Genomic DNA, 72,089 nt, shown 5'->3' with positions numbered 1-72,089 from the left:
ATTATTGGTCCATAAACAAACAATAGAAAGTACTTTTTTTAATATAGACACCATTGAGAAAGTACTATATTGCTCCCTAAAATTATCGAAGTGTTAAATTAGTAGTATATATAAGACTAAAATTTTAAAACTCTTCAAAATTAAAGAATGAAAATATGCTAGTATGGGTATAGAGAGAGGCTTAAAAATAGTTGATATGCTGCAGAAAAAGGTTATTAGTATTTTTTATATAACATTAAAAGGTGAGAACATTTATCGGGTTGGATGACTTCTGGTAGACTTTCTTCCCCTATATGTATGGAAAGAACAAAGACATTTTATCTGAGTCATAGCCACAAGATATCCTTTTTCGTCTGTCATCGTCAATTTCTTTCACCTGATCATCAATTTAGGAAGAATAAAAAGACATTCAAGAAGAAGTTTGTTGAGACTGATCCCCCTCCTCCACGTTTGTCTAGTCTTGACATTTGGAATAGGGTTACACACTTACCAGTTTGAACTGAATTACAAGAACAACAAAATATTCTTGATTATGGTATTAAGCATAATTGGAAGAAACAAAGTATATTTTGGAGGTTGCCATATTGGAAAACTCAACTTTTACGTCACAATATTGATGTTATGAACATAAAGAGAAATGTGTTCATGAATGTGCTTGACACTGTGATGGATATCAAAGGAAAAACTAAGGAGACAAACAAGGCTCGATTGGATCTAGCACAAATATGCAATCGAAAAAAACTAGAGTTGAAAGACATTGGTGGTGACAAACTTATCAAATCAAAAGCAGCATATACATTTACGAAATCCCAAAGAGTCTTTATTTGTAAATGGGTTAAAGAACTAAAGTTTCAAGATGGATATGCTTCCAATTTGGGTAAATGTGTTAACCTTAATCAAGGCAAGTTACATGGCATGGAAAGTCATGATTGTCGTGCGTTCATGCAACGTTTGCTTCCAATTGCATTTGATGCATTACCAAAATCAATTTGGAAAGTTCTTATTGAACTTAGTCTTTTCTTTAGAGAATTAAGTTCGACAACACTAAATGTTGAACATCTAAGAGTTATGGAAGAAAATATTCCGTTGTTATTGTGTAAATGGGAACAAATATTTCCACCAAGCTTCTTTGATTCCATGGAACATCTTCTAATTCATCTACCTTACGAGGCAAAAGTTGGTGGTCCAGTCCAATATCTTTGGATGTATCCATTTGAGAGGTATAATATTACTAATCACTATTATAACATTTGTTGTTTATTTATTTAATATTTTAAATTAAGTACATCCATATTGTTTTTTAGGTTCTTACTCTCCCTAAAAAAAAGTAAAAAATAAAGTGAGGGTGGAAGGCTTTATTTCTGAAACTTACTTGGTGGAGGAAACATCTACATTTGCCTCATTTTATTATCTTGATCGTGTTGAAACAATAAGGACTAGGATCCCTCGTAATCTTGAAGTAGGTGAGGGTTCTTCACGTGCTCATCATATTTCAATTTTCAACTATCCAGGAAGAGAAATTGGAAAATGCATGACATATTATCTTAATCAAAGAGACTTTGAAGCTGTCCAATTGTATGTTCTTCAAAACTGTGATGTGGTTCAACCATACTTTGAGTAAGACAATGTTCACTCATTTGAAAAGAAAATTAATTATGTTGCATGAGGTTTGAATAATCAATTTCTTTGTTGCAGTATTTATGTTGAATATTTAAGGGAGATTAGTTCTACTACTTCAGAAGCTCAAATTGGCCAATACATTTCATCCTATTTTGCTACATGGTTCAAACAATATGTAGGTTTTTAATTTGTCTTTTATACAAATTTTACTTTTAGATAGACATTGTGCAATTTATAACCTTTTGTTTAGGTTCTAAATCCAAAAAATAATATTGAAGATCCATTATTGGTTAACTTAGCATGGGGTCCTAAGAGAAAAGTTCAGTTATGGCCTATCTATGTTGTCAATGGATACAAATTTCACACTGTTCTTTGGATTGAAGACATGAATTCCACTAACTATGGTGTTTATGTACGAGGAACCAATGGTCAATCAGAGTCATATTTTTATGGAATATTGTCTAATATTATTCAATTGGAGTATACTGGATTTTCAATAATGAATGTAGTTCTCTTCCAGTGTGAATGGTTTGATAATACTCCTAATATAGGAACCAAAGTAGATAAGAACTATGAGATCATTCAAGTAAAAGAATCACAAAGATATAATAAAGCATGAGCCGTTCATATTTGCATAACAGGAAAATCAAGTTTATTACACCAAATATCCAGAGGGACACCAAGGTTGGTTGGGAGTAATTAAAACAAAAAGCTCGTATTAGAATCATTGATAACACAGTAAGTGAGGTTGAGCATGACACTCCATACCAAGATGATGACCTTCTACAACTTTAAGTAGTGCTACCTATTGATCCAGAATTCATTCATGATTTTCTTGTTGATGTTGATAGGGGGGGGGGGGGGGAGGGGAGGGAGAAGAAGTAGATCTACAATTACTGAATGAAACAAACATAGATGAGCAATACGAGGAGGAATACATTTCAAGTGAGGATAACATTGAGAGTGATTTCAGTGACACAGATACCTCTTCAGTAATTCATGCTTTAAAACTGATTGTATACCTTGTCCAAATTATGTATAACATTAATTTTATTGTGGTTTCCCATAATTGTAGTGAATAACAGGGAAGATAACATACATATTTGGTTGTAGAGAACACAATCAGGTTTGAATCTTTTGATCATGATTACTTTATTTGTTTATTCAAAATTGATTGATCCACTTTGATTATTGTATTAATTACATCTTATATATGTAATATTTTTTACTTGCAGATGACACCAAGGGGTAGAGGTGGTGGTTGTAGACCACCTAATCGTGGTGGTCGAGGTGTTCGTGTTGATGATATATCTTTACCCAACACCAACATTCGCCCTTTGTTTGTTCTTCCAACAACTATGGAGTCTACACATCCTATCTATGAAGGACCCCCACTTCCTACACTTCACGAACAAGATATTGAACATCATGTAGGAGAATAAAATCCTACTTCCTTTTCTACAGAGTCAACCTTCACCGATACAAGACTCTCTTACACCTGACAATGAGTCTGGCAATGTAGTTGATCAAAAACCCTAGCTTCATGCAGAAAGAGGAGAGTAAGTATATTTTAATTTAATTGTAATTCATTAATATGTTTTGATTTTCATATATCATTTTGACAATGTGTTTTGAACATATATTTTCACCAGCAAATGGACCTTCCAATGTAATCTCACGAATCATCAAACAAAAATATGATGAACCCAGTCCCACTTGGAAGAAGGTTCTTCTTGAGCTCAGAGATAAATGGTTTGGAGAGTTTAAGGTAATTTGAGTTATGATTACATTTAAAATGTTATTCTATTTTTCTACAATGTTTGTTTTCTAATTTATTTTTCATGCAGAAAGAGTGTAGGTGGGATCTTGAACAAGAACAACTCATTAGATCCATTTTTGATACAAAAGCCTCTCGTATCTTTAAAAATGCTATGAGTAAAGTTAGGCATGGTCAAGATAAGGGGACCTGGATTCCACAACTTGTTCGAGTAACCTTGGACCAGCATTGGAGTTCTACAGAATTCCAAAACAAGAGTGTTATTGTCAAGGCGAATCGGGATGTTGAGAAGGGAGCCTCAGCCTACTGTGGTGGTTCCATATCTACTGCGGCTCACTTTGAGAAAATGGTAATATTATTATATTTTTTTTCTCTTTCTATATTTTATTTAAATACAATCTATTATATATTTTTATTAAATTTATGTAGATTAAGGAGCTTGAACGACAACCAACTGCTTGGGAGGTTGTAGAGAGAACGAAGAAATTGAAGATTGGACAATGGGTCAATGACAAGACTTGTGACCTTGCAATATGTTTAAAATTTAAGTTATAATTTAATTATTTTCTATATGTTTTTTTCGCAATAATCAATTTGATTTCATTTTCAGGAGAAATATAAGAAACGCCGAGAAGAAGCTCAACAACAGCAAATGCTTGAAAGTGAATCTTCGCAAAAATCTTATGTTGCCTCTATTGATGACAATGAAATATACATTGATGTTGTTAGAGGTTATTGGGTTTAGGGTTTAAGAAAGGGAATGTCTATGATCTTGGTGTATTGAGCAAAAGGTTTAATAGTTCAACAAGTGCTCAATCGACTACAAGCCAAGCTCTAGTAGTCCATCAAATAGTGAGATTATTCAAAAGTTAAATGATGAACTTATGACAAAACATGTCAAGGAGCGGACTCTTAAAGAAAAGATGAAGCTATTGATGAAAACTAATGAAGAGCAAAGTGAACGCATGCGCAAACAAGATGAGCTGATGTGCAAACAAAATGAGCACACGCAACTCATCATACAACACATTCAAATGAATAATCCCATATCAGTTCTTCAAATCCTACTACCAGTGGACATCATAAAGGAGACAACATTAGAGATGATAGTTCAAAAGAAGATTAGTCGGATGTTGAATTATATAATATATTTGACTATTTTAACTAATTTTTAATACTTTTTGTTGTGTAATACGATTTACTTTTAATTTGAGTACAACTCCTTCTTAAACCATGTATTTGAAGTTCATTCGTATTTAGCGTGATTGAATTTTGAGTATCTATAAGCAGGTTTGAATTTTTTTATAAAATGGTTAAAATACCATTTCAAATAGGTATGAACAATACATATAAAAATAGCCACCGAAACCGATTTGGTGGCTATATCTACAAAATTGTTTTTATGCGACCAAAATAGAATCGGTCACTGTAATTAAGAAAAATATTTAGCCACCGAAATCAAATCAGTCGCTAAAGGGGTCTCCATTTAGTCACCGAATTAGCCACCAATTTTTTTTAATTAATTATTTTAATTCATTAGCGATCGAAAATGGTGGTCGTTATCACCTCTATTTCAGCCACCGATTTATTAACCACTTTTTTTTATAAAAGTTTGATCGTTAATTTGGTTTCTAATTTTTGTGAACAAAATTTTCTGCGACCGATTTAGTCATCGAAATTTCGGTTGCTAATTTGGTTTATGAACTTTGGTGACCAAATATTCTGCGACCGATTTCGCCATAGAAATATCAGTTGCAAATTAGCGACCACTTTATAATTCGTTTGTTAAAGGCTTTGCGACTAGGATTTTCGCTTCCATATTTATTTGGTGAGTGTTTCGATCACAAATACGTTTACCGACCAATTATAGTACTTTTAGCGACCAAATTTGGTTGTTGCTAAAAGTGATTTTTTTTTTTTAGTGTATTTATTTAATTTTTTTTTTTTTTTTTTTTACTTTAGAGCAGTTTTTAAGAGTTGACACTCTTCCTATAATGTATTGGTTCGGTATTGAGGAAGTAGGGGAAAACTTTGTGGTGACAAGAGGAGATAGTAAGAAGAAAAGAAAACTGCAACCAAGCGAAATTGCAATGTTGCTAATATAAGAAGTATCGTGAGAAAGTGATAATCAATTGTTTTCATTTTATTATTATCATTATTATAATAATTAATAATTAAAATATAATATTAAAAATAATAAAAATATTATCTTACGTTTTTATTTATTTTTAACGAAATCATTTTTTTCATTAATTCTCTTTTTTTCCTTTATTTCATTAGTCTCTGTGGCAAGGGAAATATAATAAAATTGTTTAATTATTAATTAATTAATGTGTTAGTTGAGGTTTTAAGTTGTGAGAAATGGGACATTAAAGAATGCAACATGGCTTTTCAAGTGTTTCTTTTCTTACATGACTTGGAAACAGCACACTGAAGAACGTTCGATCTCTTTGGGGTCGCTTCAAGCTTGGTGTATGTTCTCTTCTACAAAATATACATTATTTCTGCTACTTTCTTTGTTCGGTGTTATCTTCTTGACGAAAACCATAGATTCTCTTTCACTACCTTGATGGAAGAGAAAGTGTAAAGACACCCATCATTTTTTCCTCTCCATCGAAGCTATTATTCTTTGCCTTTCACTTTTCCATTATTCTTTTTATGATATAATAGTCTAATTTTGAAATTATATAGCTAATTAAATTAAAATATTTATCATGGAAGATGATAACCTTCGTACATAGTTAATTTGTAATTAAGTAATAATAATATACAAATCTAAGTTAAAAAAATCAATACATTTTTGTTCTTATTAAGATTGGTTGTGAATAATCTCTGAGGTGGACTGAGAAGACTTCAAGCAAGCTGAGCTCTGAAGAATGGTTACCAAATCAGTCCACTTTTAAAGATTTTTCGGGAGACTTGTGTATTACTCGACTATGTAATATTTGCATATACACTATCTACCTTCAAGATATTTACATAATACATGTGCAATTCGAGTACTCGGATATCTATAACAAACTTGGTTGTAACAAATCAAATAGGAAACACTTAATAACCAATTCATCTCAATTACTTATGTCTATTTTAACCTAGGCTTAATATCCTATAAATATAGACTTGGTCTGAGAGGAAGAACCCATTTAATTCTTTCATTCTCTACTCATACTAATACTTTTAAAGCTTATCTAACTCTTATTAACTTGAACATCAAAGAATCTTTTACAAGTGAATCTCCACTCATTATTTCTCAATAACTCGGTAACCATTCTTTAGATAATCAAGTTCGACTTTCTTGGAGTCTTCTTAGTATACCTTAGACAATTCACATCAAGTATTTGATAAGAACATGAAATAAATTGATAGTCTTTATATTAATAAAATCAGACACTAAAATAGTTAAAAACCAAAATAAATAATTTTTTAATTAGTAACTAAGCCTTAAGAGTAATTTAAATGTTAACATATTAACCATTTTAATATATATATATATATATATATATATATATAAAAGTAATTGATTACATAAAAACCAACTCAATTCAGTGTAGAGAGTAACTGACCAATTATAAAAATATCAACTCAACATATGATTATTTAAAAATTAACTTAGTGATAAATTATGTAAAAAATAATTAAATGACTGATTCGATAGAAATTGTTTCCATAATTATGTAGTTACTAAATTAGGGAATCATATTTAGGGACTAAAAGCCTTTTCCACTAAATGAGTCTATAAGGAATATCTAATATATGTAATCATCCTTGATTTCGTTATCCATCACTTAATTTTTAGATTTAAAATTAATAAATACAATATAAAACAATTGATATACAAAAGGCACAAAATTCTCATCTTTAGTTTAATAATCTTTCAAACATGGTTATATCTTCTTTATAAAATTTTGTTAATGGGAGAAATTAATTGTTATATAAACTATGTGTCTAAAACTTGATAAGCACTTTATATACTTATACTATAAGAAAATTATTAAATAAAAACTAATTTTAGATCAAAATAATTAGTTATTATTTAACTAAATCAGAAACTATTTTATAAGTTAAAAAAATTATTGGTATCTAAAGTAGTTTCTATTATTAATAAAAATTTATAAAATAGTTTTTAAATTGGTATTTAATCCTTAGCTACCAAAGTTTTAACTACTCACTACTTTAAATTCTAAATTAATCTCTATTAGTCTTTTAGAGATTAATTTAAAATCTAAAATATTAGTAGCTAAAACCTAAGTAGTTAATTTAGATACCATTTTATAATTTTTTATTAATAATAGAAACCACTTTAGATATGAATATTTTTTTAGTCTTTAAATTAGATACTAATTTAGTCAATATAGTGATTAATTATTTTCTGTCTCTAAATTTGGTTGTTATTTAATGATTTGTTGTAGTGTTATATTTAGAAATTTTTTTTATTATAATACTCGTACTTGAAACTTTATTTTAATCAAATTTGATGTTAATTCAACTATTAATTAGGAGTAGGTTTAATATTTTGTCTACTTGAACATATTACAATAAATGTTATTTCTTTTTGAAGAAAAGGGGAAAGAATTTAAGAAATAAGTAGAAAAACATTTGAAAGATGAAATCAATCTCATTCTGAAAGCAAATTTTAAGTTTAAAAGTTAAACTTAGCATTCTTGATTGAGAATTTTGAAGTTGGGCTTGGGAATTATGAGGTTAAGCAGTGAATTTTTTTAGACTCGGCGTAAAAGGTCTTATGTGCCCTTAATGAGTTATTTTAAAAGTTATTTGGAGACTCATTAAAACTGGTTTGTTCATTGGAGGTTATACAACAGAAGGCTTCCCTTGTGCTTCCATGACTCCTCGTATAGTTTCTTTATTTTTGTATAATTTTTTTGTTACTTTTTCATCCATGAGTAGCTAAACCCCTTTTTATCCATGAAAGCTAAATCATTCTCCAAAACATTATATTCATAAGGGTTTTGAAAAACACTCTGCCATTGCAATTTTGATCACAACAACAAGGTTTTTATTAGCAAATTCATGAAATATCAAGATCACTACAAAGCCACGAGTTCGACTTAAAACCTTACTATTTATTTCATAAAAGGACATGACATATAAATAAGTTAATCCATCGATATTTTAAAGCAAAGGTTAAAAAAATGACCATACTAAAATACATATATATATATATATATATATATATGCAAATAAATGGTAGAAATCCAAGAAGAAAGAAAAAAATAACAAGAAAAAATCCAGAAATACTAAAAACAAACAACCAATTAGGAAAAGCACACATGTTCTTTATGAAAAATCAACAAAGGAAGAAAAATTACTTGGAGAGTCCTGGTGGCTTGATTTATGAGAATAGTTGTAGAAGGTTGATTTAAGGGATTGATTTATGAGAATATTTGTAGAACGTCGTTTAACCAACCTTGCCTTAAAAAAAAAACAAAACTCATTGTCAAGTTAGAGAAAATCACCTTAATGCTTTGTATGGATTAGAGAGTGGATTTGAGATGATTTAAAGGGAAAATGTGAAGAAAATGAGGTTGTTTGGGTTAAGGTAAATAGAGTAGAAAGTGTAGGGAAAGTTTTGTAGGAACTATTTGAAGGGAATAGCTGCAAAAACTGCTGAACTGATTCATTCATTTTGATTTACTTCAATAATATATATAATAAAATTACAATTACTGGAAGCTATAAAATAGGAATACTAACAGCCTTGTAAGCTGACCATTAATGCAATAATAACGGTAAAATAGTTTAATTGTAATAAAATTAGAATTAATAATAATAAAATCTGAATTAATAACCAACATCCTCCTTTAATTCTGATTTGGAAAACCTTCATGCCCAATAAATCTCTTAACTTGATGAAAGCATCGATCTTCAATGGCTTAGTGAAAATATATGCAATCTGATCTTCTGATCTGCAGTATTCCAATTTGATCATGTTCTTCCCAACTTGGTCTCGCAGGAAGTGATATCAAATATCAATGTGTTTACTTCTTTGATGAAAAACCGGATTCTTTGCTAGATTAATTGCATAGACATTGTCAACATAAATCTTAATTGGAAACAGTCTTTGACGACCACAAGCAAACAGTCTTTCTGATCATAAAACAATTACCATTAGTGCTTCTCCTCTCGTTTGGATCTCCACCCCAATCACTGTCTAAGTATCTGGCGATCTCAATTTTCTTAGATAAAGAGTAAAATAGACCAAAATCAATTGCTTTGTGTCCTTTTGGAAGATCAGTGAGCTACCATGTATTGTTTTTCTCAATCGCCATAAATTCTTCATTCAAGCCTCTTGCCATTTGGGATGTTGAATGGCATCTACAAGTCTCACAGGTTTTGATTCTGCAAGAAAAGCAAAGTGAACCAAATCTCCATTGTCATCAACTTCATCATCAAGATTTACTTCGCAATCTTGAAGGTGTATAGGTTGTCGCTGCTGCCTTCTTGGTCACTCCATCATAGTTGCAATAAGAGCTGCAACTTCAGGTTGAATTACAGCTTCAGGTTGATTTGTAAGTGCTTCAAGAGTGATTCCATCTTCCATATCATCATTCAAAATGTAAATATATCGTTTTTCGAATCCATTTCAGTTGCTGCATTCCATTTCCATTCCTCATCTTCGGCAAATGTAACATCACGACTAACAATCACCTTCTTTGTCATTGGATTGTACAGTTTGTATCCCCCATGCTTATATCCAATGAAAATGGTCTTCTCTTCCTTATCATCCAACTTCGATCTTGTTGCCTTGGGGACATGAGCATAAGTAATTGACCCAAATACCTTCAAGTGTTGCACATTGGGTTTGAATCTGCTCCATGCCTCAATCGAAGTTGTGTTAGGAACACTCGGAGTGGGTAATATGTTTATCAAATATACCGCACATGTTACGGCCTCAGCCCAAAAATAATTTGGCATACCTTTTTCTTTAAGCATTCTCCTTGTCATGTCCATGATTGTTCTATTCTTTCTCTCATCAACTCCGTTGTGTTGAGGTGTGTAGGGACAAGTTATGTTATGCTGCAACCCAAGTTCTCCACAGTGCCTCTTTAACTCATTAGACTTGTACTCACCCCCTCCATCACAACGCACCATCTTAATTAGTCTGCCACTCTGTCTTTCAACAAATGCTTTAAATATTTTAAAGCAGTGGAATACCTCATCCTTGCTTTTCAATAGATAAATCCAGGTTTTCCTTGAAAAATCATCAATAAAGGTTAAAAAATACTTATTACCTCCAATTGATGATATGTTCATCGGGCCACAAACATCTGTATGAACAAGCTCCAAAGGAAATTTCACACGCCAAGGCTCCTTAACAAATGATATCCTGTGATTCTTTCCAAAAATGCAAGCCTCACATAATTGGTCACGGTGATGAATATGGGATAAACCATTCACTAAATTTTGTTTGGAGAGATTTTCCAAACTCTGAAAATTTAAGTGCCCAAAGTGTAAATGCCAACCACGATTCATTATTCACTATTGCATTCAAGCATTTGAAATCATCCATATGAATATCTACTGGAAACATGCGGTTTTTTGATAAAAAGGTTTTAAGAATCAAATTACCTTTTTTTATCAAAAATTGAGAATTTATTTTAACTATGTGCATCACGTAACCCTTTTCAGTTAGTTGTCTAATACTCAATAGATTAATTTTCATATCAAGTACATAGAAAACATCATAGATGTACCTGTGATCACCATTCTTCAATGTGATAAGAATTCGCCCTTTTCCAGTCACCGGAACAAACCTGCCATCACCGAATTTCACTTTTGTGCGAAATGAGTCATCCAAATCTGCAAACAGCTCCTTCTGACCACACATATGATTCATGCAGCCTGTATCCAAATACCAAGTCTGATTGTTTGGAGTTTCATTTGATGTGGCTACCATCAGTACTGCATGATCCTCTTCATCTTGTTCGTGATTACTATCTTCTTGAGCACAATTGGCAGCATGATTATCACCTTTTGATCTGCACTCATTTGCATAATGGTCGCGTTTATGGCAGTTATAACACTCAACATTTGATTTATTATAAATGCCTCATTGTCCTCCGTGACCATGTTCTCCGCGCCAAGAGTTATTTGAACTTGGATTGTGATTGGAACCAGTGGTATTTTGCTCAGGGCCTCCATGATTATGGCCACCACGACCTTTGCAGGAATAACTACCACCACGTCCCCGTCCTTTGCCTCGTGAACTACTGTAACATCCCTAATTTTTACACATATATAATAAAATAAAAGTAAAACAAACACTATCTACTTAACATATGAATATATATATAACTATCTCATAATTGTATCTAAAAAAAATATTCCTCTTCATAGGGATTTTAATATATACATCAAAAGTTTTAAAAACAAACAGAGCATTCAAATTAAAATTATCACATCCTCTAGTTGCTCACTTAGGAGCTCTATTATCTGCAATCTCATCTGCTCCCGTGTACAAAACAATCATCACAGATAAAGAAACAAACACAAACAAATAACAGGGTAAGCTAGCTATAACAAAATTTTCTATATAATTTAAATTTCAAATTGATACACAAAATTCATAAATTCTCATACAATTTCTCAAACATTTCACATAACCATCAAGTGTCTATCACGTTCATCATCCACATTACTCTTGTCAGATTTCTACTGACTCACATACTCAGCCACTTGACTCTACTTTCGGAAGACTCGTGTATTGAAATTAGCATCCAGAGACATGCACCTGTCATATTATTGCTGTAAAACCCACACAACCATGCGCATAATTATCTCAATATCTCATCATCTTCATATGATAGGGTAAATCCATTTGATATGCTCTGATCAGTTCTTTCAAACCTCAGGCTCAGCCAAATGGACCTCCTTCGACTCTCACCAACTGAATAACTTCATCTATGTGATTCCATTATATCAGTAGAGTCAGGATCGTCTCATTCACTGGACACTCACAAATCAATACACCCTAATAATAATCTCAACACGGTATTTCCTTTCCTGAAAATACTATGTCTTGATCACACTTTAACCTCATTACATACATCATTTAACATATTAAAGCATCATTCAACCATTCCATCAGATCATATTTTAAACTTTCAAAACAATCTAGATATGTATCACAATTCACTTAAACACATAACTAAGTTCCAAATATATGCTCTTTAAATCAATCATCATCTAAAATCAAACAATCACTTCCCATCAAACTTTTCATTTAAGTAATTCCACAAAATATTCAAAAATAGTTCAACTCATTTATATTATCATTCAAACACTTTCAATTCTCAATCACAAACACTTTCAACAACTTATTCACCTTAAAATCAATATAAAATATTCAGAATTAACCATTTCAATCAATATATTACCTTACTCTTCAAAAGAGACAATCCTGCAAGCAGAAATTTGATCTTCTAACCTAGGGTTCTATGAAAAAAATAAAACTAGCTTCCCTTACATGGACTTTAGCATATGTTCACTAAGAGCTCCAACCCACCAAAACCTTAAGGATAACCCAACCTGCACCACAAAGTCCTGATCACAAATCTAACTATATCACTATGACCTTGATCTAATAGAGACTAATTCTGAAGATAAAAATCTCAGATGCAAACTTAACTAAAAGACAACCCTAACCAAATCAAAACTAACCCAAAGGAAAATGAGCCAAGAATGAACTTACTCTATCTAAGATTTTGATCAGGAAGTCTTGTATATCTCGCTGCCAGGAGTCTAATGGTAGACTCCGATCGTCAAACAGATGAGCGAGGAGGTCAGAATCTTAAAGAAAAAGGAGAGGAAAGGAAAAGGAAAATTCTAGAGAGATTGTGGTTCTTTTAAAATGAAACCTGAATAACTAATTTTCTATTTATATAGCTTTTTCACTTTAATAATAAAATAATATTCAGGTGTCATTTTAATTGTATCATTTCTACTCTAAGGCTATTTTTCTCGATCCTTACAACTACCGTGTTTATGATAGGAGCTACCAATTGAGGCTTGTGCTTGTAAAGCCTATTCAATTGGTTTTCCAATCTTATTATCATTCATCCGCTACTCATATGCTCGTAGGGAACCAGACAATAACCTTACTGTCATTGTTGAAATGTCATTGGCCTCTTCAATTGCGGCAACAACATGTTCAAATCTGGGAGTTAAAGATCTCAAAATCTTCTCCACCTTTGTCTGCTCCGAATGTGTTTCACCATTGGTCTTCATCTGATTTGTCAAGGCAAGAAATTTATTTATATAAACATCAATAGTCTCTATGGTTTCCATCTGCAACAGTTCATATTGGCATCTTAGGGTTTGAAGACACACCCTCTTGATCTTGTCATCACCTTTATAATTGGTTGAAAATGTTGGGTTTAATAGTGCCAAAGTTCAAGAGGGGGGTGAATTGACCTTTTAAAACTTTCTCGCAGAAACAGTGTTTAACACAGTTTACAGAAAATAAATCGGTTTATGTGAAAATGAACAGATTTATTTCAGCACTGTTTTTGTTGGAAAAGCGTTTATACAGCAAGGTTAATCACAAGATTATGCAGATAGATTTTCCAGATGCACACACACTGATATTAGAACGAAAACCAGTGAACCACAAAACAACAAACTCAGTTTCAAGCAAGTGATTAAGGTTCAAATGATAGCATGCCAATTAATTGAGCAACCTTTACAATCAACCTGTTCCAGTGGATTTTAACAAACTATGAGTGTTCTTCTTGATAGAAATTAAGAACAATGAATCACAGAACAACAAGCTTCAATTTTAAGCAATTGTTTAAGGTTCAATTAATAGCTTTGACAATTTCTTTAGCAACCTATCACAGTCAATATGTTCCAGTAGCTTTTAACAAATTTTATATGTTCTTATCAGAATCAAACAACTTTTTCAGAAATTAAGAACAGTATGAACTAAGCCCAGAAAGAACAGATTTATTATTGATTGAACAAATTTATTTCTTTGTTGTTTTAACAATTATGCAGAAACTTAATTGCGGAGATTGAGAGAGAATGAACACAGGGCAGTTATACTGGTTCACTCAACTGAGCTACATCCAGTCTTCACCTAAAACCAAGGTGAAATTCACTAAATCACAGTACAAACAAACACAATTCCCACTGTTCTTGAAACCCACAAGAACTTAGGTACTCTTGCTGAAAAAACCTATTTCAGCCCACACACACTCTTCAAGAAAACCTATCAAGAAGAGTGTTCAACCAAACTATTACAAGAAATGAGAAGTGAAACGACTACACTTGATTGAGGATACAAAGATCTGCCTTAAACCAGTAGGCAAGATTGCTAGAACAGTAGCAGCACCTCACACCAAGCTTTTGAAATCAAACCAAGAACAAGCACTTTGTGATTTTCGAAATCTTTGAAGAACAAATGCTAATCCTTTGTAAACTCTTAATTCTCTGCTGTCAAAACTTGTTTTTGCAAATGTATGAACGATCTTTAAACTCATAAACAAGTTTTCATTTTATAGAAAACCAACTTATAACAGAATTTTGAAAAATAGTTAAAGCTGTTATAAAATGAACAGATTGAAAATAAAATGAACAGACTTATTTTCAAAAAGCAGTTAGAGAATCTATTAAGTGAGGAGACTTAGTCAACCATTCTGGTGCAGAGATAAAACTGAAAATCGTTTAAGCTTGACATGGCACCAGAGACAAAAAGAATCTATTCATTTACAGATGAACAGATTTATTTTTCAAAACGAAAACAGAGAAAGTTTAACTATATAAAACTCAGTCGTTTTGAAAGGTAGAAGACTTAGTCAAAATACATGATGCACAAAATCTAATTTTCACAAGACTTAGCCAAGGCATCAGTTTAAAAATGAATATGTTTATTTGGAAAAGACAAGATTTATTTTTATGCAGTAAACGTGTTTTTTGTAAAACATGTGAAAAACAGTTTAAGAAAACTTATGCTTGTTCTTATCACATGGCCAGTGGTTATGAGGTGAGTTACTCAGCAAAAAGCCCACTCTTAGACAACCTCTAAGCACTACCTAAGACACACTTAAAGCAAAGCAAAATACATATGAAATGTACATAGAAGTCTTCATCAAACACAATCTTGAAGGGGCAGCAACCATCTTCAACAGAAAAAATGATCCAAGCCTCACTTGCAGTTGTTGCTCCTTCTATTTGCTCAAATGTCTCGTCATTCATCCCTTGATGGATGAGATAAACAGCCTTCTTGTTCTTCTTCTTTTGGTCACGATGCACTACTCGTTGCGCCTCAGTTGCATTATAAGCTAATGCAGACACTCCACTCTCAACGACATCCTATAACTCATGATAATCAAACAAAACTCCCATTTGAACACACCACCGATTGTAATTTTTTCCATCAAGGATAGGGACTGATAATTGGGTAGAGTTCATGATACCAGACTGGCTCTTGATACCAGTTATTACGTTATTAAGTTTGTGAATGATGTGATGGGTGCGATTGAAATTATATTTTTTTATTTGATAAAAATGTAAGTTTATAAATTTTCCCTTATATTTAAAAAATGTTTAAAAAAATAATTTGATTGATTTATTTGTAAATTATAATTATTTTTAATTAAAATATTATTTTTTAGTGATTGAAATATTATTTTTGGTAAAGTATTAGAGCTAACTTTGAAAAAAAAAACACAAAATGATGTAAAATTTGCTAAAAAAACTTAAGTATTTATAATTATAAATATTTGATAAAAAACAATTTATATTAAATAACATTATTATTTTTATCTTTATTTTTTTATAATTAATATAATTATTATATAAATTTATTTTTTTATTATTAAAAATATATTTATTATTATTATTATTTATAATTTATTACACATATAATATGATTGACTATGTTATTTTTTAATAATTAATTTTTTTTATAATTTTGATTATATTTTTTTATATTTGGATTGTAATTATATTTTAAATAAAAATGAAAAATAATTTGAGTTTAAAAAGATTAATAAAGTAAATTATGATTAGTTAATTATATATATATATATATATATAATTTTCTTTGGAAATCTTTTCTAAAAGGAGAAGATAGTTGTAAATGAATAACAATTTTTTTTTATACTTTATTGTCGTGTTTTGTTTGTGCACAATGAAAATTTTTATTTTTTAACAAACACGCCATTAGAGTTTCACCTTCCTCACCACAAACACCTTCCTTTGTCTCCAGCTGTGACTGATTTAACCTCACACCCAATTCCAACTCACACTCGTTTCCAACTGTTACATAATAACGTTTGTCAATAGTTCATCGATTCAAGCTAGAGTGGAGAGTACGAGATACTTACAAGGTAGGATGTAAGAATGCGCATGGGGAGAAGAACGTATAGGCAGAAGAACAAACATTAGGGATTGTGTACATATGAAAAAGAACATAAACTATTTGTTTCGTTTTTTTCCTCTTTGGCACAATTAACTATGTTGGTTTTATTAACTTTACCTACCTATTTCATAGCATTTTTTTTCAAAAAAACATCACATTAAATAAGATAGTGTATGCGAAGTTGACATAAATATGCACTTCAACATTGTGTAGGCCAAAATGACATTAGTACAAATAAAATATAATTTGATTACGTCGGCTAAGCTCACACCCAATTACACGACATTTAATTTAATTATTAAATTTTTAAAAATTTGTACCCTATGCTGAATGCTTATTTTTTATTTTAATAAATGCATAACTTAAGTCCCTTATGGGGACACACTACCTTATCATTATTTTTATTTTTTTTTAAGATTTAGCGTGGATTTAATGCTTATTGGCTCATACTATAATTAAGATTTATTTTATTATCTCAATTGTGTAGGGTTTGGGAACGCTAATAACATCACTTACTTCACTGTCACTTTTATTGTGGAAGGTTGGAATTGGACTTTCAGTTGGAGAAGGGATTTGTTTAAATTGGAAACGTATGTGGCAGAATATTTTATTGTTTGTATATCATAGTCATCCTTACATTCAGATAAGAAATATAAATGGTTATGGAGAGATCCCCCATCTTATAGCTTCTCAGTAAAATTTTCATATACAAAGTTAGCTAATCATGATGCAGGGGTATATCTAAATCATTTTCTGTGATGTGGAGCTTAAAGGTTACTCTCTCAACACAGTTCTTTGTTTGAAGGGTTTTTTCAAATAAGATAGCAACCAAACAAAATCTGTTCAAAATGGGAGTTATCTTGAGGGACACACTATGCGTCCTATGTGGGAGGGAGGAGGAGACAACTTCACACAATATTATTACGTGTACTGTGTCAAATGCAGTTTGGAACTTGTGGTTGGCATTGTATTAGTTCAGGGAACCACAATGACCTGATTAGTCATTTTGAACAGTTCTTTTGTTCCTATTTCAATAATGAGGGTAATAGTTTATGGAAAAGTCTTTGGGTCTCGGTGATGTGGAGGATTTAGAAGCATAGAAATAGGTCTATTTTTAATTAAGCAAAGGTTGATGCTGAGGAAATCCTTTCCATGGCTCAACACTACAAGAAAAACTACATTTAGCTACAAAGGAAAGTGACGGCCCACTTGTGGACACTAAATAGTGTTAGCTTAACCTTCACAATTAAAGAAAATAGAATAAAGTGTAGTAAAACGTGGTTATACTCAGGCAAACTTAAAAATAAAAAATAAAAAAAAAATAATAATAAAATTGAAGGTTTGGCTAACGCTATGCCTACTTAAATTTGAAGGCTTAACCCACACTATCTCTACACTATCTCTATTTTAAATTTTTGAAGGTTTAGCCCCGCTATAATTTTAAATTTAAATTTAAATAAACAATTTGTGAAAATCAAAATACCCAACTACGGTTTCATTTTTGGGGGCTTAAACTCATTCAAAAGCTTAAGCATTTGAGCAACTTAGTAGTGGAGCTGAGCAACTTAGTAGTGGAGCAGAGCAACTTAGTAGTGGAGCATTTGAGCATTTGGAACGTGATTGAGCAGTGGAGCATTTGGAACGTGATTGAGCAGTGGAGCATTTGAGCATTTGGAACGTGATTGAACGTGACCGTGAACGAGCAGTGGATCGTGAGCATTTGAGCGAGAGCGAGAGCGATTGTGCGACGGAGCGATTGAGCGACGGAGCGAGCGAGAGCGATTGAGCGATTGTACTCACAGTGATTTTCCCTTCTCCTTTCTTAATCTTTCGCAGTAACCCTAACTTCTCGATTTCAGATTGTGTTTGCTGATAATATCCGATGATTGTTGCTAGAAGTCTGGGGGCAACGCTTGTGATACCTGACATCAGAGGAAACCAACCTGGTGATAGAAGGTTAGTGCTGAATTTTATTCTGTGTTTGATGTTGCATCCTGTGTTTGAAGTTGAATAAGATTAGGCTAGGTTTCACAAATGTCCACAGCTTCCAACCCATATCCACTTGCTTCTCATTCTCATAACCCTGCTCTCCACTGTATCCTTCACCAAACCCACTTCCAACACCAGACTCAACATAGAAATCATCTTCATGGTCACTTTCCTCGGTCACTTCCAAAAAATAAAAGAACCTTGGCTTCTCCAAAAGCGTATTCTTCATGATGGAAAATAAAATAGAAGAAAGAGTAGAAAAAAAAAGGAACAAAAAGTACAACTGCATTGTTCTGTAGTTTTCATTTTGTGAGCCTTTTATCTGCTCTTTAGTGCTCAAGAACCTAAGGTATTTTGTAATAGTGACAAAACTAGAGTTTTCTTTTTCAAATTTCTAATAGCATCTAACTTGTTGTTTTGTGTATTTTTTACCATTAATTTAGAAGTTATTGTTATTAATATTGTTATTAATTTCAAAGTTATTGTTATTAACTTGTTGATTACAATACAAACATCAATGGTTTACTAACTAAGCTATAGTGCAGAAGCAGTGTTAGCAAAAAAACCAGTATGTCCACTTCAATAATGGTTATCCTTGATGAATTGGGAAAGCTCTGTTTGAACTTTGAAACAAATATTGTGTATATACCTACTAATATGCCTTCTGAAGTTCTATTATGCACCCTAAGACAGGTATTAGGAGATTTGTTATGTCTAATATTTGCTTAGTTTTTCATTTCCATGTTGTTTTTTCAAGGTGACAAAACCTGTTGGAGTAGTGGAAGCTTATTTAAAATCAAAGACCGAGCAAAGCATAAAGAATGTCAACAAGTCAGAAATAGAATTATGCAAGGATAAAAACAAAATTGAGGTAAGCCAATCTATTTCTTTTGACAACGAATAGTATATATATTTGTTTTTTCTTTTAAATTTTCTATAGGAAGAGTACTAGATAAGACATGACAGTATGAGGTTATGTTGGGACAAGTCTGGTTATATTGTTGATTTTGTTGTTATTGCTAATCTGTGGTTAGTATTTAACTGCTTGGAAGAAGTTTTTCTTTGATAATTTATATTTGTTTATGCTGTGAACTATATTTACAGGACATCCGTGGAAATGATGTGAGTCTGAATGATTTCACTGGGAAGGTTATACTGATTGTGAATGTTGTCTCACAATGGTAACATACTGTGTGTGTTCAGAAAGCTTAGGACTTGTGATGTTACCTCCATTGCATATATGCCACATCTTTAGGACTTCCAACATAAACTTTTTGCTTAATCATCATTCAAATTAACAAAGTGAAATGAATTTTCCAACAACTCCCAGTCTTTGCTCACTTTCCTTTCAATAAGAAAAGTTTGGTGTGCAGAAAGCTTCCTTGTCAAAGTTAAGTTTATTTAAATAAAATAGTTCATTCATATCTTCCAACTTCTTCTATTTAAGTATGTGATCACAGACTCAATCTTTAGTTCTTGACTTGAAGTCAAGGACAGAATCCACACAAAAAGAAAGTTCAAAAACAAAAAGCACTTTATTTTATTTATTCTTATTCTAAAAAGTAACAAACGTATTAAGAAATGTCTAGAAAAATACTAGTTACAGAATATTTAATATATTTTCTCATGATCATAAGCGCATTCAATATATTTTAATAAATATTTTAATTATTTGAAGGTTATTTGTTAATGAATATTTTAAACACATTACTAAATAAGAAATATTTAATATATTAAATACTTTTAATTGTTTTAATAATTTGTGTTAAACGTTATTTTATGTTTTCATTAAAATAAATATATTTTTATTTTTGTTTCTTCATAATGCCCAAGACAATTGTTTATGCAAAATGAATTTTATATATATTGTTTATGCTTACAGGTTAGCTCGTGACTCTCTTAAACACATAAAGACTTCAACTCCTTCAAAAATCACTTATAAGATTCCTCCAGTGGTAAGCTCTTCAGGTCAATTTTGTAGTTTTTCTGCTGAGATAAGTATTTAGGTTTTATATATCTTGTAGTTTTTCTGTTGAGATAAGTATTTAGGTTTTTTTGTTGACAAATCTTGTGGCTTCACAAGACCGTCCAATTAAACAAAAAAAATTGGTTTACAACCAATTTATTACCAATATTTTGAGTTGAAAATCACTTTACAAGTCAAAACTGATTTCACACCATTGTGATATGGTATGATAGTTTTGTTTGATAATTCTTATATATCACTACTCATAGAGCGGTGTTATATTGTCTAATAATTTCATCACTACTATATACATATATTCTATGCAGAAAAATGGATCGAAGATGGATGTATGAACGACTTGATCCTTCAAGGAGACTTAGCAAACAATTCATTACTGGAGTAAGTGAGTTTGTTTCGAAGGCAATGGATCAAACTTTTTATACTATAGAAGGAGGGATAAGGTGTCCTTGCATAAAGTGTGTCTGTGAGAAAATTCTTCCACCATCACATGTGAGGGCTCATTTGCTACGATATGGTTTTAAACCTAACTACACAGTTTGGGTTCAACATGGAGAAGAGATGTCAAGTGAGGACAATGTTGGTTATGCATCCAGTAGCCATGGAAGAACGAAACCAGTTGATAACATTGGTTTAATGATTAATATGGTGTATGATGCATACATGCAAGAAGCAGACATAACAAATCATTATGATCACATGGACAACGACGATGAATATGTAGTAGAGTCACCTAATGCAGAAGCCCAAAGGTTTTATGATATGTTAGCAGCTGCAAATGAACCCATTTATGATGGTGCTACCGAGGCAAAATGATCAGTAGCCATCAGACTACTAGCAGCTAGAACGAATTGGCATACACCTGAAAAATGTTTAGACCATTTCATAAAATTGTTAGTTGATGTAGCTCCTAAAGATAATTGCATACCAAAGAACTACTACGAAGCTAAAAAAATTGTGTCAAGTCTTGGATTGAAAGCCCAAAAACTTGATTGTTGTGAAGCTGGATGCATGTTATATTACAAGGATGACAACCATTTAACTGAATGTAAATTTTGTCATCTTCCTCGGTATTTTCCTCCTAAAGGTGACAAGGGAAGATACAAACAAATTCCAAAGAAGAGAATGTTTTATTTGCCAATCATCCCAAGATTACAAAGACTGTATGCATCAGTAGAATCTGCTAAGCAAATGAGATGGCATTTTGAAAACAAAAGAGAAGATGGCATACTGCGACATCCATGTGATGGGGAAGCTTGGAAGCACTTTGATAAGATATATCCAAATGTTGTTGTTGACCCACGACATGTGAGACTTGGTTTATGTTCTGATGGGTTCACTCCTTATGTCCAAGCTTCAACATCCCCATATTCTTGTTGGCCTGTATTTCTTACTCCTTATAATTTGCCCCCTGAAGTGTGTATGACCAAACCATATATGTTTCTAACTTGTCTCATACCTGGCCCAAGTAACTCAACTAAGAAAATAGATGTCTACTTGCAACCTCTTATTGATGATCTTAACCAATTGTGGAATGAAGGTGTAATGACATATGACATCTCTACAAGAGAAAACTTTGTCATGCGAGCTTGCTTGATGTGGACAATCAATGATTTTTCAGCTTATGGCATGTTGTCAGGATGGGGGACTAAAGGGAAATTAGCATGTCCTCATTGTATGGAGGACACGAAAGCTTTTACATTACCACATGGTGGTAAAAGTAGTTGGTTTGACTGTCATCGTCGATTCTTGCCTACTGATCATCCATTTAGGAGAAGCAAAAGGAGATTTACGAAAAACAGGACTGAGTCGGATGGGCCTCCTAATTTCCTAAATGGAGAGCAATTGTGGGAATTTATTCGAGACTTTCCAAAGGTGACTGATGGTCCATTTGATACCTTATTAGGGTATGGACAATATCATAATTGGACAAAAAGATCAATCTTTTAGGATCTGCCATATTGGAAACACAATTTGCTAAGACACAATCTTGATGTCATGCACATTGAAATTTTTTTTTTTGATAATGTCTTCAATACTGTGATGGATGTCAAGGATAAAACAAAGGACAATCACAAGGTAAGAATGGATGTTGCTGAATTTTGTGGACGCGGTGACTTGGAATTGGTTCAGTTACGAAATGGGAAGTTAGGAAAGCCAAAGGCAAACTACACTTTCACAAAAAAAGATGCAAAATCAATTTATAGATGGATTATAGAGTTAAAAATGCCTGATGGATATGCCTCTAACATTGCCAGGTGTGCAAACATTGATAAAGGGAGTATGCATAGTATGAAAAGTCATGATTGTCATGTCTTCATGGAGTGTTTACTACCAATTGCATTTCGTTCATTACCAGAATTTGTTTGGAATGCGATAGCTGAAATAATTCAGTTTTTCAGAGATTTATGTTGTAACTCTTTGAGGATGGATGATTTAATTCGAATGAAAGCGAATATATCTATCATTATATGTAAATTGGAAAGAATCTTCCCACCAGGTTTCTTTGATTCAATGGAACACCTGGTTATTCATCTTCCTACTAAGGCAATACTTGGTGGTCCTGTCCAATATAGATGGATGTATCCATTTGAAAGGTAATAATCTAATCCTCAGTTTTATTGTTCATAATTATTGTTCAATACTTAAAACTTGACATGTGGTGTAGGTTGATGAGAGATGCAAAGCGATCAGTGGCTAATTTAGCAAGGGTAGAAGGTTCAATATGTGCATTCTACTTACACCGTGAAATAACTTATTTTTATTCTCATTATTTCCAACATGTAAGCTTGTTGTCAAATACAAGTTTGAGAAATGATCCTCGGACTAGTTCAAATAAGGGAGTTGAATCAACATTGTCCGTTCTCAACAAATGTGGTCGTCCTAGTGGATCATGCAAAGAATATTGGCTAAATGATGATGAATATCGTTCTGCCCATGTACATATCCTCATCAATTGCAATGAAGTTAAACCAATACTTGAGTAAGTTAATAACAACACAATTTGTATTGATTATGTTTAAAGTGCAGTTTATGACTGATTACTTATTTATTTCAAGATTGTTCTTACAAGTTAACAACAACGAAGAGGGTTCAATGAATATACATAGACATTTTCCAGAATGGTTTAAAAACTATGTAAGTATTATTTAATTTAACAACTAAGTAAGTGTTACTTAATTTAACAATTATGTAACTATTTCATAGGTTTATGATGAGAGGAATAGGGTGATTGACCCAAACATGAAAGCATTAGCTTGGGGACCTAATTCATCTACAACATCGTGGAACATGTACTTCGTTAATGGATACAAGTTTCATACAAAGTCATGGAATGAAGGGAAGAAAACCACAAATTGTGGGGTGCATGTAAAAGGTGTAACAGAAGGAGGACAAGATGACTTTTTTGGCGTCATCAAACATATTTATGAATTAGAATATCTTGGTTTGAGTAAGAAGATTCCTCTTTTCTTTTGTGATTGGTTTGATCCAACCAATAATAGAGGCACCAAAGTTCATTCAGAATATAACGTTGTAGAAATCAAGATGAGTGGAAGATATATTCCATATGATCCCTTCATTCTTCCACAAAAAGTAAGACAAGTTTACTATGTGCCTTATCCAAAGATATGTAGGAACTTGCGTGGTTGGAACGTGGCAATCACAACAAAACCTCGAGGTCATGTTGAAGTTGATAACATACAAGATTATTTACCTTATCAGTTTGATGAAATGCCTAACGTGTTACCAATTACAAGAATTGAGGAAGTAGAAGGCTTAGCTGAAACATTAATTGTTGAACTTGTCAATGATGATGTTATTGAAACAGTATGCGATGATGATGATGAAGATGAGGTCAATGAATCAAGTCAAGATGATGAAGAACACGATGATAATGACATGGACAATTGGGACTTTGAAAACACTGATGACTAATGTATAATATTTTTTTTTATTTGACAACTAATATGAAAATGTACCCAACTTAATTGATGATGCCATTTTTTTTCCAGGAGAAATGCCTAGGACTAGAGGAAGGGATGGTTCTGTTATCGGACATAACAATGCTAGGCGTGGAGTTCACACATCTATGCATAGTCGTCTTGCAATAGAACTAGGGTCCATCCCTTATTCTGGCTCATCCCGTTTTCTTCAATCCTTCACGCCTTCTTCCTCCACCCCTTCTTCTTCTTTGACCCCTTCGACCCCTTCTTCCTCAACCCCCTCCTCATCCTTTCGTTCTGCACTACGGCAAGACAATGTTCCTCCTTCCACCTCCCGTATTATACCAGTCTTGTCGCCCGTGGCTCCAGCAGTCCAATATTTGTCTACTCCGACACTTTTTCCCACTTGGAGTCCCCCATTACAGTCCACATCTACTCCCTCATTAGTTCACTTCTCTAGTGCTCCATCTGTTCATGTGACTCCTCAAATTCTAGTGCAACCCACTCTTACATCAGTTCATCCCACTCAGGCATCAGTGCAACCCACTCATACATCAGTTCAGCCCACTCAAGCATCAGTGCAACCCTCCCCTGATACGCCAGTACAACCCATGACACATCATGATATCCCTGATGAAGAACATGATGGTAGTGGGAGGGTCATCATTCGACCAGTGGGTAAAGGGTAAGTTTATTATCGCATTGAACTTTATTGTGAATTGTTTGTTATACTTCATGTTTAACATTTTGGTTTGCATGTTTTGTAGATGGACACCTAATCATTGTGCTACTAAGGCAATTGGACATGCAATTAGGTCACAATTTAGGGGTCCTTACTATCACTATGACGAAACACCAGAGGAAGTCCAACTTAAATGGTGGACTGAATTTAAAGTGATCTTAACATAGCATTTTCACTCATTTCCATTTAAGCATGTTCATTAACTTTTATTTAAATTTGTTGTTCTTTTTACAGACTCGAGTGACTTGGGCCCCTCATGATGAGTGGCAAATTAGAAAAGTGTACGAGTCAAAGGTGAGAAAACGCCTTTCTGATATGCTTGGTAAAGCTAGGATGAAAGCAACTAGACCTAACTGGATTAGTGAACAAGCATGGATTGGTCTCTTGGACTATTGGGATTCGAAAAAGTTCAAAGAACAATCAATCCAAAATAAATTGAATAGGTCATCAACTCGAGGTGGGGCATTGCACTCTACTGGTCGTAAATCACACCTCGACATTGCATTAAGCCTAGTAAGTATCTATATTTCTTTGCATAAGCTTAAATTTAGTAGATAATATCTAATGTTGGTAACTTTTCCATTTATTTCAGGAACGGAAATTTGGTCGGCCTGTTGAACCCAATGAATTATTCATGGCCACACACACTAAGAAGGATGGACTTTGGGTGGATAGTCGTGCCAAACAGACTTACGTAAGTTATTGCTCTACTTTTGTATACATGATTTATATTCCTAACTTAGTCGTGCCAAACAGACTTACAATTTTCACAATGAACTAGGAAACCTACCATGAGCGATTGAAAGCCCTCCAATCAGACAACTTTGAAGGATCAACTTCCAACTGCCAACCAATCAATCCAACAACAAAACTTCAATGCTGGAAGGATGTTGCTGGAGGCAAGAGTAGAGGTCGATGTTATGGGACTGCAGACTTGGCTTCCAACGTTCGCCATGGAGTGTCTTCCCTAACCCAACCTTCAATACTTGCTCCTTCCAGTGATTACTTTTCTCATAATGAACAACTTCATCAACAAGTGATGCAAGCAAATGAAAGAGCCGATCAAGCAACTCAAAGAGCCGATCAAGTAACTCAAATAGCTGCTCAAGCAAATCAAAAGTGTGCAATGTTGGAGGATAGAATAAAGTTCATGGAGCAAAAATTAACCATGATGATGGAGCGACAACAGGGTGACACCTCAACAAGCACAAGTCAGGTTCACCCTCACTATGCTCGGAACTTTGATGATCAACCTCTGCCTTGAGTTCATTTTGTAAGTTTTCTTAAAACATTTCTTAAGTTTGGTTTGTAAATTCTTAAACCAGAAGTATAGAGGTTGAGTCATTTATGAATTATTCGCATTGCATGCATACTTGTGTTTGCATGTTTTTATCTTCTTGGCAGTATTGTGATGAGTGAGTGTGTTTATGCAGTGAAACTTTGTGATATAAGCAAGGGAAAAAGGATCATGCGTAGAGCTTCATGGTTCTCCTTTTTCTGTTTTGGAAAGTTGGTTCCATACCAATATAGTGTTCACCATTGCAATTTTGTGAGGTACGTATATATAACTTAAAAGGAAATATCATTGGTCTTTAGGAAAACATTATCTTGAAGGTGCAATAGCAAAGGGTATATGATGACCGAAGGACCTTTGGTCTTGGATACTCTCATTTTGGTGCTTTGGAATTTGAAAGTTTTGAAACTTGCACATTATAAAAGTAAAGTGAGTTAGTGAATCAAAATAATGTCCTGCGGAAAGCCTATTGTGCTTTTTCTTCATTCAAAGACATGCATCATTCTGTCATTCCTCACAATATTAATTTGTTCAAAGATATTTATGATAGGAAAATGATTCTATCTGTTTTTTTAAGATATTATCAAACGATAAGTAAATATTTTATAAATTGGATAGTTAGAAATGTCCAATTCATATAAACTTTTGGTGTACATGATCAACTGAACCATTAAGTTATATTTAAGTGTTTGTCTAAAAATTGTATGAATGAGTAGGAGAGAGTATCTAGTTTCATTTACATGGTTCACCACAGGTTTTTATGTTTGGGGGCTGAGAAGATCGCATGGTGTTTTTCGTTTTTAATGTTTGGATTTTGTTAAGGTGAAGTGAATTATGGTGAGAGAGTGGCTGTTTTCTTATTATATGCCATGTTTCAACTTGAAGCTTAATCATATGGTTCCATGCAGAGAGATCTACAAGAGGGTGTGTGTTGCTGGGAATGATCCTTCACTTGCGGAGTCTCCAAATGAGGACAAGTAGTGTTTTGATGGTATATAAACTAACCAATGGCTTTCACTTTTTATTCCTACAAAACCATGAGTATATATAGTGGGTTTTATATTTGCATTGATAAATACACATTGATGGAAAGGTCATGTTTGAGATACAAATTGTTATTGTGTTACTCTAACCCAAAAGTATTCCAATTTCCTATGGATACGTGTATTCTACAAAATATAACAAATCAAAAAGTGCTCTTTGTTTCCACGTTAAGCCACTCAACATTTTTCTTTTTTTTGGATTTTCTCAATACTATGCATGTAATTCAAATTATACCTTCACTAATGTTTGAGGGAAAATCATATTTTAACCAGGATATGTTTCTAGGATGTCAACTCATTTTTAGTTTTTTTCTACTTGAATAGTTCGTTTCACTTTATTGATAGTTTTTGAAATGTTAACTTCTAATTTTTAAAATGGTTTAATAAAAAATAAATAAAAGGAATTACTGAGAACTTTTTATAAAGAAAATAGTAAGCAACTAGTTTTACATTAAAAAAAATATAATAACACTTATATATTATTTAAACAATAATTAATTTTTCCTAACAGAAAATATTAATTTTTATAAAAAACAAAATAAAAGTTAGTGTGATTAAAGTTGTCAGATGAAAAAGAATTTTATATTTTAAAATATTACTCTAAAGTCCAAAAACCTGTGTAGGCTAAGTTGTTTCAAAATTGTGTGGTTGCAACGTATACTTCAAAATTGAGTGGGTTAAGTGTAGGCTAAGCCCCCGCTTTTATAATTTTTGTGTGACCAATGCGATGGTTTGTGTGTAGGCTAAGCCCCCGCTTTTATAATTTTTTTGTGACCCGCGAAGGCTTGTGTGTAGGCTAAGCCCCGCTTTTATAATTTTTGTGTGACCAATGTGAAGGCTTGTGTGTAGGCTAAGCCCCCGCTTAGAATATAAATATAATTTTTGCGTACCCAGTGCTATAAAAATTGTGTGGCACATGAGTAGGCTTAGCCCACGCTTTTTTTAATAAATAATATAAAATGTGGGCAAAATGTAGGCTAGGCCTATGCAAAAAAGTGTCCAACCCAACCCCCACAATTTTACGTCGAACATATTAGCTGCAAAATTTAAGTTGATGCTAAGCCTACGCTAATTACACTTTTCGTCCGTTTACTGCACCTATTGTCCGTTTTTGGCCCATGCTAAAAAGGATATTTCTTGTAGTGCAAGTCCATTCTTGGGCTTGGATGAAGCATAAAGTAGGGATGGCCAATTTCTCTTTTCCTAACTAGTTGTTGTCCCCCTTAATTTGCATTAACATGACAACTACATAATAAATCTGCTTGCATAAAATTTACTCATTTATATTTGCGTGTTTGAATGACTATAAAGTATGTTTGTTGTCTCTATGCTTTAACTCAAACATAAAATATGTTACTTGGGTTTTTTATGCAAGGGTTTATTTTCCATTTTCTTGTGTTGGCTACAAGGTGTGGAAGGTTTTTATTCTATGTGCAGGTTGTGGTGTAGCATCACTGGGTGTGTTAGAGCTTCCTGTGATGGCGACCCAGTTGTGGAAAACAAATATCGTTTGGATGAAAAACGATGCAGCGGAAAGAGACCAAATTAGGTGCAAGAGACAACAAAAGGATTGTGGGGTGTGCAACTTTTAGGATGGAAGCAATGAGGCAAAAGCAGTGTAAATACTTTTGGTTCTTATAAGTTTTTTAGTTTTATAGAAATACTTTTGGATGTTTTAATTTTTACTAAAAAAAAAGAAAAACTATCACTTTTTTTAAGCTAATTCCAACTTTTTTCTTGTTGTGAAGTTTACATAAACTCAACTTTGTTAATTTGTTTTATTTTATTTTATTTTACCATATTAGTTACACTTAATAAATTCACAGTCATATTTATAATAAAATTTGATAGTTTAATTAATCTAGATAATAGAAAATAATCTATTTTATTAGTATTATGCAGGTCTCTAAAATAGTGTGTATATATTATGTTTTTTCTCTCTAAAATACGCTGTGAAGAATTGTTTGTATCTAGTGTCATTACAAGAAAATTATGAAATAGAAACCAATTTTTAGAGACTAAAATAATTAGTTGCAATAGTAACTAAATTAAAAACCATTTTAGAAACTAAATAAAAAATTGGTTTCTAAATTAGTTTCTATTATTGTTAAATAGTTTCTAAATTGGTATCTAATTAGCAACCAAAGTTTTAACTTTAGTTTCTAAATTTGGTCTCTAAAACCTTGGTTGCTAATTAGATACCAATTTAGAAACTATTTAACAATAATAGAAACTAATTTAGAAACCAATTTTTTTTTTAGTTTCTAAAATGGTCTCTAATTTAGTTACTATTGCAACTAATTATTTTGGTCTCTAAAAATTGGTTTCTATTTCATGATTTTCTTGTAGTGTATATTGTTAGCCACTTTATTATTATTTTCACTTTAGTTTTTTATATTCTCTCTTTAAATAAGCCACAAAAAATATTCAAAATTTATTTATTTTTACTCCAAACATAGTTATAATAAACAAATATTAGCTATTTTGTAAAGAAATCATAACATCAACTTATTTTTTGTCTCCTTATTTGCCACTAATCAAACCTAAATCATAGAAAAGTTGAAAAGAGAAAGACTAGGTAGAACCCAAATCAATTAGTCTCCTAAGTTTTGTTTGTTAAAAAAAACAATTGTATAATGTTTTTTATTTTTATTTTTTTTATTAGCAAGTATAATGTTTTTTATTATTAGGAGGGATCGTGCTAATCTCCATTCTTGCCGTTAAATTTCATTTAGAATAACTATTGATTCTAATGAGTAAATATTGATGGTACAATTAAGAAAACATGTCTAATTGATAATCAAGAGAGAAAGATTAGGAATTATGAAAGTACAGTTACTTCGCATTCATTTAAATAAGTTATTTTACATTAAGAAGTCAAAGTAGTTTATAACATAAAGTAAAAATAAAATTTAAGTTACTAATATTCAATCACCATATACCAATTCATAATAAAAAAAAAGGATTTAAGGACCTGCAATGACTAGAAACATATTCTTAGCATTATCTAGATAGTAATCTGGCACATCGTGTCACTCCCTGAAGAGTTGACACTTCATACTACACTGGTTTGCTAAGTCAAAAGGGTCTCCTTCATTCTGATCAAGAGCTCTTCAAAGGAGATGACAGTGAAAGTGACTCTTTGGTGAAGCTGTACAGCAGTAACCCTTTGCAAGAGATTTCAAAGCTTCCATGATCAAGATGGGTAACATGAAGCCTCTTACTAGGAATGCTGGAGAGATCAGAGTCAATTGTAGAAGAGTCAACTAATCCTTCCAATTTTAACTTTGGAGGTTAATGTTTTTTTTCAATTCTATTTACCTTAGATATGTTTACAGAATTAATTATCTCACCATGTTTTAATTAGGGTCAATATTCTGCATGTTGCTCTTCATTATCTCCATACTTTAAAAAGTAAAAAGGATTTTTGTTACAGATAGTTTCATTCTAAGTGTAATAGAATTTGCAAGATTCTAATGCTCTTCATAGAAACAAAGAAAGACTCGAACTCTTAGTTGGTCTCCCACGGTATTCAAATGTCAATTTTGTTCATCATTTTCCAGATATTTATGTGAATCTTGATGCCTGCTTGCAGATTCCAATAAGCTTGTACGAACAGTTCATGCAGAAAGTTTCTCTTTTTAAAGGATGCTCTTTAGGGTTTGTAAAGCATATCTTAAGAAAATCTCTTACATGTTCACACCAAGTGTCTAAGATATCAGAATGGAAAGTTGGACTTTTAAGTTTATATTTTGGTATTTGCATTTTAATTTTTCTTGATATTTATCATTCTTGCCAACCTCTAATCCTAACTCTTCCCTCAGTTATTCATAATTGAATCTACTTAGTTATCATATTAGTGCATATTTCCTTCGTGCAATTGCAATGCCAAAAATTTGGGTGTATATGTAATTATAGATAATTCCTATTTTTTCAACCGACAAATTTAACCATTGGATGATATGACATCATGATAAATCAAGAAAAAAAATATTTATTTAACAATTAAGTCTGTGCTTAATTAATTAATGAAAATATAAAAAAAAAGTAGGAATTTTAATTTGATTTGTAGAAAAAATTATTTCACAGGTAAAGAGTGAAGACCATAGATGTTTGCGGAGTTAATGAAATTTAAAAAAAAAAAAACCATTATAAAATTAATTTTAAGTGAAATCACTAATGTGCTCTATAGTTTCCTTAAATGTGGTAGGTGCGTTGTAGTAATAGCAATATTTTTCAAACCATTTAACTTTAACCTATTTATATATTTATTTATGTGTCTATGAATGATATCACCATAAAAAGAAAATGTTTATTTTGAAATTATGGTATTTTACAAAGGTTTTGAAATTTATGATATTTTACGGAGGTTCTGAAACCTATTATATTTTACAGAGGTTCTAAAACTCATGGTATTTTATGAAGATTCTAAAACTCATGATATTTTACAAAGGTTTTGAAATCCGTGATATTTTACGGAGGTTCTGAAACCTAATTTACGGAGGTTTTGAAATCCATGATACTTTACGGAGGTCTTAAACCCATGTTATTTTATAGAGGTGTTCTCCAAGAATGATTTAGCAGGAAAAACTACAATCCTAAAATAAATGACTTAATGAAAGTTTTAATCCTTGTTAATGTAAATATAAATCTCGTTATCACGACATCCCTAAGTTCCGTACATAGTGGTGTAATATGAAATTTTATTTATCCAATTAAATTCACGACAATAGCGAAATTAATAATATTTTTATTATATCATTTTAGTATATAAATAATCATATTATCTTCTTAACCAATGAGTCATTTGAGTTCCAACCATACTAATTTGTTTGTTTTTATGTAGCAGTTCTTTGATATTGAATAAAAGCTAAATACGATAGCTTGCAAATTCATGTATATATGATTTTAATTGTTTATATTTTTGTAGTTGCACGTCCTAGTATAATAGGTTACTTTTGTAGGATAAATAATATGTATAACTAAAATTTATTTAAAATATGACTATTTATGTGGATACAAACTTAAAGGGGTAAAGAAGTCGTATACATATCTCTAATAATGATGGAACAATTAATATCCATCTATATTGTAATAGAGACAGAAGCTTTTGACTATACTTCTCTTAATCAAATACTAAAATTATCTTAATCAAATACTAAAATTAGTATTCATTAAAAAAAATTAAAAAAAATAATAAATAATTAGTTACTATATTAACTAAATTAGATACTATAAAAAAAAATTATTAGTTTCTAAATTAGTTTTTATTATTGATAAATAGTTTTTAAATTGGTATTTAATTACTTACCAGAATTTTTCTACCAAATTTAGAATCGAAATAATTGGTAGATAAAAATTTGGCAGCTAATTAGATATCAATTTAAAAATTATTTATCATTAATAAAAATTAATTTAAAAATAATAATATTTTTAGTTTAAATTTTTTTTATTAACGATTTTTTTAGTAGTGCTCTAAGAGTTAGTAGAGTTTGAAAACTTATTCTCTAACAATATTTTTATTAGAAACGAACAATAGTTTCTAATACTATCTCATTTTAAGACTAAAAGGTAAGTTCGTACTATTGAGTAACAGTGACTAAAAAATATATTCTAATTGTATTCCAATTAAAAAATAAAAATGAGCAATTTATTCGCTTTATTCATAGATTTTTGTTCCCTAAGTGATCCATTAATAGAAATGAATTGTGATGCAATAAATAACACTTTTCCTCGAAAACATGGCAATGGCCTCATGTGGTTTAAATATCTACAACTTGAAATTGGTCAAAGCACCACTTCTATGTAGGATGTCAAGAAACCATGCCTACTTTAAATTAAATTTGTTAAAGATTATTTTCACTATTTTTCACTATACTATAACTAAAAAAAGTAAATAATTTATTGTTGAAATATAAATTCTATTTAAAGAAATTAAGTAATTTTAAAATCGTAATTATACCACGTTATTGTTGTAAATTAACGTTTTTCATCATGCAGTTGTTAAAATAATATTTTTATTTTTTAAAACTCTTTTCGGATAAAGGTAGATTTGTGTTTAAATAGGTGTGGAAGTTTGAATTCAAAATCTCTCACATTACATTCAAAACCTAAGAAGATTATTGTATTCATCCAATTTTTCAGTAAAAATCGAAGTAAAGAAGTGTTTAACTACATAGCATTGGGTTAGTATATATTGCTGCCCATTTTATCATTTTTCACTTTTCCTTCCATAAAAAAATCATTCATCTTTTTCTTTTTCAAACAAATTTAACACATATCAAACCTCAAACATTACACATCTTGAATTGAGAAAATTTTGACACATCTTGAACTGAGAAAAATTTGACACATTATCAATGTGAATTACATACTTCACTTAAAATCACTCATAACAAAAACACCAAACAAATCAAACAAAATCGAACTAACTAAAGAAGTGATTAACTCTAGTACATATAACATATATATTGCTACCCATTTCATCATTTGTCACTTTCACTTCCATAAAATCTGAAAAACCATTCATCTTTTCCTTTTTCAGAACAAATGCTATTGCCATTCCACCAATCTATAGTTTCTCTCTTAAATATTTTTCATTACTTTTACAATAAATGAAATAGTAATCAGAGATAATCTTAGAGGAAGTGTGGGCCAAAGGCAGTTACCTTAATTGCCTAGTATATAAGATAGTACAGGGTCCTGTAGATAGAGAAAAGAAGGGAAAAAAAGAGATTGCACGCTTCGAATCGAACCAAAAGTTGAAGGAAATAATATAAACAGAGAGAGAAGGGTGCATTGAGAGATGGAGAAAGACATGATGATTTGGTGAGTGCATGTGGCACGCCATACCTCCCATGCAGATAACAGCATCATTCTATGCTTTATTTTTGCCATAGAGGGTGTAGACAAGGAAATGGACCATTGCCTAGCTACTTGGGACAAACTCAAAAACATACATCAATTATTTATGTTCTTTTCGGAGGGCATTACCATTGTAATATACCTATGACAGAAAGAATATGTAGCCTTAGGTTTCATCATTTTTCTTTCCTTTTCGCGTTTTCCACTCAAGACTGTAGCTAAAAGTTATGCTAGATCCATCAGTTTTTCATCCTTGCTTGCCTTCAACATCAAGATGAGGTAAAAACCAACTCCTACTTTTGCTCTCTTATCAGAAATAGTATTATTCATATCACTAATTAATATTTATACTTTATAAATTTTAAGTGAAACTTAATCTTACAAAAATTGATTCATAAGATAAGATAAAATTTGTACCAACTTATATATTATGAAATGTTTTTATTTTTAGTTGATTTGACATATTGTCAAGTGATTATTTGATTGTTTTTGTCTAAAAATTAGACTAAAAGGGTGTTTCCCTTAATTGAATCATTGGCAATGTATTAATTAAAGAGTACATTAAATTTTCAAATGATCACATATGTGTAATTTAAAAAAAAAATCTTTAGTCGGCTTATTTTCAAAATGTTAGTTATTGAGGATTATAATAATGATAAAACTATAACTTTTATTAAAACCAATATTTTACTTTTGATTAAGAAATTTTTTTTTCGTGTACCAATAGTATCTTCCAGTTGACGCCAAAGATTAAAGACTTCTAAAGTTAATTTTATCACATTCAATATTTTTTTTTCCATACATGTTAAGTCCTTAGATTCAACTATTCCTAATGTCAACCCTTTTTGGAAGAGTATTGAGGTTTAAAAGTGTCTGACAGCAATGGAAGAAAAAAATACTGCCCAAATTTGGTATTAAGTCCCATATATAGTATGAAAATTTTAATTAATAAAAAGGATAATTTCAAAGTTAATTAACAGTTAAACACAAGAGGTCTTTTTATAGAACACAAAAAGGTCTTAAAATCATCAAATAACATTCTTATATTTTAAGTGCATTTCGACATCAAAGGAGCCCAGTTTGTGATGGCCGAACAGAAGTGGCCCAAAATATTCTGGGTCTGCCTAGTTTCTTAATTTTTTTTATAAAAATGGTTCAGACATTTGGCACTTTCATAACATTACCGTGCCTTTTAGGTTCCTCTCGATAAAGGGGTACCTTTGTATTTTCAAGGAATACGGTCTTATAGTAAACAGGGGGTGTGAAAAGTAGATCCCTCCAGCTACATGCACCCAATTATAGGGGAAAGACGAAAATATCCTTAAAAGAATGGGTACATATAAAATTACCTTCCGGACTCCCTTTTCTAGAACACAATAATCTTCTCTGGATAATATTTTCCGAAATGTATTATTTATAATTCCGGATTTTTTTATTCAGAATGAGATTTTTTATTTTTTTTTCTGAATTTTTATATCTGGAACACAATAATCTCTTCTAGGTCTATTTTTCAGGAATACATTATTTTTAATTCCAGATTTTTATTTCAGAATAAAGGGTATTTTCGGAATTTTCTAAATTGTGTTGGGTGCAGGTTCAAAAATGTTGGATGCAGAAAGCAATTGCCTCATATGCTTGGGTTAAGCCCAGGAAGCCTAAACAAAGTAGGGTGTTTCTTCCAGCAACCTACATTTTGCTTTCTGCACCTCATCATCATCATCTGAAATATGAATTGACAAAATTAATTCTAGGAGATTTTAAGAACCCAAGCATAACATCTCCTTCTTCTCTACCATTTTCATTGTCACTGTTCACAACAAGCAGCCATGTGTATTGTAGACGATTTTGATGATTTTAGTATGCTCTCGGTGGACATAAACATATGTGTGCTTTATCGTGGCAGTGGTGGTTAGTAGGGTGATTTTGAAAGTATTGTTTGTTGGAGAAGAAATGTAAGGTTCATAATTTGTAATATTTGTGAAAATGACAAATTTAGAATAAAATGGAAGAGTGTATACATATTAATTATGGAAAGGACAATTCATAACCCATTCTAGGAAAGAACAATCCCTAACTATTTCAGAATACTCTTTATTAAACACAATTTATCAATTATAGATTTACCGTTCCTGAAGTCAAAAAAATGTGTTTTGAAATGGTTTTTTTTATCTTTCAAATTTTCTATTTCAGAAATACGTCTTGCTTACAAAACACCTTATACACTAGAACCATCCAAACTGTCAAGAATAATTTGGGTATTTCAGAAAATGTAATACATGGAAGAAACATGTAGTGGTGCAGGAAGAAACACCCACTAGAGTAAGCCCATGTCATGGAATAAAAGGGAAAAAGCCATATTCCTAAACAAGCTTAAATTCTGTAACAAAAAACAAAAATCAAGTTGGCTATGCTGCACCAAAACGACCACAAGTAGCTGAAAAAAAAAAAAAACAATATTGCTTCTTGATGATTGGCTGAAGAACATGTGGTTATGTGGCACCTACGTGCCTTAGCGCCTTATCCAGCAACTGTAGTGTTGACAGTTGTGGTGGTCGTTTAAGAATTTTTAACCTGAAATCTTCACATTACATCTCTCTATCCTCTCAATCTCACCAAACCCTCATCACCAACAAGTGTTTGAGTAACCATGGCATCCACCACTCTATCTCCTACAACCCCTTCCCAGGTATCAAAAACAACAAAATTGTTCATTTTTAATATTTTCTCTATAATGTGTAGCATTACCACTGTGCCTTTTGTGATTTCAGCTATGCTCCGGAAAGAGTGGGATTTTCTGTCCCTCACAGGCACTTCTTATGAAACCAATGAAGAGGCAGATGATGGGGAAGAGCAAGGGAATGAAAATTGCTTGCCAGGCCACCAGCATTTCTGCTGATAGAGTCCCTGACATGGGCAAAAGGCAGCTATTGAATCTCCTTCTTCTTGGTGCTATTTCACTTCCTAGTGCTGGAATGCTTATTCCCTACACCTATTTCTTCGTTCCTCCAGGGTAAGTTTTGTTTTCATGACCCTCTCCCTTCTTCTTCTCAAACATGCAATTCAGCCCTCGTTCTGCTGTGTAAGGATTAAAATTAATTCACTTTTTATTTGGGGGGGTCGTCAATTAGCATTATTGATCCTATATGACTATTGACTTGTTCAATTGTGTGTGAATTTAATCATGTAGGTTTAGGATCTCTGTTCTTGTTTTTTTAACTTAATTGTTGCAGTTCTAGTGCATGCCTTTGATTACTCAACCACAATTATATTTGGGAGTTACATATTTTTTGGGTCTTATAAAATTTCAGATTCCTGGTTTTTGTCCTTGTGAAAAGGGCAGAAATTTTAACTCTCACTACTGGTATTGATGACGAGAAGAGACTACAACCATAAATTTGAAACTTTATAAGAACCAAAAACATATTTAGCTTTTCATTATCATTCCACATTAGCTCTTTTTAAAATAATTGTTGTCGAATTAGTCCTTAAAAGATGCAAAATATCATTGGCTTAATCCTTGGAAGATTTTATCATCAAATTACTTCGTTAAAGGTTTAATTTTTTACTGAACTAGCTCTTCAATTTTATTGTGTATCATCATCACTTTAATATTCTCCAAGGATGAATATGGTAGCATTTTGAGATTTTGTTAATGACAAATTTTGTGACAGAATTTTTTAAAAAACTAACATGGTAACATTTTAAACCATTAAGGAACTAATTTAGTAACCAAAATTAAAGGACTAATATGGTGCCGTGTGTAACTTTTGCAGAAAGAAGTTGAGAGTTTGCTCTAGTAGTAATATGAATTCTCCAAACTGGCGTTGATAGTTTATCTTGTACTAATTGGATCAGCTTTGGGGATCCTTTTGTGTGATGATACATCATGAGAAGCTTTTCTGTCAAACATTGAATAATTAGCTTCTGCTTTGCTAGATGTGCACCCTCTTCAATGATTGTACTTATTACTTGAACCTAATTCCTACATAGTAATATCGGTGTGATTATAATTGTAGTGATTTCTGTAGTGGGAGGGTACGAAGGAAGTTAAATATTTGCACATTGAAATTGGGGGAGAAGCACTGAATTCAGAATTTCTTACTGTTTGGAATTTTGCCTCAGTTCTTTAGTTTTGCATTCTTTTCACATTAGTTTAAAATTTCTGCACCTAAATTCCCGGTTGATTCATAGGGAAATATATGAAGTTTTTGAGAAGGGGAAGAAATCTATCATAATGTTCATTACTTATTGCATTCAGCATCCAAAAGTTTGATAATGAACTCTTAACCTTAATGCACTGTTTTTATTATTCAAACCTGTTTCTTCATCTATACGAATCATTAACCCCAACTTGGAAAAAACTACAGTTCAGGTTCTTCAGCTGGAGGTACTGTTGCCAAGGATGCCGTTGGAAATGATGTAATTGCAGAGAATTGGCTCAAGACACATGGACCTGGTGACAGAACACTCACACAAGGATTGAAGGTAAGTGTGCAGCTGTTTAGTGTTAGTGTTCTCATAGATCTTCAACAAGTTGCACATGTTTTACATTTAACATTGAAAGCAATATTTTCCCTGGACTGCTTCTGTGTCATTTCTCAGTCCTTCTTTCCTTCAATTCTTAGACCTCTTTTCTTTCCTCAACAAATTATCTTGCTACACCATGCCAATTCTATCTGGTGACAGTGAAAGGGAAATTTGTGTAGTTCTAATCTAACTACATAAACCAAAGGTTTGCCCTTGTAGAAGTGAAAATGATTTCCTTCTCATTTTCCAACCAAAATAACTATTTTCACATTTCCATAATTTGAATCCCAACCCCTTTTATTGACAGGGAGATCCCACCTATCTTGTGGTGGAGAAAGACAGAACCCTTGCAACATTTGCTATTAACGCCGTGTGCACTCATCTCGGATGTGTGGTGCCATGGAATACAGCTGAGAAAAAGTTCATTTGCCCCTGTCATGGATCTCAGTACAATGACCAAGGAAGAGTTGTGAGAGGACCTGCTCCCTTGGTAAGTAACTTGGAAAACCATCTACTGAGAAATTTGTGGCATTTTTACTTTTAGAAGGATGGTTTCAAGACATAGTTATGATTATTTTCTTAACAACCCCAGTACTGTTTAAATTTTAATCTTTGCTCTACTTTGGCTAGAACAGTGATGAATAATTTTGTTGTTCTTGTTGGACAGTCTCTGGCATTAGCACATTGTGATATAGATGATGGGAAGGTGGTGTTTGTTCCTTGGGTTGAAACAGATTTCAGAACAGGTGATGCTCCATGGTGGTCTTAGACTCCTTAAAGCCGTTCCTATGTTGTCGTATGTATTTAAATATGAAATTCAAACAATCTGTTTTGTATCAATGCATAAATATATTTTGTAATCAAGTTGATATTCTGTGAACTGAAGCTATGGAAAGGAACCTGAACAAGTCACTTTTTTTCCGACTAATTATAATCAAGGTGATATTCTGGTCACTTTTTTTTTTCTTTTTTAATTTAATGGAAAATATTGCTTAGTGCTGCCAAAAATTGAACCTTTACTCCTTTAGAATCCTTGCTATGCCTTTCTATAACGTTTATGGATTTTGGGTAGCTGCTAATGTAGTTAGTGTCATATAAAACCAGTGTTTAGTTGTTATGATGCTTAAATTAATTTTCTAAATAGAGCAATTTATCTGAATGTAACTATGGTCTTGGAGATCCAACATCATAGATATGATCATATAACCAAAAAAATACAATATCAAATTTTAGTTTACAAGATAGTTCTATAATATTTAGTTTAGGTCCTGATTAGTACCTGGATAAATTTAATGAAGTGTTGAAAAACTGGGAAAGAAAAGAAAAAAAAGTCTTTGAAATCATGAATTTCTAGAAATACTAACGTTTTGTTTGGATTTGAGTGATTGAAAAGTGTGGTGGTTTGTACTAAAAGAAAGGCAATGAAAATTAAATAAAAAAATATTAAAATTTGTGAGTAATATGATTGATACAATAATTTAAAAAAAAAAAAAAAATGGATCATACATATTACATAAAATTATATTTTAAAGTTAATAGTTAATTATATTTTAAAATTAATAGTTAATTAGATATAAATTTAGAAATTAATCATAAAAATTATTTAAAATATTAATAATATTTTTAGTTTATAGAAAATATCTTCTGTTATTGTTACACATGTTGAAAAATTTCCCTTACATTTCAAATTTATGTTTATGTGGAATAAGCATATACATTGTTACAAAATTGTTTAGGAAGCTTGGAAAGTGAGTTGTGTGGGTCGCCCTATGTTTGTTTTACACGTAACTAAAAGAGATAAAAATTCACTTCAAATCATGGAATAAAAGTGTTTTTATAAATGTACACTCCAAGCTTAATGAAGCAATGGAAAAATTAAAACACTATAAAATCATTATTGATAATGTCCATTTGGATTATCTAATTTTAAAGAAGAAGGGGACAATGGTTGATATTAACACTGCACTAGACTGCTAAAGTGAAGGCAAAATTGAATTGACAATTGTAAGGTGAATATAAAATATTTTCAACAGGGCTGCTAAAATTAAACAGGCTTTTCAAAATATTTTGTTCCTTAACTTTGACAATTGTGTGATATCAAATCAAAATCATATTCTACAATATTATGAAACTCTTTTAAATCAATCTAATCAAAGGCTTTACAATTGTCTGATACAACAATGCATTCCTCAAGTTATCACTAATTTCATGCTTACCACTATTCTTAGATTTGCTAAAGTGAAGAAAGTTGTTTTTAGCCTAAACAAATTTATAGTTAGCCAATTAGTTTGTTAAAAGAGATGGATGAATGAGTGGGAAACTTCAAAAGTACTAGAGAGATTTCTAAACATATAGAAGTTATGATGTCATGAAAAAAATATTTGTCTTTTAATGGCTGAAGAGGTATATTGGTGTAAGATTTCTCTTAATGTAGAACTAAGTTGCAACCTTAAAGCAAATATAGAATTTTCTTAACACTAATATGAAGTGGGATAAAATTCTTAAGCATAGAATCTTTAACGGAAGTTTTATTACTTTATCCTATGTCAAATCATTCTTGTAATGTAGTATTAAGTATCAAGCTAAAGAGACTATGGTCAATTCAACATAGCAAGTAATTAATGGTGATAAAATAAAAAACTTTTGCCCTAGGGTTTGTTGTTTCAATTGTAGATTGGTTAGGAATTTTGTTGCCTATTACATATGAACTTAAAGCTTCGATTACACATTTTATCGATGATAATAGATCAAAATAGTCCCTTTAAAATTAGGTACAAAAGTGTTAATCTTATGTATGCTATCAATAAAGAATACGAAAATCAAGGCGGAATCACGATAATGGATTTATTCTAAAAGAACATATTGATAAGTGTGAAATTTAAGTAATATTTAATATTAAAATATAAGTATTTGAGTATTAATTGATAAAATAAGTATAAAATAACTTTTAATTTATGAAATTATACCTTTTTACATATTTTATGATTTTAATTTAAATAACAACAATTTATTCTCAAATTTGTGTTAATTTCAAGATTTTAGGAAATAATGGAGATAATTGGGCAAAAGTTGGGCTAAAGGAAAATATACAAATTTAAAAAGAGAAAGTTACAATACTCAACACTCACCAAAACTGCCCAAATTCGCAAAAAGCCAAGATGTCACCAGTGGATCTCGCTCAAGCGATTAGAATCTCACTTTAGCGAGATAGCGCCACTAACGTTGGACCTATTTATGTTTTACCCGCCCAAGCAAGCCCATTAGCGCCAAGCAAGAAGTCACTTAAGCCCAAGCAAATTAGGTTAAATAGGAGGTTTGAGGCACAACCCTAGTGTGCAAGATTGAGAGGAAAACATCATTTGAGTGACTTGCAACTCAATTGGGAGAATAGAAGGTGTTAGAAGATGTATGGATAATTCTACCCTTTGGGATTAAGAGTAATCTATTCAAACTCGTATGTATTGAGGTGATATCTGAATATAATATTTTGTTCTTGATTGATTATTGGTATTATTGTTTTGCTTCTAATTGTGATATAGAATCTTAAATTTGACAGGGAAGTACTTATAGGGTTCTTACCTAATCAATAATACTAACTTAACATATTTGAGTACTAGAAATAGACTTAAAATGTTAATTGTCATCAACGTCTAATATTACTGATAAGTTGTTTTTATAAATATGCGAGGAATCGATATTTAAGAAACATCTTTATAATTTTATATGCAAGGAATCGATATAAATGATTTTTTAAAAACGGGATCAATATCAATCAAAGGACACAATATTGTCATGCTAATCAAAATACAAAAGAGTGAGAAAGATGAAACTCAATCCCTACTTTTCCAGTTGAAGCAACCGACTCTTTGACTTGTTTTCTTGTTAATTCTTGCCATCATAACAACTCTCAACAAACTTTTATTATTCTATTTATTATTTAGCGAACCTTTTACTTGAATATTCAATTGTTCCTTGTGTGTTCGATATTTGTCCTTAGAAACACCTTATTATTTCTGACAACGCGGTGCATTTGTCGTAAATTGTCAACACATATGTTTTTCTATCTCCTTCAAATATAATCTAATTGAGGTGTGGTAGCATATTTTTCTTCATTACAACTTCGCTACCTATATTTAGTCATGGTTAGGTAAATGTTTTATGAGAAATCATATCACTGATTTGCTTAAACAAATTAGGTAAGTAAATAGTTCCTAAGTTACTTCTTTATCCTATATATCAAAATCTTAAGATGTGCAATGTTAACAAAACAAACTCTACTAATTGGTGGGATATGCATCCATATCATCCCCTTAACTCCATAAGAAACAACAATATATATAATCATAATTTCCACAAATTTTAGGATCTAATTTATGTGTGTAATTATTAGGGGTGTCAAAACGAGAGCCCAACTCGTCTTGCCCCAACCCACCAAAAGCGGGGCGGGACGGGTTGATCCTCCAAGATTATAACACGTCCAGTCAGAAGGCAGGCTACCGGGCTGACTCACCACTTTTTTATTTATTATTTATTTTTTTTAATTATTTTTGCTTTGGATTTATTTACTTGATTGTAGTCATTAATATCACTTTTTAGGCAATAAAAATACAAGAGCAATAAAATTGAATCAAAGAAGGTTTAATGCCTAAAACAATAAAGTAAATATCAACATTACTTCAATGAATAAAATGATATATAAAGAAATTAATGTAAATAAAGTTCTATATTAAATATTAACCACCACTAATTTTAATTCTAAAAGCATGAGACTCTTCTTTAAAAGTATCAATAATAATCAATGTAAACAATTTATAAAATATTAAAAGTTTCTACATCTATTGTATGGGTCGGTACCGGATGGACCAGTCTCAGTCTCGCTGACCAACCGCCCGAGTCAAAGAATATCTCAAAGAATGCAATAAATAACGGTAAGTTACAGTAGTGTTGAATAACAGTGTTGAATAACACTACAAGAAAATCATGAAATAGAAACTAATTTTTAGTGACAAAAAATAATTAGTTGCTATAGTGACTAAATTAGAGACCATTTTAGACACTAAAATATTTTTGGATTTTAAATTAGTTTCTATTATTGTTAAATGATTTCTAAATTGGTATCTAATTAGCAACCAAGGTTTTTGCTACCAAATTTATAAACTAAATAATTGGTAGTTAAAACCTTGGTTGCTAATTAGATGCCAATTTAGAAATCATTTAACAATAATATAAACTAATTTAGAAACCAATTTCTTTTAGTTTCTAAAATGGTCATTAATTTAGTTACTATAGCAACTAATTATTTTTTGTCTCTAAAATTGGTTTCTATTTCATGTTTTTCTTGTAGTGTAAGCCATGGTGTATCCCAAAATACGCAGGAATATCTCCGGCAAATCAGTTGAAACGAATTAACTGAAAGATACGCATCCCTAATAACAGGGGACCATGATGCATATCAGTTAATAACTGATGTCCGACCCATTATGGCCAGGGCCCACAAACCAAGGTTATAAATAGAACCCTCTATGGAGGAATAAGGTACATTTTTCCCATTTATCAAAACACACTCTTAAACTAGAGTACTTACTTGAACGTCAGAGTACCTTTTGCAGGTATTCCCCAACCGACCGATCATCAACATTTGAGGAAGAAGACTTGAAGCAATCAAAAGATCACCGACACATCAGCAATTGTACGTCAAGCCACAGGTACTGCCTAGGCCCCTTTGCCTACAGGTACATCTATAAAATGATGTCATTACATAATTTTGTATGTAGGATGTGTAACACATTTTCTTAAATCTTTATTTGTAAAAATTTTATTAGAAAAAATATATATTAATACAATTTTTTTTATCTTTGAAACTTCTATAATGGTGTTTTATTAAATTATATATATATATATATATATATATATATCTAACATTACCGGTTTTATTTCACACTTTTCAACAAATAATTAAGATTGTTTCAATAAAAGTTAAAAAAGTAAGATAGTTTTAAAAAATAAACTCGAAAATTTATAATATATATTGTTGACTTAATTTGGCAAGTATACCGAGTCAGAAGTAATAATTTATCTTAAAAAGACGGATATCAAACCCTCAAAGAACACTTCTTGTAAAATTTTAATGTATAACATTTACTAAATATTTGAACGATGTGCAAAAGTTTAATTGAGAAGATATTGGTATTGTAAAAAAAAATGCATGAAAATTAAAATAAAACAAAGTAAATTATTAAAAGAATTCAATTGGTAAGATTGAGATTGAAGTTAATCTTTCTCACCATTGTGAAACATGGATGAATAGAAACATACAATATGTTGAATTAATTGATATTGATGCAACTTATAAAGTCATTCATATTGATATCTCAATTATGAAATTATTAAGATTATCTCCTAAATATTAATGTCTGAAATATTTAGAAAACATTCTTATCATTAAGAATTTATATGTTGTATAGCAATTGATATATTCTAATCAATGTCTAAGTATCAAAATATATCGAAGTATTATTATTTAGGTCAGATTCTTAGAAGAACTCTTAGTTAAATCCAAAAATCAAGTTTATGAATAAAAATTCAAGCTTTAAGTACAAAATAAAATAATTAAGTTCATGAATAAAAATTCAAGCTTTAAACACAATATAATAATCAAGTTCATGAATAAAAGTTCAAGCTTTAAGCATAAAATGACAATACCAATATGAAATAATAAAAAAATAATAAAAAAGAACAAAAATCATATATCAATACTACTAGGAATCTTAAGAGTTTGAAAAAATTACATTCAATCCAAGAAGAAATGACACTCACCAGAGTCATTACATGCAGCAAAAGACGTTTCTCTTTTACTAGGATTTCTTTTCTCTTACTCTTTCTCTCTTATTTAACCTAATTGAGTTTGGATTAAATGACATTTCTATTAATGATATATTCTTTTGGTTCATCTCTCATTAAATTCCTGAAAATAACACAATTGAAAATAAATAGGACTATTAATCTCATAACTCAATAATTTTTTAACTTTTTTTTCCATGAAATTTCATTAAATAATGACAGTTATCATATATTCAATAATTATTAAAATTAATATTTTGTACATAATTAACAATAGAAATATAGTGTGAACTGATATGCTTTTATATGAAATACTATGAGACGTATATACTAAATGAGAATAAGTATCTAACCATCATTTTATTTGTGGAAAATCAAGTTGTTTCATGAGATGCCGTAAAGAATATGTCACATTAATCAGCGGCTAGGAAATTCTAATGCAAGGTACAACATTGTTTTAGATATACATCCAATTCAAAAAAATTGTGTACACTGTTATAACCTAAGATAACCTTCTATTAGTCAGCTCTTACAATGACCATTTTTACCATGTGTATGATCCTATTAAATGAAATTGTTTTAAGTGATTCTTTAAAGAATTTAATTAAACTCATGGAAAGTGACTTTAGGTTATTTTCTAGATTAAAATATAAGAAAAAGTAATTAATTTCATATTAATTAAGAAAATTTAAAATTTAATTTAATTTCACTTATCTCAATTTAAAATAACTTCTTAAAAAATGTCTTGTTGAAACTTGATATCAGTACCAAAAAGAAATAATTGAAAATAGAATCATTATTAAATAAAGAATCTTTTAGATTTGTATCATTAAATAAAGTAGAACTAATTAAATTTATATTTAAGACTCTTATACATGACAACTGTACAAAGTCAACTCATTCATCTGCACATCTTTTAAAGAATTATCCGTCTTTAAAAATGAAAATAATATTAAATTGAATGTCTAACTATTTTAAACTAATAATAAAATGCTACTATAAAAAACAAAAAAGTGTGAGTGTGAACAAATGTGCAAGTTGATCCTCTTCCCCTAGTTTTGAAAACGCCTACCATATACCTTTCGTTCATACCATAATGAGAAAATGTCTGTCACATGCAAGTCCATTTGAATACAAAATAGGAATAAATTAACCCCTTTAACCACATTCTCATCATTATTCCGTAATTGGTCAATTAAACTTTGTTATAAAATAGAAATAAAATAAATTATATGTAACATCAATCAGTATTGTGGTTTGAAGGAAAGAGATGCAGTGGCTATAGCCAATATCAATGTGATGATGAAGTCTGAAAAGTCACACTGCGAAGAACACTGTATGAACCCAGATCATGAAAAGTTGAATTTAGAAATGGAAGCACAACAAAACTTGTTATAGTTTTTGACATAAAAGAGAACACAAACACAAGTATTTGACAAATTCCTTTGAAGCAATAGGCGTGCCCCATCAGATGCTGCGTCTTTATATTTCGCATCATTTCAGGGTAACGTGCAGTGTTCTACTAAGATACCAAGCTCTTTCTCCCTTCAATATTTTCTTCATCTTTTCACTACAGGTAAGGTAGAAGCTATTTTTTCCTCATATATTCTCCACTATCTTTTCTATGTCATGAATTAAGAAATTGACCCCATAACTGGTAATTTTTTTCTGCATTACTGAAAAAATGTTCCCAGATTTTATCCAAACATACTCTAAATCGTTGCTCTCCCTTCATCAATCATCATTTCAAAGTTGAAGCTTGATAACGTAACTGATACAAGTAGCTAATCCCTGTTATCAGTTGTGTTATCTCTGCTATATATACCTCTGTTTTACATGTTTGAGTTTACTGAAATATATTCTTCTTCTTCTTCTAAATCTAACATGGTATTCAGAGCTACTTAGTCTCTTCCATGGCTTCTCCTCTCTTCCCCACCTTCCATTCTGAAAATTTTTCTCCTTCCTCTTCCTTTCTTCCTCACACTTTCAATTCACCAATCTCTCTCAAGTTAGATGACGATAATTTCTTTGTGGCAACAATAAATTCTTGCCACTTTTAAAGGACCGAAGCTCATCAGATTTTTGGAAGGCCAAGATCTACCAATCAAATATCTTACTCCCAAGGATGCTCTCACTAACAACATCAATTAAGAATATCTTAATATGAACAACAAAATCAGCTTCTTGTTGTTTGGCTATTAGCTTGCATGACCATGTCCATTCTTACTAAAATGGTTGGTCTTTCTTACTCCTCTAAGATTTTGGAGAAGTTGCGTGTTCATTATGTCTATTGAACCGAATCATCCTAAAGCGGTGGCAGCCAATTGTCAAAATTTAGTGCGTCACTATTGGTTAAAGTATCTGCGCTGCGCCGGAATTATTATATTCTACGTGTGGTGGAGTGTTCATAATGATCATAAAACAAATACGCATGCTTTGACTTAATTAGCAGTAGTACTTTCTATTGATTGATAATACCTGTAATATAAGATTAATGTTATTATTGATTTGAAAGCATGTGCTAGATTTTTTTAATTCTCAATATACTAAACTAGTCTATTTTTACTCAAAAAAAGGTGGTACCTAGGTGGCTTTGTGTAGTTTATCTTCAATAAGTCAAAAAGATTACATATGCACATTGAAGCCTTAAGGTAATGAATCTAATTTCTTGATTGAAGAGAAGCATCCGCAGACATGGTCAACGGTGAGATTTCAACACGGCTAGAGGTTTGTACCTGGATCTATCTATATTACTACAATTTTAACATAGAAACACAAAGTAATTCATCTTTAATCTTTCTGTGTTTGGCCTATTGAATAGGGAAAATATGCTGCAATAGTGGTTTGTTGGCTTCTCGGAAATGGATGTCTTTTTTCATGGAATAGTATGCTGACAATAGAAGATTACTACATTTACTTGTTTCCAGTGAGTGATGCATACATACTTTTATTCTTCATTATTCATTTTCATACAGATGAGGAGTAGTTTAACTTGTTATTCTCCTTGTGCAGAAATATCACCCCTCTAGGGTGCTTACACTTGTATATCAGCCATTTGCTGTTGGAACACTTGCAATACTAGCGTATAATGAGGCAAAAATCAATACACGAATTCGGAATATGTTTGGATATATACTTTTTTTCATTAGCACGTTGTTGGTGTTAATTGTAAGTCCTATTCATTAGTTTCAGAACTTGGATAATTGATTCCTCTAGGATGGTGTTGATTTATTTCCTTGCAATCTTCCATAGGTGAATTCAGCAACATCTGGTAAAGGAGGGCTTGGAATATTTATTGTTATATGTGCAATTAGTGGTGCTTTTGGAGTTGCAGATGCTCATGTTCAAGGTGGAATGGTGGGAGACCTTTCCTACATGCATCCAGAATTCATTCAGGTCGGCCTCTGTGATAGAATTATTGTGAAGTTATTAAAGATTCATTAAGCTCATGGATTTCTTTACTGTGGTTTTTTTGTTACAGTCATTCCTTGCTGGTTTGGCAGCATCCGGAGTATTAACCTCTGCTTTGAGGTTAATTACAAAAGCAGCATTTGATCATTCTAGTGACGGTCTCCGCAAAGGAGCAAGTATGTTCAACTCTCCAATACCTGAGAAAATCAATTTTTGTGTTTCTTTTTAATTCTAAATTGATGATTAATAAATAGTTCTATGGGTTATGTAATATAAAGACTACCATAGTCTCACTAATGTTTCTGCATTTGGCTACTTGATGTTTCACATTACAATGATTTTTTCTTGTGCACTTTTATTAATATCGTTATGCAGGTTTTTGTTACGAATAAGTGGAAATGGATACTTAATCTAATATTTCATTCCATGAACACAATTATGGTTATGTGATTTATTTAAGATTGATAGTAATTTTATCTGCATAGCAAAATAATTCCTTTCGTTTTAGTAAGACAATACTTCCCTTACTTTTTGGGTCCTCTGTCATTGCTTTTTAAGGTGGATTGTTATGATATACACTCTGCAAATGTTGGCTATTCTTCACTCTGTAGTGAAGTACATGGCTTGATGTAATCATCATTTTCAATTAGTTCCATTTCCTCTAATTCTCTCACTCTCTTTTATATTGAGTTCTACCTATGTTTTATAAAATTTGTCGTCGAAATATTTAGTACCGTGTGTTCTCACAATACAATGCGCATTATGAATTTGAAGTTACCTTGCTTATTAGACCAGCAATGTTAATTTCTTTGAACTCATCGAAGTTCAGTGACGGTGGTTCCATTCATGTTTGTCGTCATTGAACATATATAATTATATGATCATTGTTGTCTTCACCCCTCTTTAGTTACTGATCACTTGTCATGTTATAATGTTCATGCAGTTCTTTTTTTTGCCATATCAACATTCTTTGAGCTCCTCTGTGTTGTTCTCTATGCATTTATTTTTCCTAAACTACCAATTGTGAAGTACTACCGTTCAAAGGCAGCATCAGAAGGATCCAAAACTGTATCAGCAGACCTTGCAGCAGGTGGCATCCGGACATTACCTGGAACAGTACTGTGTTCTCTCATCCTTTTTACTTATCAATGCGTTCCAAAACTTTTTCTTTGGTAAAAACTCAGCTTATGCATTAAGGGTTTATTTTTTTCAGGACAAAGAAAATACAAAAGATCCAGAGCGGAAGGGAAACAAGCAATTGTTATTGGAAAACATTGATTATGCACTTGACATGTTCCTAATTTATCTGCTAACACTGTCTATTTTCCCTGGATTCCTCTCAGAAGATACTGGATCACATAGTTTGGGCACCTGGTATGTTCATTACCAAAAAGCTTCATTTGTGCTTTGATGTTCATTTCATGATAGGTGGTCATTGTGACTAGACACTAAACAATAGACCAAGATATGTACTCTGTGATTTTATATAACCGAATATAATAATGTAATAATTGATATGTCTGATTATTTCAGGTATGCTCTCGTCTTAATTGCCATGTATAATGTGAGTGATCTGATAGGAAGATACATTCCACTCCTGAAATGCTTGAAGTTGGAGTCGCGAAAGTTGATCACAGTAACTATTCTTAGCCGTTTCTTACTTGTTCCAGCTTTTTATTTCACTGCAAAGTATGGTGACCAAGGTTGGATGATAATGTTAACATCCTTCTTGGGGCTATCCAATGGTTATCTCACTGTCTGTGTCCTAACATCTGCACCAAAAGGTTACAAGGTGAGTGAGCTAAGCGTTAAATACAGGCACAAGACTTTGGTGTCTAGACTTCAAGTAGAGAGACATTAACATTTTCTGTGTTTACTTTTTGTAGGGTCCAGAACAAAATGCCTTGGGAAACATATTGGTGTTGTTTCTTCTTGGAGGTATTTTTGCAGGAGTAACACTTGACTGGCTATGGCTGATAGGTAAAGGATGGTGATATGATGAGACCCAATTCCTGCCAGATTACAGGAATGGTTGTGAAGAGTTCATTCCTTGTAAAACATTACAAGTGTATACAGTTTATAGCCTGCTTTTGTAATATTGCAAACTAATGAATTGGTGGTTAATTCCGGTGTTTGATTCGTCATGAAGTAGTAATCACACCGGCATAATTATTTGGATACCCTCTTAGAAGTTAAAAAACTTATCAAAGAGGAATGATTAGATTACCAACCGTGTAACACCACTGCATACACAGTTTTCTCATTTTGAATTTCACAATAGAAATAGTATGTTCATTTGTCATCGTTTAAAGATGATTTCAGTTACCTCTCACATATAAGGTCTATTATTAAACCAGAAGAAATTATTTTACCTTGATATTCTTTTATTCTCTCACTCTATTTTTAAGAACATCATACTACTTTTTGTTTCATGTTAAGTGATCCATGAAAAAAAAGAGGAAAGAATAACTAGCAAAACAAGAAAGCATTAAAAAAAGGACAATTGCAAAATCGCCTCGTGGTGGTCACACTCGCACCATGAACAGACAAATATAGGTTAGAGTGACGGTACTTGCACGCAATTCTTAAAACAAATAGTGATGATGGTCTCATATCCCTTTATCCAATATTCCATTTTTTTTATCCTGATACTATTTTAATCTCTCACTTTTTTAATTACTTCATACTATTTTATTCCTAAAAGGAATGAAAAAATAAAGTGTGGAAAAGGACTAATAAAGAAGAAATATGTACAAAAAAATAATAGGGTGATAGGGACGAAAATTTACAGTGAGAAAGGACAAAACATTGGTTGCGTAATTTTGTCTAATAGCTTCACGTGACACCCAGATAGAGACTAGAAACAAAACCGGGCAAAGGAAGGTGTAATAGGACCCTCTCATCTCGCAATCAAGAACTGGACCCTTCAATCACAAAAAAACCAGAACCATGAGAAGCATAATCCAAAATATTCTCAACGGCGTAGATGAACCCTGGTTCGTCTCAAATTGCAGGGAATCAACGGCCAAGGGCATGTTGTCCTGGTCCGGACTACACTTGGATTCGTGTGGATGTGCACTGTACATCACAGCTCGCAACACCGCCGAAACGGTCGGTATGTACGCGGTTTTGTTCCTTCCTAGCAGCCACGTCAGCGCCATGAGTTGGCAGTCCCGGTCGAACATCTTCTTCGCTCTCTCACTCTCATCACTCTCCTTCTTACTCCCTTTTATCTGCCCCAAAATAAAACCAAACTTCAAAAAACTTATCAACAACCAAACATTGGCTCAACCTTATTACACAAACTAAAAGTTAATACTTCATGTTTTTCGACATCCATTCAGAGTAACCGTCAATGTAGCAGAGACACTCACATTTGCTGACACAGGAATTCATATATTATATTATTATAAATTATCAATCAAAATTTATGTAAATTAAATTATGATTGAATGTTTTCTTTCTCGATTTAAAAAAATTGTTTTTTATTTTCATAATTATAATCAAAATTAAATATTTAAAAAATTATTAAATTTATTTTTTTTAAATTATTTTAAAACTGTGTTGGACTTGTTATAGATTCAAGAATTACAAATGTTGTATGTGTCCGAGTAAATAAAGGGTAACAAATTATAATTATGTTCAAGATTGGTTGAGTTCATCCTGAAACTCATATATGATTCTTTATTCCTAAGAGAATGTGTTAAAAGATACATGTACATAACAACTTATAACAAGAAATTATAATTGGATGTAAACTTTATGACCAGTTTTTTAAAGTTGAGTTAGGTGTAAATGGCAGTACCTTCTAAGGTGGGCATGACATGAACCAAAACTCTACCTTACAATCACATGGCAATGTCATTTTCGCAGGTCAACCCAAAATTAATTAGAATTCAGATGAAAACAATTCAACGTTGCATTATGAGGTGATTTTAATCTTTATAAAGGAGATGAAAAACGTGTAACCTTTTGTAGGGCGCCGAGGCATTGCGTGCAGCCAGCGTAAGAAGCGTTACGGCAATTCTTTTCCAGGTTCCGTACAACGGCGGTGGGGGTGGCGTTCTGGGTGCCAGAGACGTTTTGAACCGCGGTGATGTTGAACGCGTTGGGGCAGCTGAGGGAGGTTATCTGGTGGAGTCTGATGCCGCAGAAGCAGAGAATGGCGTCGCAGGTGCCGTTGGGTTGTGGGATTCGGATGCTCCGATTTCTTAGTGAGTCTTGGAGCGAGTTGACGCAATTCTGGGAGTCGTCGGGCATCATGGGGAGGTCGGCGGAGGGAGGCTGGGCGGCGGCGGATACTTCGAGGGCTGTTCGGGCGTGGGCGGCGAAGAGCCAGGCGGCAAGGACTGGACAGCAGCGGCTGCGGTCGAGGGTGGTGCCGCAGGCATGGTTGACGCCGCCGAAGAGCTCGTTGGAGAGGTCGAGGCGGCAGATTTGGTAGCGGGTTTGGGTCGGGTATGCGGGGACGGTGTTGAACGACGGGAAGTCCCCAGGGTTCAGAGGTTGTGCTGCTGTGTAAGATACTGACACCAAGAAAACTACGCATCCCACAAAGGAACTCACAAATGATTGCATTTTCTTTGCCTTTCGACAATTGGAACTTCTTCTTTTACACTGTTTTGGCTATGATTTTTTATGCATCAAAGAAGAAGATAGAATGAAATGAAAGATTAGGGATATCATAAAAAAACCAAATACACTTCATCTTCTTATTATTATAAATACAATTAATCGTATTTATTTTATTATTTATGAAAAAATTATCTGACCATTGATACAAATACAAATCATCATTTTTTCAACCTTTTTCATTTTAATATAAAATTTATTAGTATTCTTTATTTTAATAGTTATTATAATATTTATTTTTTATTGTCATGGAAAAATAGTAGACACATGTTTAATGGTGTATGTTTCCGCCAGTTCTTTTCAACATGGTTTAAGTATTTTAAAAATTGAAAAAACTATCTACATCCATTTCTTTTTAAAATTGCGTTTACTATTACGAAGGATTAATTTATATAAATTTTATTATGGTTCTCTTTAAGAAAATAACTGAGAAAATGTTCATTTCAATTTGTCAAAGATTAAAATTGTGATGCGACGATAAAGAATATATTAAAAATAAATCAGTGTTCCTTAATATTTATTAAAAAAAATCCATTATAACTTATTTTTAAAGTAATTAAAAACATTAATATTCTATGACATCACAATTATCTTCAGTTAAATTTAGAGCTAGCATAACATAAGTCGTTATAAAATAAAATTTTCTTATGCACAAACTCTTTTAAAAAAATTATTTTTTATTCGTAAAAAATAATTAATATAAGTGTGATATTAGAGTTGTTACAACTCTCTTATAAAAGAATGTACAATTTGAATTTCTCGTATATTTTATTGATCAACATATCTCACTTTGATAAAGTTATTGATAGTGTAAATAATAATTTTTCGAAGATATATTATTTCGGTTAAATAAGAATTAGTGTAAATAAAAATGTAATAGTATTTTTGTAAATATTTGGCACATATTATATCGGTTGGATAGCTCAATTAGTGTAATATGTCTTGCTCATAGAAAAAAATATTTTAAAATTTTTATTTTTGGGATTACAAATAACACTGATTGGATAGAGGAACTGGTGTTATATGTTATTTTCAGATTAAAAATAATAATTTTTTTTAAAAATGACATATAACATCAGTTCCTCTATACAACCAATGTTATATGACATTCCCAGATTTTAAAAGAAATTGAAAAAAAATTAACTCTTGACACTACATATAACACCGGTTGGATAGAAAAATCAGTATTATATGTAATCTCCATATTAAAAAGAAGTTTTAAAAATTTTAAAAATTACATATAACATCAGTTGGGCTACGCAACCGATGTTATTTTTCATTTTAAAGTAAAAAGAAAAGTTTAAGTTAATAAAAATATATATTACACCGGTTATTACTCATAATAGGTGTGATATATGTTTTTATCCTATTTTCTTGCTTTGCGCCCTCACTCTCCATTCGCGCTATTCTAAGTTTTCTTGCTCAAGAGTTCATGCCAACGTTGTTGCCACCACCGTTGCCTCCATCTCTTCATCGTGAAAGCATCCACACCGAACGGGATTCTTCCGTTCACGCTTCTCTACTATTTTGTTGTCACTCTTGTCGCCACTCTTGTCGTCGTTGTCGCTACCTTTTTCACCGCTACATTGCCACCACAACTTCGTTCACGTTCAATCTCCAGGTTAGTTTTTATTTTTAAATATTTTAATTTTAATTATTATTAGGTTTATAATTATTTATATAGATAATTAGTTTTATTATATTGTATTTGGAATATAATGTATTATGTTTTAAATTGGGTACTGTTATATATTGAACATTTTGGTATTGGGTCTAAGGGTGATTGACCATCGACAATGTTGAACGCTTTGGTATTAGGTTTAGGGTTTAGTGTGTGACTCTGGAGCACATATAACACCGGTTGGAAGGCACAACCGGTATTATAAGTGCCTTATAGAGCACATATTTTTTAATATTTTATTTAGATTTTGGTACATTTTACATAGCTGAGATCTACATCAGTGATGAAACCAATGTTATATGTCTCCAAGAACCGATGTTATATGCATTTTCTGCACTAGTGGATTCTCTTAGAGAAGCTTCTATAGATATAAAATAAATACATTGCACTTCTATCTACATTGTTAAAGTATTTTTTTTCCAAAAGACACTTCTAATGTTAGCGCTTATAGCAATGTTTACTATGTTAGCTTACATGTGAAGATGATATGTGTTCTTTAAAGTTGTACTTTTATAATTCTATGCTTGACTGATTTGTCATGGATGGGAAGGGTTCGAAAGACTTCAAGTTATGAACAATGATTACATCATGTAATCACGTTAGTAATCCAAGGTACAACTTTGTTGTCCATTTTTTCATATGATGCCAACAATCGAGATAAATGTACATGTGTTGCAACTCAACATTTTTTATCTACGCACCAACTGATAAGTGTCAAACTTACTTGTGAAATTACTTTATTTAAACACTTAAGTTATAAATTAAATTAAATATTGGCAAAGATTGTCCCACTTAGAATTGTAGAATGATTGATTTTAGAAATTTCATGTGAATTTCTTAACCCATACTTAATTGAATTTTTGCAGCAAAAAGGAACAAGAGTAGGGGTGGCAAAGCGGGTCAGCCCGTCCCGCATTTTGGGTTGGCCCGTCCCGCAAAGTTATTGCTCGCTAGAATTCTCAACCTGCCCCGCATAAGAGCTGGCCCGCGGGTTTGCGGGCCAGCCCGCGTTCTTTTTTTTTAAAAATTAAATATTTTTTTTTTACATTTTGTTCTTAAAAACTTGTCAAATTAAACTTATATATTTGTTACTATCAAACCTAAATTCTTTTTCTTCCTTTTCAAACATAATCAAACATCAAAACATTAAACATTAAGATAAATATCAAATATCACTATTCTTCCACTTCCAAAACATTAAAAATACCTAATTCCAAAACATTAAACATAAACATTAATTAAAAAAATTAAACATAAACATTATTGACGCGATTGTGTTGTGTTTCTTTCTTTGAAATTTTGTGAAAACCTAATTGCGTTGCCTTGCTGCTGCTAAGTGCCAATTTTTTTTTTCTTGCGGGTTAGCGGGTCAGCCCGCCCCGCCCCGCCCCGCTGCTGGCCCGCGCGGGTTGCGAGCTAATGCGGGTTAGCGGGTTGAAAAGGTCAGTCTACCCCGCGTTTTTTAGCAGCGGGCCGCGGGCCAGCCCGCACAGCCCGCCCCGCTTTGCCATCCCTAAACAAGAGGTAGCAAAGCAAATTTGACCAGCGTAGGGATTTCTATTGACTATAGGAAGTTGGAGTAGAGCAAAATTAAGGCAGAAAGAACCTCAAAACTTCCCTTCAAAGTACTGAGCATGGGTAAAAGATGTTGAGCGAAATTCTTCCAAAAAAGGGTGCACTTGAAGCCTAAAATATGCTCAATGAGCCACATGAGCTCTAACATAAGGAAAACCTTATAGTGAAGAAAAGTCATGCACTAAGCATAACTATAGAAAAGCTCAATGCAAAGGAAACCTACAAATGAAGAATCCCAATTCGTCGAGTGGAGAACCCATATGGTGAACATATGAATTAAAATTGAGATTAACTAATTCAATAGTATAAATAGAAATAGTGCAAAAAGAGCATTTAACAACATCTATAGAACGTCAATTCAAGTGGGTGCATCATCTAATAAAACGCGATGACAATTTTGAAATTAACATGATCATATAGATTACAGTTCAAGGTAAAACCATTGTCTATTGTTCAAATTTTAGGCATAGACTACGGTTGTTCATATGAACTGTAGTCTATAAGCTTAGCATAGACTATGGTTTTGGAAAAAACATAACCTATTGTTCAAATTTTGGGATAGTCTACGGTTATTAGGTAAAATAGTTGTCTATGTGTTGGTTATTTTAATCCTGCTGAGCAGTGCACGCCTCATTACACATTCATTTTTGTTTTCTTCCTCGTGCTTCCTTTTTCCCTACATCGTCATTATTTCGTTTTCCCTTTCTCCATTGCTCTTCCATATTGCTTCTTTCTTGTGCTTCCATTTCTAGGGCTTCTCCACTGCATTTTGGTCTCCTCCATCTTGCTTGATATGAATCCAAATAGAAATGACAATAAAATTGGGAATTTAGGGTTACGCGGGAATAAATTCAAAACAGTAACAATAGAAACCTGGATAAAGGAAGGCGCCACAAACAAAGTTTGATAAGTCTAAGGATAATCGCCACAAGAATTAGTGGATTCTTGATAAGATCGCAAGATATAGGGAAAAACCCTAGCAGAGAAACACTCTCTAAAATTGTCAAAATATTCGTCCCCATTATGAGTTTCAACAATGTATAAATTACAAAGGTCTTTTCTTGTTTGTAAGAAAATAAGGCGATACTACAATCCTTATATTTCAAGAATGATCATTTGTCCCAGTGGTTAGGTTGATACTTTGTACTTGGTCCTGAGTTCAAATCCTAACTCCAAATAAAATAATAATGTTATTTTATTTTAATATTCCAATCTTGTTGTGCGTGACCCTTAGGCTTGGATGTCCGCATCATTCCCTCCCTCTTGAAAAAGACTTGAAGTTAAATCCAAAGCTTCATCACCTGCAATAAAAGGAGACAAATCAGACACTTGGATTTTCTTTGTCTAGTTAACATTCTTTCCTCATGTGTACCCAGACCCCATCTCCAGGATCAAAGATTACTTTCTTTCTTCCTTTGTTAACTTGTTTAGAATAACCTTCACCTTTTTCTTCAACTTGTGCTTCAACATTTTTATGTTGCTTTCTCACATAGTCAACCTTAGCATGTGTATCTTTATGCTTTAAAATAGAAATGTTAGGCATAGTTAACAAATCTATTGGAGTTAAAGGATTTAATCCATACAAAATTTCAAATGGATCACAATTCGATGTGCTGTCAACAACCATATTGTAAGCAAACTCAATCTGATGTAAACATAATTCTTGGATAGCCATCACCTTTTCATAATCTACATGAACTCCTTTGGTACTTACCACAAAACACAAGAATGCAATTTGTTCAGTACAAAATGTGCATTTCTTGAGATTAGCATACAACTTTTCTGTTCTAAGAACATTTAAAACAACACACAAATGTTCCTCATGCAATTCCAAACTAGTGCTATAGATTAAGATGTCATCAAAATACACCACAAAAAATTTGCCCGAAAATTCTCTCAAAACATAGTTCATTAATCTCACAAAAGTGCTTGAGGAATTTGTTAGCCCAAATAGCAACACACGCCAATCATACAATCCATATTTTGTTGTAAAGACAGTTTTCCATCCATTCTCATTCCTAATCCTAATTTGATGGCAACCACTTCTTAAGTCAATTTTTGAAAATATACAACCACCATACAATTCATCCATTAAATCATCTAACCTGGGAATATGGTGTTTATACTTAATGGTAATGTTATTGAGTGCTCTGCAATCTGTGCACATCCTCCAATAACCATCATTTTTAGGCACCAAAATTACTGGAACAACACATGGGCTCATGGTCTCTTGTACCCATCCTTTGTTCATCAATTCTTTAACTTGAGTTTGGATTTCCTGCAAAACAGAATCAACACTAGGAAGAAAATTAATTTGGTTAGAATGGTCAGCAACCAAAGTGTTGTTTTTGCAATAAGGTAAATAAAGAGGTATGCTAGAAAGTAGCAACTTCTTCACTTCACATTCACTTTCAGTAATCCACTCATTTTTCTCTCATGTGTTTCTCTCTTTTTAAGTGTTTCACTCTTGCTCTGTTTAGGTGTTTCACTCATCTCTCTTTTCTCTTGGACTCTCTTTTCTCTCAATTTGATTTGATCTTCACACACCTCTCTAGGAGATAAGGGTTTGAGAATGATCTTCTTATTATTCTGCATGAAAGAGATTTTATTGGTGAAACCATCATGAATAGCCTTGGTGTCAAACTGCCACGGTCTCCCTAACAAAATGTGAGTTGCCTCCATTAGAACCACATCACACAAGACATTGTTATTATATTGTCCTATGGATAGGTGCACCTCCACTTGCTTACTCACTGTCATCTCTCCATCTTCACTAAGCCATTGAAGCTTGTATGGCCTTGGGTGCGGTTTTGTCTCCAAATTCAATTTGGTAACTAGTCTTGAGCTAGCTACATTGGTGCAACTTCCTCCTTCAACTATGAGTGAACATATTTTCCCTTGAATGAAACATCTAGTATGGAAAATATTTTCCCTTTGGGTTTGGTCCAAAGCTTGCATTTTGCTTCCCATAAGCCTTCAAATCATCAACAAATCACCCTCCAATGTATCCAACTCCACCTCTACCTTTTCCTTCTCTTCTTCACTTGAAGGTTCACTGACTATTTGTGTCTTTGATAAACTGATCATATTTTTTTCTTGTTGGACATTCTGAAGCATAATGTCCTCTTCCCAAGCATTTGAAACATTTTACCTCACTTGTTTTCCTTTTAGGTGGTGAGTTACTATATCTATGAGGTGACTTCCCACTTGAAGATGTGATTGAAATTGAGGGAACTCCTTTATCCTTCATCGCCTTATCCTTCCAATTGAAATTTTTATTATTGTTAGAACTCCTCATGATTCCCTTCCTCTTGAGTTGTTGTTCTACTTGGCTAGCTTGTGCAACAACTCTTTCATGTCAACATACTCTTGCAGCTCCACAACATCCCTAATATCATGATTCAATCCATTAAAAAATCTTGCCATGATTGCTTTGTTTTCTTCATTCTTTCCAGCTCTAATCATGGTCACCTCCATCTCTTTAAAATACTCCTCCACACTTCTATTCCCTTGAGTCATTCTTTGAAGTTTGAGTTGCAAATCCCTATTGTAGCTTGTTGGAATATATCTCTTCCTCATAATCCTTTTCATTTCTGCCCAAGTGTTCACCATGGGTTCCTCATATCTAATTCTCTCCCTTTGGTATTTATTCCACCAAGTTAAGGCATAATGTGAAAATTCAGTTGCTGCCAACTTCATCTTCTGCTCCTCATTATACTCATTACAAGCAAACACATGCTCTACTTTAATTTCCCACTCCAAGTAAGCATCAGGATCACTTTTCCCATTGAATGTGGGAATATTTAATTTTATTCCATCAATTCTCAAAGTTCTTTGTTCTCCATCATTTTCTCTTCAACTCCTCCTATCTTCCCCTCTATTTTCCGGACTTACTTGTTGTGATTGCTCCATTTGATCCAACCTCTCATGGAGTCCATCACTTTGTTATTTCATTATCATTTCCAAGTGTTGTGTTAAGGCTTGCATCTATAGTTGAGACATTCCACTATCTGACGGTTCTTCTGCCATGCTCAAGTAAATAGATTACAAATAACAATAAGTTTGGGCCTCACACCACTTTCTCACGTGTTTACACTCAACACTTGTGTTTCACACAATAAGGCTTTTTTTTTCTAATGATCACACTGCCTTTTACCACTCTTTCTGATGTGATTCCAATAGCATAGAAGAGAAAGATTCTTGATCTTCTTAGGAATCAACTTGAGTTGGACAATAGTTAGGCACTTTTCTTAGAATTGGATCAATGTTCTAAGTCAAGAACTCACCAAAACTAGCACCAAATCCAAAACTCATATGGAAGTTCCAATTATGATCAAATTGAACCGAAAAGAATGGAACAAAAGATAAGCAAACTGAAATAGAAGTGCTGGAAATTAAACACACTGAACCAAATCAAACAAAGGAAGAATAGCTTGTTGGAAAATGGAAATAGCCGAACCAAAAAAGGCAAGAAGAATTACGCTAGACATGAAAAATGAAGAAGACACAAAGCTAGAGAAAAGAACACTTATGGAGATGGAAGAATAGGTGATTGATCACGCCACTTGGAGGATGGCTGCTTCAAGATTAGTGTGCTGCCGCCACTTGAGGACACCATGGATCCATCAAGATAAGACTAGAGAAGAAGGCTCAAAAGATCTCCAATGCTCACTCAAAATTTGAGTATAGTTTCTTTACTCTCAATTCCAATCTGAATTTTACAAAGGGAGCACCTCTATTTATAGCCTAAGGTGTTGAAATGCAAGCTACACAAATTCAAAAACTCCCTCCTAAAAAGCTTCTAGAATCGGCGCCAAAAACAATGCATGAGGAAGGTGTGACCTCTTCCTTCACTTTGGCACCTCCTATTCTACTCCTACACCTATCTACTAACGCACCCCCCCTCCTAAAGCTCCTAACTAAAGCCTAAAAGATGCTATAACAATAGAGGTTTCTAATGTTTCCCTCTAAGCACCTTCAACCAAAGAAATTACAAAAAGAGAAAATAATTGTCCCCTAGCTCCTAAAGCTTTGAACATGCTTCTTGTAAGCCTTTGAGGTGGGCTTTGACCTCCATGGACGTCCTCCATTTGCGCCTCTACCTCTTCTTGATCTTGTTGATTGGCCTCCATGTCCACTTGAGCTTGATCTCCATCACTTTCTCTACTTAAGGTTCTTACAAGAATCAAGCAATCAATAATCCAGAATCACTTTCAAAAGTAGCAATCAGAATGAATTAAAAATAATAGTAAAGAACAAAATAGTGAAGAACAATTTCACTATCAACAAACAAGCAAGACAATTAAAAAAAACAACAAGCAAAAACAATATATAGATAAAATAAAATATGTAGACATGACACTTTTAGAACTTTTAACAAACACCAACTATGCACTGAATAAGAACTATTTTTTTTTTCTGTTTTCCTCTTATTCTTTTTTTTTCTATTTCTGTTTTCCTCTTCTTCTTCCTTTTTTTTTCTTTTCTTTTCTTTTTTCTATTTCTTCTTCTTATTTTTTTTTCTGTTTCTGCTTTTTTAAAAAAAAAAAAAAAAATGAATAGTACCGTGAACAATGTCGTGAACAGTACCCCTTGAACAGTAATGAGGGAAAAAAAATACAGGAAGCACAATTATATTATGACTCAAACCTTTGCTCTGAATACCAACTGATATGAATCCAAATAGAAATGACAATAAAATTGGAAATTTAGGGTTACGGAACGGAATAAATTCAAAACAGTAACAATAGAAACCTGGATAAAGGAAGGCGCCACAAACAAAGTTTGATAAGCCTAAGGATGATCGCCACAAGAATTGGTGGATTCTTGATAAGATCGCAAGATACATGGAAAAACCCTAGCAGATAAACACTCTCTAAAATTGTCAAAATATTCGTCCCTATTATGAGTTTCAACAATGTATAAATTACAAAGGTCTTTTCTTGTTTGTAAGAAAATAAGATGATACTACAATCCTTATATTTCAAGAATGATCTTTTGTCCCAGTGGTTAGGTTGATACTTTGTACTTGGTCCTGAGTTCAAATCCTAACTCCAAATAAAATAATAATGTTTAGGGTCGAATTGTAACTCTAGTTAGACTCTTTCTTTTTCTATTTACACCCTACTCTTATTGGCCCAATACATGGCTCATGAAAATATGCCCAATACATGGCCCAAATAAATCCCACACTACTCTTTACAAGATTTACAAGGAAAAAAAGGAAAAAAGAGTTTACAATCTCTTCAGTAAATCTCGATCTTCGTCTATCTTCTTAGCCGAAAGTTTTGGGGCCGAAGGATTTTCACTTGGGCTAAGAAGATTTGAAACATTTGGCTAAGAAGATTCGAAGTAGAAAAAAGATCTTAGAAGACTCTCATCTCAGGGAGAATTAATGTTTCTGCTCTTCCATTTTTATCTAGTTCTATAAACATTATACAAAATAGTATATGCTTTATTTTGGGCTTGTATTTGGGGCATTTTCTTGGGCCATGTTTTAGGCCAATTTTCATGGGCCATGTATTGGGTCAATTAGAGTAGGGTGTAAATATAAAAAGAAAAAGTCTAGCTAGAGTTACAATTCAACCTCCTTCAACCCAATGCAACTCTAGACCATCTGGAGAGTTTTTAGGGTTAAAGCATGCACCTTGGCTGCCCATAGCACTATAAATACAAGTGTTAGCCCCCTTGTAAATCAGATTTGAATTGATAATGAAATGCTGCCCAAGTTGCTAGCTCATTTGTCTTCAAATTCTCACTCTCAAGTTTGCACTTCTACTAGTGTTTTGCTTGAATCTTCTTAGGAGTTGGCATAACCTCTCTTAAGCTTCATTATCATTATCCATACACTATACTTCACAATTTTTTTCACTCATTTTAGCCAACCAATACCACCAAATTCCACACTCCAAAATACAAAACAAATTATTCATAACAATGCAATCTAGGATTGCATCATTTGGTATCAAGAACTTAGGTCTTCAAGAGAGAAGTTGTTCTAACTTTTTTTCTTCCATTTCTTTGTTGTTCCTCACTTTTTAGTATGTCTTGAATCTGTTTAAAATGTGTTTCAACTGTTTGAATGTGTTTTTGTTTAGTTTAATCGGTTCGAATAGTTTGTTCTTTCTTGAACCATCTATATTGGTGTTTAGGAGTTCTTTTTTAATGTATCTTGTGTGCTTTTTTTGTTGAGTCTTATTTCATTTTCTTTTGGTAAAAACAATTTATGTTGGTTTCATTTTTATTTTATGATCCATTTCTTGTTGTCTAAAGTCATGTTGTTTCCATATATGTTATAAAATCAAGTAGTCCTTTTTTTTATTTTTTGTTTCTTGTTTTTACAATGAATATCCATGTGATTTGAGTCATTTTGTGCCTTTTGTGTGCTATTCTTTTTATGTTTTAGAGTCACTTATCTTATTATTATATCATTAAAAAGTTCATTAGAGTTAGGTTTCTATTATGATTTGAGTTTCATTTTTTTTTAAATCCCTTAAGTTTTTTTTTTCCAATTTTTTTGAAATTGTCTCTGTTGTGAGAATTTATGGTGGGTTTGTATTTTGGTTAAAAAAGCTGAAAAAATCACATAACCCTATTGAGATGTCTTTGGTATCCAGTTAGAACAGAACGTCCAAAAACAAAATAGAAAAAAAGTTATGAACCGTAAAAGTCAGGATATTTTCAGCCCAGAAAAATACAATTTCAGTATGGTGTTGCTCTCAGTATAAACTTTACTGCACCTTATTCATTGGGCTTTTTGACCTGAAATTTTTACCACACTTTTCTTGATGTGTTTTAGAGTTGGGATAAAATTTTGAGATTAAAATTCATTATAATATTTCTCCAGTAAATTTTTGAATCATCTCTGCCAATGCTGAAAAACAGTTTCAATCTCTGAATACTGATACTACACTGTTTGATTTATTTCTCTCAGAATACACATATGTTTGACCTAAAATTTGTTTCATTTGATCAAATATTGTGTTTATATTCTCACAAAAAAAAATTATACACAAAATGTTTCTTGATGTAGTTTCACAAATTTTGGAAGTTTCAGTGTCAGTTTCATTCTAGAATTATTTTTTCGTGCTCACTGTTTTTGTTAGCTTTAATTGTTTATTTGTGTCTTAAAATTCTCCTTGCAGTTGTCAAAATAATCTATTTGAGTTTAGAAATTTTAATTGAGTTTTTCTTGATTTTTTACTTGTTGGCCTCATAAGGTGAAATTCATATTGAGTGGAAGTTTGGTTTTGAAGTTGTGAAGCTAACTTTTACTTGATGATTCATAGCTAAAGGTTAAAAACAGTGATTATTTGGATAGGGCAGAAATTGAAGACAAGAATCAAATTCATATAAAGAGAAGGAAGATTTGACAATTTGAAGAAAAGAAATTCATAAAAAAAAGTTTTATTTTTAGCTTTGTATCACGAAACCTTTGTGCACAAGTTTAATTTTTTTGCTTTTCATCTTGCTTATTTTAGTTGGTGGGGAAAATGCTTTCAAAGCAAACTCATTAAAAATATTGTAATAGCTAAATTCATTCATTAGTAGTGAAAGTGTGTCAAGGGGCTCCAAGTGTCACTTGCACTTTCACATAGGACACATCTAGTTTATTTTTCTGTCTTTCCTTCTTTATTTTCTTTGCCTTTAATTCCTTCTTGTTTAATTTCTTGCTTTCTTTTATTTTTCTAATTCTCCGTAATACCTAGGTGATTGTTCTCTGTTTGTAGTTGATCTTCCTTTGATCACTAGGACGCCTTGCATGCATCACATTTAGGGAAAATTTGTTTTGAAGTTTCTTTTGAGGAAAAACTTTGTTAAGACTATCTGAGGTAAGCTCTGGCTAAGGGAAGACTTGGTACTTAAGTAGTCCTAATGACTCACATCTCTTTCCTGGGAGTGAACTTGGAGACAGTTTGACTTGTTGACCTTGATTGAAACTTCACCAACTCTAAAACCTATTTGTGGAAATATTTTTATCACTCATTTGGAATATAAAAAAAATTGTGAAAATTATTTCTTTCTAATTTCAAAATGAGTGATCATAATCATGCATCTACTATTCAAGGTAGAAATAAGAACACAAAAGATGACTATGGGTAGAAAGAAGAGGTTAGGTTATTAAGAACAAAATTAGAAAAACATAGAGAGAATACAAATAAAAAACTGGATGAGATGATATGAGAGAAATGTTTGGACAATTAGTTCTCAATCAAAACATGGGAAAAAGGCATGGGGAAGAAAGGCATAGGAGTAGAAGACATATGGACTTTTATGAGCAATCTAAGAAAGAGTTTTTGTATCAGCTCCACAGACTTCAACAAAGAGATAAAATTGTGGAAGAATACAGACAAAAAATGGAGTTACTTATGTTGAGGGCAGGAATAAGGGAAAAGCTTAGAAAAACCATTGGTAAATTCAAGAGTGGTTCAAACCTTGAAATCCAGGATAGGGTTGAACTTTTTCCCTTTAATTACTTTAAAATTTTGAATGAAATAGTTCAAGAATGTGTTATGATAGAAGAAGGAATTACAAGAATTACTACCACTAGGGAAGACTATCTTAACACATCCTATTCCAGAAGGGAATTTAAAAGGGAGGATCACCCCTCCAAATCCAGGTATGAAAGGTCACACGAGGAAGAAAGAGAAAGAAAAATAGAAAAGTCTTTGTCTGGAGCTAAACCGGATATTGATAACATTTTACCTTCTATAAACAAACATTGTGAGGATATGCTTGAAGAAAAATTTGTGTCTGAAGCTGAACCAGATATAGATATAAATTGTTCCTTCACATAAAATACAAATGAATGTTTGATTCAAAAGGAAGAAGAAGAGGAAACCCACAAAGAAAAAGAGTTTCTTATGACACCCTTGCCAGCATAGTTGAGAAAGAATACTTAAATGGGGATTGCAATACTTTGAACTCTTCTTTTCAATTATATAATGCTCTTTCTTCTTCACAAAAATCACAAAAACAACACTTTGTGATGTTGTTTCCTGGCTCGGGCAATAAACAACACAAAGTGAACAAAAATATTTTTGAAAAAGGTCTTATGTTTTTTTTTTAAAATAATTTAAAAAATAAAGGACCTTATTTCTGTTTTCTTTTATTTTGTTTTAATTTTCTTTAATAAAGAAATTATCTCATATTTTTATGATGTCTATTATAGATTGGCATTTGATCAAGGAGGAAAATAACAAATAAATAGAGGTTGTTGTCATTGAACATCATTAAGGATCTGATGACACATCCTTCTCAAAAGGGAGGAAATGATGAAAACACATCCAACCTCGAAACATTTGGAAGAAAAAAGGATCTTAGAAGACTCTCATCTCATGTAGAATTAATGTTGTCTGCTCTTCCATTTTTATCTAGTTTTATAAACATTATACAAAATAGTATAGGCTTTATTTTGGGTTTGTATTTGGGGCATTTTTTTGGACCATGTTTTAGGCCAACTTTCATGGGTCATGTATTGGGCCAATTAGAGTAGGGTGTAAATAGAAAAAAGAAAGAGTCCAGCTAGAGTTACAATTGGACCTTCTTCGACCCAATGCAACTCTAGACCATTTGAATAGTTTTTAGGATTAAAGCTTGCACCTTGCCTGCCCATAGCACTATAAATACAAGTGTTAGCCCCCTTATCAATCAGATTTGAATTGATAATGAAATGTTTTGCTAGCTCATTTGTCTTCAAATTTTCACTCTCAAGTTTGCACTTTTATTAGTGTTTTGCTTGAATCTTCTTAGGAGTTAGCCTAACCTCTCTTAAGCTTCATTATCATTCTTCATACACCAATACTTTACAATTTATTTCACTCATTTTAGCCACCCAATCCCACCAAATTTCGCACCCCAAAATACAAAACAAAAGACTCATAACAATGCAAGCTAGGACTGCATCATAAAGTTATTATTTTTCACAAGCTATTATATTTTAAATTATAAGTATAATTTGTTCTAGTTTAAATTGTTATGTTGGAATTGTCAGGTTATAATTATTAATTAATTAGATTATTAGTTATATTCGTAAATTACAATTGATTAGTTTATATTTGATGTGATGTATTTTAATGAATTGTATGATACATGTTGGTATTGAGTCCAGGGTTTTGATCAAGAGTGATCAAAGGCTTTGAAAAATCCAAATCCAAGTGTTTGGTGCAAGGCTGGAGTTGTTGTTGTGTTTAGGATAGGATATGGGTAGTTTAAATGTATAATCCACTCTTTGTTGAATCTAAAGCTAATGTCTTTTAAAACCTTTTTAAGTTTAAAGTGTTTTTCAAACTAAGTGAAAAACAACCTCTTGTTTTGTCGAAACAACCGATTGTTGTACTCTTAGGTGTTTTTGAAAAGGTTAAAAACTGTTTTGGTTGGTTGACTTGTTGTCAAACCAAAACAATCGATTGTTTCGTGGTTTCAATCGATTGTTTTTTTGAAAATCCTAACAGAATTATGTTTTGTTAGTTGAGTGTGCTTTAAATGTTTTTCAACTAAATACGCTCCTCTATTAAATGCTTTGACCAATCTTTTAAAGGTATAAATAGTTTGTTTATGTTTTATAACAAACGAGAGAAAAACAGATTTGAGTTTTTCAGTGTGAAAGATTGCTTTCAAGTTTTGAACATTCACATCAAGCTTTAGGTTTTTCTCAAGAGAGAGTGGAATAGGATTACATCTGTATTGATTTCAGATTGTTTTGTAAACAAGTGTAATTCGTTCTGAATATTTTGTAATTTCTGGTGTTGCAGCCAAGGAGTGTTGTGTGCTCTTGAGGTGGTCAAGATCAACATTCTTGGTGTGTGTTGTGCCAAAGTGAGTGTGTTTCTTGAAGGGTTCAAGGTCACTACTTTGATGGTTTGTGTGTAATCTGTTTTGATTGCTTAGTGGATTGCCCAGTGGCTTCTGGGGACTGGATGTAGCTCTTGGTTTAAGAGTGAACTAGTATAAATTGTTTGTGTATCTTTTTCTTCCCTTAAACTCCTTTAAATTCAATTGTTATTACTTTATTGATATAAACAACCGATTGTTTTGCAGAAACAATCGATTGTTTTTCTGGTGCTTTGCTGTATTGTGCTTAAATTCTTGGCTAACTGAATTTTTGTTTTAGTTTCACACAAATGATTTTGTTCTAGCTGAAAAAGTTTTCAAAAACCGCTCTTAAACAATTCACCCCCCCCCCCCCCTCTCGTTTAAGGTCATTCTAACAATTGGCATCAAGATCATGGTACTTGAAAAATACTCAAGTTTGATCCTAAAACCTTTTTTCTATGGCTGGAAAACTACCTTTTAAGGAGGGTGCTTCAATTAACAAATCACCTTTGTTCTGTGGTTTGAATTATAAGTATTGGGAAGCTATAATGAAAATCTTTATTGAATCCATTGATCAAGGAATTTGGGATGCAATTGAAAATGGCTCTTTCATTCCAAAGATTAAAAAGAGTGGATCTTTTATTAAAAAACCTTGGTCTCAATGGACTAATGAAGAAAGTGAGAAGGCCAAGTTTGATTGCATTGCCAAGAATATAATAATTTATGCTTTGGATTCTAAAGAATTTTTCAGGATCTCAGAATGTGAATCTGCTAAGGAGATGTGGGATACACTCAAAGCAACTCATGAGAGTACCACTGAAATAAAGAAATCAAAGACAAGAAGTCAAGCAAGAAGAAAAAGGAGGCAAAATCAAAAAGGTCTCAATCTAAGCTTCATGGCCAAAAATGAAGATGATGCAAGTAGTGTAAGTTCTTCTACTTCTTCAAATGCTGAAAATTACAGTCAATTGCTTCAAGCTTTTCAAGAAACTCATGAAGAAGCTAACCGATTGGCTCTCTTAAACAACCGGTTGAAGGGAATGAACAACTGGCTTGAAAAAAAATTCAAATCACTAGAAGAAGAATTGAAAAATTCAAAAACAAATTTTGAAAACCTTGAAATTCATTACAAAAACTCTTCTTGCAAGTGTTACTCTCTTATTTGCAAAAATTGTGAAAATCATGAAAAGAAAGTTCATTATCTTGTAAGAACTGTGGATAAGCTTTCAAAGGATAAATCTAACTTTGAGAATGTCTTGACATCTCAAAATTGTGTTTTTGGAAAAGCTGGATTAGGTTTTAATCCACAGAACAAGCAAGACAAATTTTCAAAGTCATTTTCAAAACTGCCAGAAAAACAACCAATTGTTTTATCGAAACAACCGGTTGTTACATGCTTTTACTGCATGAAAAGAGGTCATTCTGTCAGATTCTGTAAAATTAGGAAATATTATGTTCCTAAAGGCATTATGAGATAGATTCCTAAAGATTCTGGAGTTCCCAGTGATGAATGTAAAACAAAAAGATCCACATTTAAAAGGGGACCAATTCTTTGTACTTGAAATTTTACTTTGTAGGGAAAATTGATGGAAAGCATGCAGCAGTGGTATCTAGATAGTGGCTGCTCAAAACACATGACAGGAGATAAATCAAAGTTTGTGAGCATCATCTTCAAACAAGAAGGCCATGTAACATATGGAGATAAGAACAAAGGAAGAATTCCTGGAAGAGGCTCTATAGGAGACAAGAGTATCTTGCTTATTCATGATGTCTTGTATGTAGAGGGACTAAAGCACAACTTGCTTAGCATTAGTCAACTGTGTTACAAAGGCTATCAAGTAATCTTCAAGACAAACTCTTGTGAAATCTGCCTTCCCAACTCAAAAGAGGTAATGTTGATTGGTAAGAGAATCAACAATGTCTATCTCTTGGATATTTCTTCTCCTTGTTTTATTGGTTGTCTTCTCTCTAAGCATGATGAATCTTGGTTATGGCATAGAAGAATTTCTCACATTCACATGAATCACTTAAACAAATTAATCTCAAAAGATCTTGTGATTGGGTTGCCCAAGCTTAAGTTTGAGAAGGACCACATATGTGAAGCATGTCAAAAAGGGAAAAAAGTTCAAAATTCCTTCAAAATTAAAAATGTTGTTTCATCTTTAAAACCCCTTGAGCTGCTCCATATGGATTTGTTTGGACCTTCAAGAACCATGAGTCTTGGTGGCAACTATTATACTCTTGTTATTGTGGATGATTTCTCTAGGTACACATGGACTCTCTTCTTGGAATCAAAGAGTGATGCCTTCTCTGCTTTCAAAAAGCTTGCTAGAAGGTTACAAAACACAAAAAACAACAACATTGGTTCTATAAGGAGTGATCATGGATGGGAATTTCAAAATTAGAAATTCAACAAATTTTGTGAGAACATGGGGATCTTACACAACTTCTCTGCACCAAGAACTCCTCAACAGAATGGTGTAGTGGAAAGAAAGAACAAATCTCTTGAAGAGTTAGCAAGAACCATGCTAAGTGAATCCTCCTTACCCAAATACTTTTGGGTTGATGTTGTTAACACCTCTTGCTAAGTGATGAATAAAGTGCTAATAAGGTCAATCTTGAAGAAAACTCCCTATGAACTCTTCAATGGAAGGAAGCCAAACATTTGTCACCTAATAGTGTTTGGATGCAGCTATTTTGTTCTGATAATGGGAAAGAAAATCTGGGAAAGTTTGATGAAAAATCTGATCATGGCATCTTTATTGGCTATTCCTTAAATAGTCATGCCTATAGGGTCTACAACAAAAGGCTCATGACTGTAGAAGAATTTTTTCATGTGGTGTTTGATGAAGTTGATGACAAAAGCATTCAAGCCTCAAAGAATAGCACAGAAGAGGATGAGCAGAACATCAATTTGGAGAAGCTGGATTGTTGTGCAGAAAAACAACTGGTTGATTCATCGAAACAACCG

The 72,089-nt window shown here is 32.3% G+C and overlaps 4 protein-coding genes, 1 long non-coding RNA gene and 1 pseudogene across 10 annotated transcripts; 5 read left to right on the top strand and 1 right to left on the bottom strand.

The window, feature by feature from the left end:
* The first annotated feature begins 18,562 nt into the window (after positions 1 to 18,562).
* LOC137834500 (uncharacterized) lies at positions 18,563 to 27,656 on the top strand. Of its 3 annotated transcripts, none has more exons than XR_011084904.2 (6): positions 18,563 to 18,579; positions 18,678 to 18,734; positions 19,525 to 19,638; positions 19,872 to 19,948; positions 20,650 to 20,722; positions 27,640 to 27,656. It is a non-coding gene; the product is annotated as an uncharacterized LOC137834500 (long non-coding RNA). The 3 variants fall into 3 exon arrangements; XR_011084903.2 differs by having other exon boundaries at positions 18,675 to 18,734; XR_011084902.2 differs by lacking the exon at positions 18,563 to 18,579 and having other exon boundaries at positions 18,591 to 18,734.
* Positions 21,038 to 23,738, top strand: LOC150027590 (uncharacterized; annotated as a pseudogene).
* Positions 24,770 to 26,701, top strand: LOC150027589 (uncharacterized). The gene is made up of 5 exons (XM_090302298.1): positions 24,770 to 25,380; positions 25,463 to 25,589; positions 25,672 to 25,950; positions 26,030 to 26,131; positions 26,219 to 26,701. Exons 1-5 carry the CDS (start codon positions 24,770 to 24,772, stop codon positions 26,699 to 26,701), a joined length of 1,602 nt encoding a protein of 533 aa, XP_090158424.1.
* Positions 27,657 to 37,235: 9,579 nt separating the features above from the next.
* PETC (photosynthetic electron transfer C) lies at positions 37,236 to 40,119 on the top strand. Its single transcript, XM_068644039.2, has 5 exons — positions 37,236 to 37,324; positions 37,407 to 37,648; positions 39,006 to 39,123; positions 39,473 to 39,655; positions 39,833 to 40,119. The coding sequence occupies exons 1-5, from the start codon at positions 37,286 to 37,288 to the stop codon at positions 39,932 to 39,934; spliced, it is 684 nt and encodes a 227-aa protein (XP_068500140.1). The 5' UTR covers positions 37,236 to 37,285; the 3' UTR covers positions 39,935 to 40,119.
* A 6,955-nt stretch (positions 40,120 to 47,074) lies between these two features.
* LOC137835501 (equilibrative nucleotide transporter 3) lies at positions 47,075 to 51,737 on the top strand. 4 transcript variants are annotated; one of them, XM_068644035.2, is made up of 10 exons: positions 47,075 to 47,581; positions 48,582 to 48,732; positions 48,827 to 48,931; positions 49,018 to 49,173; positions 49,258 to 49,401; positions 49,487 to 49,592; positions 50,360 to 50,532; positions 50,630 to 50,790; positions 50,950 to 51,208; positions 51,303 to 51,737. In XM_068644035.2, exons 2-10 carry the CDS (start codon positions 48,700 to 48,702, stop codon positions 51,408 to 51,410), a joined length of 1,245 nt encoding a protein of 414 aa, XP_068500136.2. In that variant the 5' UTR covers positions 47,075 to 47,581; positions 48,582 to 48,699; the 3' UTR covers positions 51,411 to 51,737. The 4 variants fall into 4 exon arrangements, with proteins under 4 accessions (XP_068500136.2, XP_068500138.2, XP_068500137.2 ...); XM_068644037.2 differs by having other exon boundaries at positions 47,242 to 47,581; positions 48,684 to 48,732; XM_068644036.2 differs by having other exon boundaries at positions 47,287 to 47,509.
* A 412-nt stretch (positions 51,738 to 52,149) lies between these two features.
* On the bottom strand, positions 52,150 to 54,130 carry LOC137835502 (putative GPI-anchored protein At4g28100). Its single transcript, XM_068644038.1, has 2 exons — positions 53,386 to 54,130; positions 52,150 to 52,649 (listed from the first exon to the last, which is right to left on the bottom strand). Exons 1-2 carry the CDS (start codon positions 53,992 to 53,994, stop codon positions 52,347 to 52,349), a joined length of 912 nt encoding a protein of 303 aa, XP_068500139.1. The 5' UTR covers positions 53,995 to 54,130; the 3' UTR covers positions 52,150 to 52,346.
* Between the last annotated feature and the right edge of the window lie 17,959 nt (positions 54,131 to 72,089).

This window comes from Phaseolus vulgaris, chromosome 5 (assembly GCF_051622355.1).
Source record: "Phaseolus vulgaris cultivar YP4 chromosome 5, ASM5162235v1, whole genome shotgun sequence".
Lineage (NCBI taxonomy): Eukaryota > Viridiplantae > Streptophyta > Magnoliopsida > Fabales > Fabaceae > Phaseolus > Phaseolus vulgaris.
The sequence above is the reverse complement of the archived record's forward strand: the minus strand, read 5'-3'. Positions and strand labels throughout refer to the sequence as shown.

Excerpts from the sequence above, each read along its gene's own strand:
- LOC150027589 (XM_090302298.1), top strand. The coding sequence starts at position 24,770 with ATGCCTAGGACTAGAGGAAGGGATGGTTCTGTTATCGGACATAACAAT. Across the intron at positions 25,590-25,671 it reads AATGGTGGACTGAATTTAAA|ACTCGAGTGACTTGGGCCCC; the intron begins GTGATCTTAACA and ends TTCTTTTTACAG. Across the intron at positions 25,951-26,029 it reads TCGACATTGCATTAAGCCTA|GAACGGAAATTTGGTCGGCC; the intron begins GTAAGTATCTAT and ends CATTTATTTCAG.
- LOC137835502 (XM_068644038.1), bottom strand. The coding sequence starts at position 53,994 with ATGCAATCATTTGTGAGTTCCTTTGTGGGATGCGTAGTTTTCTTGGTG. Across the intron at positions 52,650-53,385 it reads GCCTCGGCGCCCTACAAAAG|ATAAAAGGGAGTAAGAAGGA; the intron begins GTTACACGTTTT and ends ATTTTGGGGCAG.
- PETC (XM_068644039.2), top strand. The coding sequence starts at position 37,286 with ATGGCATCCACCACTCTATCTCCTACAACCCCTTCCCAG. Across the intron at positions 37,325-37,406 it reads CTCCTACAACCCCTTCCCAG|CTATGCTCCGGAAAGAGTGG; the intron begins GTATCAAAAACA and ends TTGTGATTTCAG. Across the intron at positions 37,649-39,005 it reads TATTTCTTCGTTCCTCCAGG|TTCAGGTTCTTCAGCTGGAG; the intron begins GTAAGTTTTGTT and ends AAAAAACTACAG.
- LOC137835501 (XM_068644035.2), top strand. The coding sequence starts at position 48,700 with ATGGTCAACGGTGAGATTTCAACACGGCTAGAG. Across the intron at positions 49,402-49,486 it reads TGCATCCAGAATTCATTCAG|TCATTCCTTGCTGGTTTGGC; the intron begins GTCGGCCTCTGT and ends TTTTTGTTACAG. Across the intron at positions 50,791-50,949 it reads TCACATAGTTTGGGCACCTG|GTATGCTCTCGTCTTAATTG; the intron begins GTATGTTCATTA and ends TGATTATTTCAG.